The 69,854-nt window shown below is 35.4% G+C and overlaps 4 protein-coding genes and 1 pseudogene across 9 annotated transcripts; 4 read left to right on the top strand and 1 right to left on the bottom strand.

The window, feature by feature from the left end:
- Positions 1-16,594: 16,594 nt before the first annotated feature.
- On the top strand, positions 16,595-19,739 carry LOC104117867 (uncharacterized; annotated as a pseudogene).
- Positions 19,740-27,176: 7,437 nt separating this feature from the next.
- On the bottom strand, positions 27,177-28,215 carry LOC104117868 (probable CCR4-associated factor 1 homolog 9). Its single transcript, XM_009628996.4, has one exon. The coding sequence runs from the start codon at positions 28,131-28,133 to the stop codon at positions 27,258-27,260; it is 876 nt and encodes a 291-aa protein (XP_009627291.1). The 5' UTR covers positions 28,134-28,215; the 3' UTR covers positions 27,177-27,257.
- A 1,860-nt stretch (positions 28,216-30,075) lies between these two features.
- LOC104117869 (uncharacterized) lies at positions 30,076-32,504 on the top strand. The gene is made up of 7 exons (XM_018778153.3): positions 30,076-30,406; positions 30,717-30,853; positions 30,970-31,240; positions 31,797-31,893; positions 31,981-32,105; positions 32,188-32,272; positions 32,446-32,504. The coding sequence occupies exons 2-7, from the start codon at positions 30,842-30,844 to the stop codon at positions 32,459-32,461; spliced, it is 606 nt and encodes a 201-aa protein (XP_018633669.3). The 5' UTR covers positions 30,076-30,406; positions 30,717-30,841; the 3' UTR covers positions 32,462-32,504.
- On the top strand, positions 32,505-34,856 carry LOC138891342 (uncharacterized). The gene is made up of 5 exons (XM_070181613.1): positions 32,505-32,748; positions 32,826-32,944; positions 34,015-34,209; positions 34,290-34,340; positions 34,480-34,856. The coding sequence occupies exons 1-5, from the start codon at positions 32,649-32,651 to the stop codon at positions 34,630-34,632; spliced, it is 618 nt and encodes a 205-aa protein (XP_070037714.1). The 5' UTR covers positions 32,505-32,648; the 3' UTR covers positions 34,633-34,856.
- A 785-nt stretch (positions 34,857-35,641) lies between these two features.
- Positions 35,642-44,616, top strand: LOC104117871 (uncharacterized). Of its 6 annotated transcripts, none has more exons than XM_070181610.1 (11): positions 35,642-35,862; positions 37,120-37,200; positions 37,813-37,905; positions 38,048-38,092; positions 42,097-42,388; positions 42,679-43,161; positions 43,564-43,641; positions 43,717-43,819; positions 43,927-44,070; positions 44,353-44,476; positions 44,585-44,616. In XM_070181610.1, the coding sequence occupies exons 1-6, from the start codon at positions 35,775-35,777 to the stop codon at positions 42,743-42,745; spliced, it is 666 nt and encodes a 221-aa protein (XP_070037711.1). In that variant the 5' UTR covers positions 35,642-35,774; the 3' UTR covers positions 42,746-43,161; positions 43,564-43,641; positions 43,717-43,819; positions 43,927-44,070; positions 44,353-44,476; positions 44,585-44,616. The 6 variants fall into 6 exon arrangements, with proteins under 6 accessions (XP_070037711.1, XP_070037710.1, XP_070037712.1 ...); XM_070181609.1 differs by having other exon boundaries at positions 44,332-44,476; XM_070181611.1 differs by lacking the exon at positions 43,717-43,819 and having other exon boundaries at positions 44,332-44,476.
- Positions 44,617-69,854: the final 25,238 nt, after the last annotated feature.

Raw genomic sequence — 69,854 nt, 5'->3', positions numbered from 1 at the left:
ATTTGTTCTTGTGAATTGAACTTTTAGGATATGAATTGAACTTTTAAGATATGAATTGGACCTTTTGGATATGAATTGAACTTTTAGGATATAAATTGGTGTAATTAGGAAAAAATAATTATCTTGAATTAACTAAAAAAGATATAATTAATTTATAATTGTAGAATAAATTAATTTGTTCTTGTGAATCGAACTTTTAGGGTATGGGTTGAATTTCTTTAGTTTAGTTAGTTTATGTTTAAACTCGTAGGATATGAATTGAAATTTTAGTTTTTAGGATTTGTTCTTGTGAATTGAACTTTTAGGATATGAATTGAACTTTTAAGATATGAATTGGACCTTTTGGATATGAATTGAAATTTTAGGATATAAATTGGTGTAATTAGGAAAAAATAATTATCTTGAATTAACTAAAAAAGATATAATTAATTTATAATTGTAGAATAAATTAATTTGTTCTTGTTTTATTTGTATAGATGGAACATCGTACTTGGATGTACAATAGAAATTATCCTAATCGGCGGGGATTGCGGGAGGATTTTGTAGAAGGGGTTGATGACTTTATTAGACATGCAATGTCACTTCCACCATACCAAAGTGAAGGAGTAATTAGGTGCCCTTGTGTCAGGTGCGATTGTATGAAGTTTAAAAAATCGGAGGAAATTAAGCTTCATCTTTATAGGAAGGGGTTTATAGAGAATTACTTTGTGTGGACTAATCATGGAGAGATCGATGGTAGCCGTGGGATATTTCATAACGTGGTTGTTGGTGAAAGTAGTAGGTCGGTGGAGAATACAAATCTTGATTCTAGAATTCAGGATATGGTTGCGGATGCTTTTGGGGTGCACTTCGGGGGTGAGCCCAATGAAAATGTTGAACAAACTCCTAATGATGACGCAAAACATTTTTATGAATAGTTAGAGGAAGCTAGTCGTCCACTACGTGAAGGAAGTCCGCACTCTGAGCTGTGTTGCAGTTAGATTACTAAGTATCAAATCTAATTGGAATATTTCTCAAGCAGCCATGGACTCTTTCATTGACCTTATGAGTGGACTAGTTGACCCTAATATCAACTTACCTGGTGATTTCTATAAGGCGAAGAGATTGGTTTCTAAGTTAGGACTTTCGTCAATGAGAATTAATTGTTGTGAAGATGGTTGCATGTTATATTATAAAGATGATGCAACTTTAGACAGTTGTAAATTTTGCGAAAAGCCTCGTTTCAAGAGGCTTTCCAGCGGGAATATGGCCGTTGTCAAGGCGATGCATTATTTACCTCTTATACCTAGGTTAAAGAGGTTATATGCGTCGATGAGTTCTGTTCCTCATATGAGATGGCACTTTGAAAATAGAAGACCACCTGGTGTTATGTGTCATCCTTCAGATGGAGAAGCTTGGAAGCACTTTGATAGGACATATCCAGATTTTGCTAGTGAACCAAGGAACATTCGGTTAGGTCTGTGTGCGGATGGCTTCATGCCTTTTTCTATATCTGCGACACCATATTCATGTTGGCCTGTCTTTCTTACACCTTATAATCTACCACCTGAGTTGTGTATGACTAGTCCATATATATTCTTAAATTGTATTATCCCCGGTCCACGTAATCTGAAAAGTTTGATTGATGTATATTTGCAACCTTTGATTGATGAGCTAAAACAATTGTGGTATGATGGTGTTGAAATATATGACATATCAACCAAGCAGAATTTTAATTTGCGTGCTAATTTAATGTGGACTATTAATAATTTTCCTGCGTATGGAATATTGTCTGGGTGGATGACTGCTGGGAAGCTAGCTTGTCCTTACTGCATGGAAAATAGTAAAGCGTTCACTTTGAAACATGGCCGAAAGCAATTATAGTTTGATTGTCACCGTCAATTCTTGCCTGATGATCATGAGTTTAGAAGGATGAAAAATGCATTCAAAAAGAATAAAGTGGAATATGATTCTCCACCTCCGATACTTTCAGGTGAGGAAATTTGGGAGAGGGTCCAGAACTTCAGTAAAGTTACTGAGGCTCCACCTTATAGATTCCCCGGATATGGTGTTAATCATAATTGGACGAAACAGAGTATATTTTGGGAGTTGCCTTATTGGAAGGATAATCTTCTCCGACACAACCTTGATGTCATGCATATTGAGAAGAATTATTTTGATAATTTGTTCAACACAGTGATGGATGTTAAAGGTAAGACAAAAGATAACCCGAAGGCTAGAATGGACTTACAAGAATATTGCAGGCGGCCTGAATTATACTTGCAGACAGCAAACAATGGTAAGGTGTTCAAGCCCAAAGCAAGTTACACATTCACTTTGGAGGAAAGACGACAAATTTGTGATTGGGTTACGAAATTGAAGATGCCTGGGGGTTATGCGCCGAATCTTGGAAAAAAAGTAGATATGGAGGTAAGAAAGTTGAGCCATTTGAAAAGTCATGACTGCCATGTTTTCATGGAGACCTTAGTGCCTATTGCATTTTGTGGTTTGCCTAAAAGAATCTGGAAACCCATCACAGAGATTAGTTTGTTTTTCAAAGACTTGTGTTCTACCACATTAAGGGAAGAAAACCTACTTCGGATGGACCATAACATCCGTATAATTTCTAGTAAGATGGAAAAAATATTCCCATGTGGTTTCTTTGATGTGATGGAACACCTTCCAATACACCTTGTACACGAGGCACGACTTGGAGGGCATGTTCAATGCAGATGGATGTATTCCTTTGAGAGGTAATATTATAAGTTTGATGTAATATTCTATTTTATTTGAATGTTCTTGGCTAACATGAGATTAAGTAGGACAATTGGTAAATGCAAACAATTTGTTAAGCAGAGGAATAAGATTGAAGGATCTATATGCGAAGCCTATCTTGCAAAGGAAACTACACATTTTTGTTCTTATTATTTTGAGAGTAACGTGCCATGTTCTAGGAATAGGCACACGGTCGAATGTGTGAATGATCCATTATATCCACCAATGTCCATATTCAATTAACCAGGCCGATGTTCTAAGGATGTTAGAAAGAGAAGTTTGAGTGATATGGAGTGCAAGTCAGCTACACTTCATGTGTTGCTAAATTGTCCCGAAGTTGTACCATTTCTCAAGTAAGTATTGATTTATTAGTTATCAAAATATAAAATTTACTGTGACTACATATTGATACAACTACTAAAAATATTTGATATGTCACAGTCACTTCGTGGGTCAATTTGGCTATGATGCTGTATATACGAGATTTGATACGTGGTTCAAACAGTTTGGAAGTGTGTATATATATATATATATATATATATATATATATATATATATATATATATATATATATATGTAGTGAATGTATAAAAATTGATTCATAAGTTGTGCTAACTTATGAATTTTTTTAACTCTATGTAGGTAAATCATCCAAATAATGGTGTAAATCAATTTTTGAAAGATATATCTTGGGGACCTGGGCTTCAGGTCACAACAATGTCTAAGTACGTAGTGAATGGTTATAAGTTTCATACATAGGATTGCTCTAAAAATAAAAATAGCAACAACAGCGGGGTGTGGGTTCAAGGTGGTGATGGCAACCAAGTTGGAGATATTGATTATTATGGTGTGGTCAAAGAAATATTACAACTAGAATATACAGGTTGGCCATATAAGAAATTGATACTCTTTAGATGCAAGTGGTTTGACCCAAATCCAACAAGAGGTACAAGAGTACACAACCAATACAACATAATTGAGGTTAATCATACGAGGGAGTATGATCGCTATGATCCTTTCATAATTGCACATAACGTTAGGCAAGTATATTATGCTCCTTATCCATTACGGCGGAATAAGTCTGATTGGTGGGTTGTCGAGAATGTGTTAGATGTTAGATGTAGGTAGGGTGGAAGTCGAGAATGTGTTAGATGTTGCATATCAAAACGATATCTCCAATGTTCACCAAATAGTGGACGATCAGTTAGAAAATGATTTGGAACATCCTGAACGCATATTGGAAGAAGTTGATATAAATGAAGTAACAATTATAGAAAATGAGGACGAAGAATCAACTGATGAAGCTCAAACAAGTGAGGACGAAGAATTCTCGGACGAGGAACAATACGTCGATGAGGATTAAAAAGTTGGTTTTTTAAAAGCACTCTCGTTTTATAGCTAGTTTCTTATATGTTTCAATCTAAATGTGTATTATATTATGCAAATGGCAGGCAAGGGTCAAGGTAACAATGACCCTACTAGTTCTCGGGGTCGAGAAAAGGGTAGGAAGGGAAAGAGGAGGGTAAAAAATAATACTCCCTCTTGTCCACACTTTTCAGAGATGCCTATGTCTTATCCTCCACCACACAGCTATACTGAGCTGCCACAACATCACGAGTCATACACCTTCATTCAGACACCCAGTCTTCCATCACAGGGCCATAGGACTATACGTCCGACATATAGTCCAGCTGCCTCACAGCCATCTGCATCACATCCACATGGATCACATCCCTACATATCACAGCCACATGGATCGCATCCATCCATGTCACAGCCACTCGGGTCACAGCCACTCGGGTCACAGCCATCGGTATCACATCCACTTGGGTCGCATCCAGCTATGTCGCAGTCACAGGGATCGCAACCATATTCATTATCGACTCCATCTATTGCAGGCCTTCGCCTGCAAGGCATTAGCTCTGACCCGCCTACACAGTCTTCACATGCCTCTGATACACATGCTTCGGATGGTGATGACGAGGTAGTGCATTATGATCGATATGGCAGGATCATCATAGTCCCTGAGGGTGATGGGTAAGTGTTATTCATTATTTTTGCGTCTATTGATTTGTAACATTTTTACTAAGATATTAATGTATTTTTATTGTTAAATTGTAGGTTCAAGCCGGGTAATAAGACTACGAGGATAATCACCAATGCCATCAGAAAGCTTTATGATGGCCCTTATGCGACTTGGACTGATTGCCCATTCTCACTGAAGGAGCAAATTTTCAATCAATTTAATTTAAAATAATATAGGATCTCTACCAAAGTAACGTGGAGGAATTCATCCGTAGTCATCCAGCTGGTGAATCAGGTGAGCCAACCCAACCTTCGGACGAGGATGCTGAAAGAATATGGTTGGAGTCTGTTGACGGTCCAAAATGGGGGAAGGTATACGGGCTTCCTACTAAAAACTTCCATCGCTATAAGTGTGGAATGCGAGGAATAGGGACTTCCTCGCAAGGCGAGCAACTTAATAGGGAGAGCCTCTCCGCTATGCGGGAGACAGTGATAAAGCTCATATCAGAGCTAGAAGCGGCCAATGAAAGAGAAAGGCTTAGAGATGCTCAATTCCTTGGCATGCAAGCTCAGATCAGAACTCTCCTATCTAGTGGAGCTTTTCCGTTGCCCCGATCTCGTGAGTCATCTCCAGAGGGTCGACCTCCACGTGATCGTTCCTCCCGTCCTGTTCGTGATCGTTCCTCCCGTCCTCCCCATGATCGTGCTTCCCGTCCTTCACAAGACCGTTCTCTATATCGTCTTGTAAATGAAAGTTCATCAGACGGTGATGATGATGTTGTAGAAAACACCCCTTGACTTTTATATACTTTGAACTAGACAAATAGAACCAGTTTTGAACTAGTTGTAATTAGTTTTAACTTGGTTTTGGATTTTTATGTTCAATTGAACTATAATTTATTAGTTTTAAAGTATTTATTGAATGTTTTGATTGTTGTTGTTGTGTTGTTGTTGTTGTGTTGTTGTTGTTGTTGTGTTGTTGTTTTGGTATGCTGGCAGGTGGTGTAGCTGCCAAAACAGGCATTTTATGCCAAAATTAAACCCAGAAAAACCGACCAAAGTTAGTCGGTTTTTAATAAAAAAAATAAATTATTCCAAAATACCGACCAAAGTTGGTCGGCTAATGAACATTGAATTCCCAGAATTCAACATTACCGATATTTTGCTTGCACTGTTGAGATTACCAACCATAGTTGGTCGATAATGTTTAATTTTAATTATTTTTAAAAAATATATATTTTCAATTACCGACCAAAGTTGGTCGGTTTTTTTTAATTTTAATAATTAATAAAAAAATATAATTTAGTTAAACCGACCAACTTTGGTCGGTAAAATTAAATTAATAAAATATGTTTTCGACCAAAGTTGGTCGGTAAGTAATTAAACTTGTCAGATTGTCGTTTTAATCTACCGATCAAAGTTGGTCGGTAATTTCTGACCAACTTTGGTCGGTAAGCCATTCCGACCATCAAAACATCGTCCACACCGTAATGATCGCGTTTTGGTCGATAATTTACCATAACCGACCAACGTTGATCAATTTTTTTGATCGATTTTTAGCGAATTTTTAGCAGTGTTCTATGCATATTTAGTCTTAGAAATGATTGCTACTGTTTTCAGTACGAAGTATGGATCTCTCTATTACTTTATTTGTCTACTGTTATAGCCATAGACCAATGTCATTAATAGGAGGTAAAGTCAAAAATCACAAGAAAGTGAATCTAACTCTCCACTTTCTAAATAATAATATTTTTATGATCTTTTAAGATTGTTTACTCATTGTTGGGTACACGTGTAACGCCTGTGTCAAAAAACTAGTTATATTAAAAGCACGAAACCCCTTAGCGAAGTATCGTTCGCTTTTTTTTTACCCTTTAAAAACTTATTTTACATTGAACAAAATAGTCATTTTATTATTTTCCTAAATATTTGAACTTTAAAGTCAATTAAAATTTTGAGTATCAATTTTTTCCTTACTTGAACTTTGACATAATTAGTCCTAATATTTAGCAGCTAGGACTCACGTATACTATAAGCATTAAGAATCGAAACGAAATATTTTCTTTTCTGAGGAAAAGATAACTTAACGTTTAACATAGGTTGAAACTTATTTCATTGACCAATGAACGATATCATCATTTTGACCTAATTTTAATAAGAAAACATATTCAACTTTAGACAAACTCTATTCCAAACGAATTGCCATTAATCTTTTTTCAGTTATTCAAACAACTTATAATTTCCTATATCATTATATATTTAATTATTTATTATAACATATTAATATTAGTCATTATTAGATTTTATATTATCGCTTATCACTTTTTTTATTAGCTAAATGGCAAACCTTATCATTTCCATTAGTTCAAAAGATTCAAGTTTTTAGTTTGTTTTGTTTGAAAAATCTTGATAAAGTATTTTTATTTAATTTTTTGTATTATGTCATAAAAATAACAACAATTTTCATAAGATGTTCCTACATAAGTCACAATAAGGTCTGGCGATTTCTGTGTGGCTATGATTTCTTCCGGTATTGAGTCAACTAAATAGGATCAACGTCCGTTATTTTTGGTATTCTTGTACTTTTAAAAAAAATTTATTTTATAAGTCAAACACATAGTTTAATAACATTTATATAAGTTTTTAAAAATATGTATGCATATGGGGGACACACATAAAGCACGTAACTTAAGGATATCATTCGTCTTTTTTACTCTTTAGAAATTAGAAATAGTGTTCACACTGGACAAAATAATTATTTAATTATTTTTCCTAATATATATGAATTATAATTTAATTAATACGCTAATAATTAGAAGTTTGAAATTAATTAAAATTTTACATCTTAAATCTTTCCTTATTTGAAGTATATTAAAAATCCTAATATTTAGAACTTTAAAATCATTAAAATTTTACTTTATATAAATATTATACTTAAATTATCTATAAATAATAATATAAAAAAAAAGAGAATTAAAAAGATTAAAGAAAGAGGAAGCACGAATTTTGAATAGTAACGGAGGTGGTCGAAGTCTTTTTGATTCATATGAAACTCTTTTATATTAAAATGTTTTAAAATATATAAGATATTTCATTAATAATCGTATTCTATATTATATATTTTGCTTTCAAAGGTTTTAAAGTAACAATTATAATTATTTAGAATACTCAGCATAAATAAATAATATACTCCAAAATTATCAATTATTCCAACAAGGTAATTTATGAGATATTAACAATTATATATAATGTTAAATTTCGCTTAATAGAAGTGGTTTCTTGACTACAATTATAACTTTTAAAAGGCATTTCGATAGTAGATTTTATTTATGGTATAAAAGGGATTCTTAATTCTTTGAGATCTACAAAGAATTGTCAGTTTTTTTTTTTTTTTTTGGAACATGTCATGTATGGATGATTTTTTACCTAATCAATTTTTCACTATTTGAAAAAGGATTCTTATTGAAAGAATATAATTAGTTATACACAATCAATATTTATCATCTTCAGAAATTTATATTTATATTTTATAATTTAAATATTTTTTTTCAATGAGATAGGTGTACACGCGCAAAGCGCGTACACTAAGACTAGTATTGAAGAAAAAAAGGAAAACTGGAGTTTGAATATTACAATAAACTTGAAACAAATTATACAGCATATTTTTTATTTTCAAATTGTGACACACATAACCTTACTTCAACAAAATGAGAAATTTCCTCCCTGGAGACAAATTTTGTATAATTGTTTAAATCTCGTCGGATATATCTAATCACAGTGAGTAATTACTTTTCGATTATACAAAAACTAGGTGGGAATAAAAAGATAGGTGGAGATAAAGCAAAAGAAGATCTTCGCCCTTTCAGTACTAAAAAATTGCAATAATTAAAAATCATATAAAGAATTTGATGCCATTAAATAACGAAGAAAAAATACATTGAAATGAGAGAATAGTGGAAATTATATCTGAAATCAAGACTCTAAAATTCACATTTAACCATCAAAAAAGAAACTAATTATTTTAATTTATGCAAATCGAGACACTAAACTATCAAAACTTAAGATATGTCTATTTTTTATCAGATTAGTCACCACTCACCAATAGCTTCCTAATAAATCAAAACTAATTGATCTCCTTGTTCTTAGCTTCTTTCTCGTCCATCTTTATATCCAAGGTCATCTTATATATGCTTTAGCAGGTTTGTAACTTTGTTTTTTGGTGATTAACATCTTTTCAATCATAGTGACAGTAAAAGTCATGTTAAACGACACGTTTACTGCCTAGCCGGTTGATCGAACTTTTAGAGGAAAATTTTCATTTGAAATCTATTATGAACATCAAAGCTGGTACAACTGCTCCAAATTAAACGTGGAAATGAGGCCAACATTAGAAGAAGACTCCAAAAAATAAGAAGAATTGAAAATGTGGACGAAGAGTTTAATCATTTGGTTCAAGCAAGTAAAATGTCAAAGTAAGTTAAGCATCCTTGGTAAAAAATTTTTGAAACCAAAGCACATGCCTTTGTTGATTTGTGTTGATTGCTTCATTTCAGCTGTTAACTGGGATGAATATTATCATGTTTTTATGCACCTGTCCTTTTGGTAAATACATATTCCGCATTTACGTTAAACTTGTGTGTGTGTGTGTGTATGCAATATAAAAGGAGTGGGGTTGAACATCACATCTATCACGTGCCATCCACACCCCTCCTAACAATAGATCGAAACAAGAGGGACCATCATTCTCTTTCACTCCTATTTAGTTTCTTTATCTTGGTTTCTTTCCAATAGTTTTTTTTATTTATTATTTTCTATGAATTCAGATGTCAATTACGTAGTTACTATTGCAGAGAGTAACTGTTTTGATGATTCATGTAACAAAGACGTCGAGTTCATTAAGATCATAAAAGAATTTATTATATGTTATCCTATGAGAATGTGTAAAGAGCAAACTATACATATGATGCTCATGCCATTTTTCAAGAGAAAATGGTTAAATTTATTTTGTATTATTTAACGTTGAGCAATTTTTTTCTCTCGATTTAACTCATTCTTGTAGTAGGAGATTTTTTTATTTTAACCCTTGTACCCTAATGGAGCTCAACCTGAGGGTAATTGTAAACCACAATAGAAAGTTGAATTCCGGTACATAGAGTTCACCCATTTTACGTAAATGGCAAGGACGAATTTTGCTAACGAAAAAAGTATGAACGAACCAAAACTTAACTGCAAGCAAAATTGAGCTATTTCTTATATTAATGGAGAAAATTTGAACTTTTCCCATTTTTCTATGATTAATTTAGTCAAACGGAGTGGTGAAAGAATTTAGAGATGAGGTATTCGAACTATCAAGAACATTTTCATTGAGTTTTTAAAATATATTCAGTTACCTGGTTATAATTTCCTCTCAAGTAAATCGTTATTTGACTTGCGTTGACAGTTTGAAAAGGTATTTTGCAAGTCCAGCACATAATGATTGATCTTCATCAATTAAAAGAATTCCTAAAATCCAGTTTCGAAAGATCTTTAAGATTTCATCGGAGGGGGAAGAAACACTGCTTACATCACTTTGTAATACTGTTTGGTTTAATGGATTGTTGGTACAGAATATGACCTTCAAGCTCATGTCAAACATTGCCAAGACATAGGAATTTAATTGTGATATGACCCTAAAGTTATATTTGAAGGACCATAATTGACTCCAAGCAGTGTGGTGGGGGCACCAAATGGTCCTTAACTATTCATTGATGATATTAAGCAAAAGAGGATATGGTAGTTTTTGATTGATGTCTACATTATACTCTAGTTGAAGGGACATTTCATTTTCAAACCAGCTATATTGCTGAGGCTAGGGTGGTCCATCTTTTTATCTAGGACTAGGAAATTACAGATAATTTTTTTGGTATGGAAGTTCCATAATGTTGTCCCTGGATTTCTACGACAAAGGAGATCTTCTTACACTAATGCTATGCCATTTTTGATTGATTAAAGTTTTATGCTGCTCACCACCCACTCCTCCAGGCCAAGGATGGGTCAAACCGTCATTTCAAGATCTGCAATCCGATACATTTTCATTATGTACCTAGCAAACCCGTCATCTCATGTGCCAAAATCAAACAGTTCTTCTTCCTTCTCCGCTCCTTTGTTATCTACATATGCAGCGACGGGTTACCAGAAAAGAGGCCACAACTTCATTCTCCTTTGCCTTTGCTCAATCTTCTTTTCTCAAGGAAAGTAGCAAGCCACTCAACTATTGGTACACAAGACAGATAGGAGGTTGCTCATCCAGCCAAGCAGTCCATTATTTATGTGCCAATGCAACGGGGTCGAAATACATACTCAACGTTCAAGTTTTTTTTCAAGAAAAAAAAAAAAAAAAAATTAGTCTACGTTCAAGTTTTTCAAAATAAATATTCTTAATCACCTTTTTCATTTTTCTGGAGGGTGGGGGCTTTTAAGGTTCATTTCTTACCCCGCAACCACAATAATGGGAAATTTACGTATAATGGAAACTGATTTTGGCACTTAAAGCAGTGACGAAAGTTATCTTTCCTACAGCTCAGTCGCCCAAAATACACAACCCTTATGTCCTTTTCCTGTAGTGATTTTAAAAGCCTCTTCCTAGTTACAAGTTACAACCCAGGAATGCCAAGTTACTTTCCTTTATTGTGCTTTCCTCCTCTTTTTAAATTAAATACTGTATTTGATATCTCTAAATCTATGACAAAACAATTAAGCAACTGGACCATAACTACTCAAACCAAGACCAACTACTAGACACACAGGGCCATAGATTAAAACCGACAGTCTAAAAGAAATACTACTAGCATTTAGAACATCATTGGCCATATTCACAATCAATTAGTTTAATGCTATAAACTGTATTAATCCAGTCATGTTTTGTGCGTTTCACAGGGAGGCTCTGAATAGCCAGAATAGCAGGGGAGATCACATACATTTGAACTGCCATATTTTTTCCCTCTCCGAAAACATCTTGCATTTATACCAGATAAAAACTAGCATATATGATTGCTAGATTATGCTGTGTATAACAGAATCAGGATTCACATCATTTTATTTTCTAATTTCTCTACTTTCTCACATTTAATTCCTTTCTGTTGGTGAATGAGGTTGCGGGAGGGGGAAACGGGGAAGGTGATCGGGGTTGTGGTAGTTATCATATAGACCTACCTTAAAGAATGTTGTTGCCATCATCCACCAACGTCTATCAGCATGTTTCTCCAAGTCCCCATGATGCAGTCTATTCCCAGAAAACAAAAGGCCTTCACTGCAGCTACATGGCAAAAACAAGGACAGAACTTCCCAACCACAAGCCCAAGCAGTGAGCAAAAGATAAAGACATGATGCACACCTAAAATAAATATTGCTTATAGAATAATATACATGAATACAAAAATGTACAGACCATTAAAATGCAGCTCGTTATTATCGTCAAGGCAACAGCAGTAGGATATGCGATGCATACACATAGTCAAAAGCATGAAGAGGTACAGAGTAAGGGCAAGAAAAAGAAGAGGCTCAATTTGAATAATAAACAAAGTCCAACACAAAAGCACTTCCAAAGATGAGAAGCAAGACAATTGTGAAATGTTTCCCTCTTTTTTCTTGGCTGATGTAAAATCTAATTATTTTATGAGCTGCCAAACAGACAGTGCAAAAATTCAGAAACAGACATGACAAAAGTTAATCCGACATTACTGGTTTCATAAAACCAATTTCTCATTGAATAAGCGACATAATACAAGAAGAAAGAACAGAAACGGAAGAAGGAACTAAAAAGTTACAATTAAGCTTATATTTACAAACAACAATGTCAATCAGCTTCAAAAAGTATCCTTTTTAATCAGGTAAAGGATTTCATTCATAAGATACAGAAGATGCAAATATTACAACAAAAGAGGTTAGCTCCTATATAAAATCACATATCTCCTAGCAAAAACTGAAGGACCTTAGAAAGTCCAAAAACAACTTGCAGAACTTTTACCTTACTCAGAATCCACCAAGCAGAAAGGTTAGTCAAACACCTAGCTTTTAAATTGTAGTAGGGAGTTGAATCCCATCAAAGCAGCGTTGATGTCTATCCTTCCAAATTGTCCTGATGATGCAGGCATGAATCATTAAGCAAGTGCTTCTGATGGATTTTCCAACTCTCCACCTTCCCCAAGTGCAAAAAGTACTTTAAATTTATAATACAGATGTAGATGTCATTTTTAATTTCGTTTTCAAATTCACTGACTACTTTTCTTATAACTTGTTTAAAAAGAGGTTTTTCATATAAAGTTTTTAACATCCTGTTCTTAATCACTGACGTACCTATTCTTAAGATTTCCTAAACAATTAATAAATCATTTTGCCATCACATTGAGTATACAGTGTTACACCCTTAGGATTGAGCCAATGATAGCTAAGACACACGCTTGAGCATCATGGTGCCTGTGCTAAAACTCCACTTACGCCAGCACACACCTGTGATGCATCTAGCTTTAGGTCTTAAACACGCCTCAGGAGCACCTTTAACAACATTAAGAAAAAAAATAAGAGTTTCCTGCAATACTTCAGGAAATTTTTATAAAGTAATAATTGCATTGACCTGCAATACTCCAAGATAAAGGACTCAACAACCAGCAAGAAAGAGAAAATACAGCTTCACATTGAGTATTGAAACAGGAAGTCATTTAGAAAACCTAATTAAGACTTGTTCCATCACTCTCTCGAGATCTTCCCCGCATGCTTCTTTTTCATTCGTCGCATACTTCCCTATACGTCTATTTTTCCTTTATTATTTGATGATACTTTTTCTCCCCTTTTACTGGATATTGTTGCTCCCTGACGGCTACTATTTGATGCTACTTTTTCTCCTCTTTGCTTATCGCCTTTCTCCCCTCTTCCCTCCTCTTCTTCTCCCCTATTCTTCCTTTCCATCTTTTCTTGAGCCGAGGGTCTACCGGAAACAGCCTCTCTACCTCTCCAGGTAGGGGTAAGGTCTGCGTACTCACTACCCTCCACAGACCCCACCCGTAGGATTATACTGGGTATGCTGCTGCTGTTGTTGTTTTTCAAATATATACCTCTACCCAGTTTCATTGTCCTTGCTGTCTTTTGAAAAATCTGTCATCTCCCTCATTTTCTATTTTTCCAAGCTCCATCATACTAATATATCAATTTTAATTTTAGTAAAAGCCTAATAGGAAGAAGAAAAAACAACTACTGATCACAAAATCAAACCAGAACTGTTTTCTGTTAAATTATGAGTTCAGCATGAGGTCAAGAGGAAGAGATTTACTACAACTAATTGTTACTGATCAAATTGAAAATTGATGTCAACCTCATCTGAACCTTTTTTATAAGAAAGGAAAAAGCTCAAAGGAGGCCAAGTCCTCATTCAAGACAACCATCGACATCCATGGCAACTTGGCCTCACTGATCCAACAATTCGGCAGAAGGCTAAAACAAAATAACAATTAGATTACCTGATAATTTAAGTGATCCACTTTTACATATAATTCAGATCAACTGTTAATCCATTCAACATGAAATATGAAAATGAATGTTAGAATCTTGTATATATTCTACGATCTTGTAAATATAGTATAGCTTGATTTGCTCCCTGTAATTATGCGTTTGATTCTCTTTCCTTTCTTAGATCATGTACATTTTGCTTTTTAAACCCCAACTACTTAAGGTCCTTTCTTAGTCAAGCTGAGTTTTGCTCTCATTCTTCTCTTCCGTCTCAATCTTCACATGGTATCCGAGCAGCAAAAGGTCCTGGTTTTGAATCTCACCACCACCCATTCACGTGCTTGGCCACATGAAAAAAAGAGGGCCCGCACGTGAGGGGGCGTGTTGAGAATATAATTAAGTAAATAAAAGTGTGCTCTCTCAAACAGCTTAAGCTTCTATATGAGATTATGTACTTACATGAACAAACCAATTGCTTGTAGAAGTCATGGGATAATGAATCAGAGAGAGAGAGAGAGAGAGAGAGTTGCAGGTTTTCTCAACCTTCTGACTTCAAATTTTTCACATCTAATATTGCAAGAGGCCTTGATAACCTCAGAGAGGTAACAACTGTACTATGATACTCTAATTTGTTTCAACACAAAATGACTTTTTCTTTTCACAAGTCTCAACATTAAAGTGACATCAGTTAAAGTATCAAGAATATGCTCCACAAAAGAAAAACTTAGCGGGAAATCAAAGAACAAAGCTAATTAGAGGAACAAACCTTCAATTTCTTCCTCATTGGACCAATGTTAAAGAGATGCAAATCCAAACTGCACATAAGTGAAGCAGCACATACCTTTCAACTTCCATCATCAAATTCAACCTTTCATTTTCTTTTTCTGTCGACAGTATTGTCGATCTACTCATTCACATCCTACCTTATATTCCACCAACGTAAATGAGTTCCATCACTTTGGCTATTATTGCAGATTGTCGTGATATTTCCAAAAGAGATCTATCTTTCTTTGTTTAAACGGGTTCTACTTTACAACAAGATCTTCCTAAAAAGTAGACATTATATGAGCTATCAAATAATTATTACAGCATCTTTATATATATATATATATATAAACAATTATTGAACAGCATTGTGGTTAAAGCTGTTCTACCTTATCTACCACCAACATAAATAAGTTTTATCACTTTGGCAACCCTCAGACGTTCATGATCTTTCAAAACAAGATCCATCTTTCAAAGTGTTTAAGAAAGTTCTGATTTACTACCTTTATGGAAGAAAAACATTATATAAGCTATAAAAATTGAAGTGCTCAATGCAGCTAAAGCTATTTTCTTCTTTGTCCTCCTTAGATTTAATAAAGGACTTCTCACTATATATAAATACCTTGTCCTCAGTCTTTCAGGATCGCTTTGTTAAAAATATAAAGTCATAAATTTTCAGATATTGAACATGCCCTGACAATTTTGCAGCTTCCATTCTCATAACATCAATTGCCAATTTAAATTGAGTATCCTGCTAGTAAGGCGCAACATGTATACTGGTGCTGATATATGTGATTACCGAACCCAATCAGCATAACTTTAAAGGATTGGTAAAGTTCTAAATGGACTTCAAGTAGGTTTACTAATTATTTTTAAGGATTGATAAAGTAGTAATTAGATTTCCCGTAGGTTTTCTATTATACAATTTTATTTTTGAGAAACCAAACAAATGTTGTATGCATGAGCAAAGTGGCAGCTCAACTTCAACTTGAATGGGAAAGTGGAGTCTTTGAGATGGCAAAGCAAATAACAGGAAAATCCGGATCAAGAGAAACCAACTCAACCTCTATTGGGTACCTAAAACAAGAAAAATCTCAAAGAAAGTTTTACTGTGCTTCATATTCTAACGAAAAAGCAGTAGACAGGACAACTTTGAACTCCCATTTGTTATCCCATGATCCTTTCCATTCATAATAACAAGCCATTGATAATTTGCAATTGTATTTCAGATATCAATCAATCAATAAATTACTACAAACCCTATTTAACCATTCCACCATTCTACTTGGCTCCAAATCATTTCTTGTTTGTAAAATTGTCTATTCAGGCAAATTAGGATTTTCTCTAGAACTAGATGTTCTCTAGCGCGTCCTGTCCTTTGCTAAATCAGCAGCATTAATCGCAACAAATTATTGGTTTATTTAGACAACTTCTCGTCCTCTTTTTAGCACCTTCAGCCATCTCAAGCAATTCATTTAGACGATGACCAGGGGCGGACATACAGTATTATGTATGGGTTCCCGGGAACCCAGTAGCTTTTGTGTAGATCCTATATTTGTATTAAGAAATCTATTGAATATATAACAATAATTATATGGGAACCCAGTTCCAAAATGCATTTCTGGTCCAATGGTAAATCTTGGAACCCAGATGTGGCCCGCTTCCCTTCTTGCTGAAGCAAGTTCGAGTCCCCATAAGTCCTTTTTATTAAACAGACAAAAACCAAAGTTTTTGAGCAGTACTTCCACTAAGGGAAAACATCAAACAGACAAATATTGCTCCCTTTCTGTCAAGTTAGTACAACTTCCACTTTAGTCTATTTTTTTTAATAATAATAGATGACTAAAGTGAACCTAAAAAGAAACAACCACCTCAAAAAGTCCCCAAAACAAAAAAAGAGTTAGGGTTTCGTTCTTCTTCAATCTTGCAAGCCACTGGTTCTTCGACCTTCGTTCTTCTTCAATCTTGACTTTTCTTCTATTGCCTATCAAAGACAAGCAGTGATCTATTGTAGGTCCTCTCCTTCCTTCATCTTTTGTTTTATAACTATTTTCCTCTTATATTATATTATATAAAATAATATTTCTTAACTATTTTCCTCTTATATTCATCTGTAATATTTAATTTGTGTCTTATGATTTGTAGGGCATTTTAGTGAGACTCGATATGATCAAGAGATTTTTCAAGCCGCAAACCTCTTCCGGTTCTACTTCTAGTTCTCCTTCGCTAAGCTCTCCTTCCTGTCCAGTGATTAATGATAATGTCAATTCTTCCCAACCATCACACAAAGATATTATATTGGAGCAGAATCTTCTTAAACCTGATCCTAGTGAAAGAAAATAAATTTCAGAATTTCCTCCTAATCTGCGTGACCGAGTGAGAAGACATTACATTCAAAAAGGGCCTTGTCGGCCTCGCAATTTTATTTTTCCAAAAATAAATTTTGGTGGAAAATTGTGTCATTTTAATCCGGAATGGTTTAATACTTCATATTCTGGATGGTTAGAAGACAGAGTATTAAAGAAGATGCAGCATTTTGCTTATGTTGTTATTTGTTTAAAAATGAGATAGGAGGATATGGGAAAAAAGTAAGTGATTCTTTTACAAAAGTTGGTTTTAAGGCTTGGAATAAAGGTATAGAGAGGTTTAACGCAGATGTGGGTGAAAGTGAATAGTGTTCATAATCGGTGTTTCAAGATGATGCTAGATTTATCGAATCAAGCACAATCTATTTTAACATCTTTTGATAAGCAATCCGAGAAAACTAAAAGTGAGTATCGGGTTCGCCTGAATGCCTCAATTGATGTTGCAAGGTATCTTTTGAAAGAAGGAATGTCTTTTCGGGGTCACGATGAACGTGAAACTTCTATAAGAAGAGGCAACTTCTTGGATCTCTTAAAGTGGTATGCAATAAAGTGGTATGCAAATAAGAAGGATGATGTAAAGAAAGTTGTGTTAGAAAATGCTCCAAAAAATGACATTATGATTTGTCCAAATATACAAAAAGACATTGTGAGTTCTTGTGCGAAAGAAACATTGAAAACAATTGTTGAAGACTTGAACGGGGATTACTTTGGGATATTGGTTGATGAGTCTAAGGCTGTCTCTCATAAGGAACAAATGGCGCTTATTTTACGTTATGTCAACAAAGAGGGTAAAGTTATTGAGTGATTCCTTAACATTGTTCATGTTAAAGATACATCTGCAAAGTCATTAAAAGAAGCAATTTATTTAATGCTTTTGGAACATTCATTGAGTAAATCTCAAATACGGGGACAAGGTTATGATGGAGCAAGTAACATGCAGGGAGAAATTAAAGGTCTTAAAACTTTGATTATGAATGATACTCCTTCAGCATATTGCATACATTGTTTTGCTCATCAATTGCAATTGACTCTTGTAGCTGTTGCAAAAAAACATTATGAGACCGAACAATTTTTTGATATTCTTGCAAATGTTTTAAATATTGTTGGGGGTTCTTTTAAGCGTAGGGAGATGCTTCGAGATGATCAAGCAGAAAAATTAGAGGAACTACTAGTGCTTGGTGAAGTTCATACAGGAAGCGGTTTAAATCAAGAACTTGGACTTCAAAGGGCAGGTGATACTCGGCGGGGTTCTCATTTTAAGACAGTGCGTAATTTTATTAGTTTATTCTCATCAATTGTTCATGTACTTGGAGTTCTTGCAATTGACGGTTCAAATTATCATGAGAGATCAATGGCAAAAAGTCTAGTGGATGACATAAGATCCTATGACTTTGTGTATATGTTACATTTAATGTTGAAAGTATTGGCACTTACATATGATTTAAATACGGCTTTGCAAAAAAAAGATCAAGATATTGTAAGTGTAATGAAGCTTGCTGGTTTCGCAAAGAGACAATTGCAAGATATGAGAGATTCTAGATGGAATTCTTTGATAAAAGACGTCTCTTTATTTTGTGTCAAGCATGGTATTGTGATCCCCGAAATGGATATGAATTATGTTCGTGGAAAGTCAAAGCGTAAGAAATCAAGTGTTACATATTCTTATCATTTGCGTGTAGAGGTTTTCTATGCTATTATTGATTTGCAACTTTCGGAGCTTAACAAACGTTTCAATGAGGTGAATATTGATCTACTTCTTAGTATGGGTAGTTTGAGTCCAGATAATTCTTTTGCAAATTATGATAAAGACAAGATTATGAAACTTGCTACACACTACCCGAATGAGTTCACTGATTCTATGCTTGAGGATCTTAGTTTTGAGCTTGACATCTATATTGACTATGTGCGAGAGACGGGCAATGAATTCTCTAACTTGAAAAGACTTGGAGATCTTTCAAAGACATTGGTTAAAACAAATTTGCACATGACTTGGAGACTTGTTTATTTGCTTGTGAAGTTAAGTCTGATATTGCATGTCGCTACTGCAACGGTAGAAAGAGTTTTTTCTTCGATGAAGTATGTTAAAAATGACTTGCGAAGCAGAATTGGTGATGAATTTTTTAATGATTGTTTAGTTTGTTATATAGAGGATGAAGTATTTGAAAGTGTACCTAATGATGCGATCATTGATCATTTTCAAAACATGACAAGTAGTCGAGTACAATTGTAATGATAATGTTTATATTCATATGTTGTCTTTAAAGTGTTTTGTTATTTTCTAAATATATGTTGGATATTGATATTCGTTCCTTAATTCGGTTATTGTAATATATTGACTTAAAATTTCGGTAGGAACCCATACACTTCCATTTCTAGATCCGCCTCTGACGATGATAGAAAAGCCATGCATTTGACTTCTTACATGCATCCATTTGAGCAACTAACATAAACCACGGATCCTAGCTGGGTTCAAAGTTCAAACACTCGCAACAAGATATTATTTTTCAAAAGAAGAAATGTCAAATATACACTTAACTCTTCTAACCACCTTTGTCATTAGGAAAGGCCAAGAACTCAACACTGGGAACATGGGAATACAACAATAGGACGAGATTAAACCCATCCCCAGCCTATCAGAGAAATTTGTTCTTGCTCTAGAAAACAAGCATCTGAAAATTGGATGCCTAATATAGATATGTACTCGACGAATAAAATCCTTTCACGAAAATCTGGATGAAAATTCTAGTATAAGTTCACTACTTTCCTTGTCTTTTCAAGTATAAACCACCATTTTACTAGAAAAATCTACTCCAACATTGTTTTCTTTCTACTCCCCATCCAAATATCTTAACACATTTTTCCATATTCGCTGCAATTTGTATAAATACTTTCAAGTATTAAATCTTAAAATATTTTGACATAATTTTACGAATGGTACTCCCACCGCCCCAATTTATGTGGCACCATTTGACTAGGCACGAAATGTAAGAAAGGAAGACTTTTAAAGCTTGTGGTCTAAAATAAGCATTAGACCTTTGCGTAAAAGGGTAAAGGAAAATTTCAAAGTTACATTGTTTCTAAATATAAACATGCGACGTTCTTTTTGGGACACACTACAAAGAAAAGTGTGCCACGTGAATTGGACCAAAGGAAGTAACATCTTATTCCATTCTTATTTTTTTCAAAGTAAAAAAAAAATTAAATAATTCAACACCAACCAAATGTTTGCACATTATAGTAACTTAACTACTATTATTCTTACAAGTATAATAAGCAAGTCAAACCTTTCTTATAGAAGGTTACGACAATTTAAACAATTTAACATAAAATTGGAGTCAGGTTGCATATAATAACTTGAAATGTTGCTAGAAATGCACTATCTTACCACCTATTTGGCCAAACTTACTTTCAAGTATTAAATCTTAAAATATTTTGAGATAATTTTACGAATGGTACTCCATCCGCCCCAATTTATGTGGCATGTAAGAAAGGAAGGAAGACTTTTGAAACTTGTGGTCTAAAATAAGCATTAGACCTTTGCATAAAAGAGTAAGGGAAAAATTTCAAAGTTACATTGTTTACAACAACAACATACCAAGTATTATCCCACACTGTGGGGTCTGGGAGAATAGTGTGTATGCAGACCTTACCCCTACATTGTGAGGATAGAGAGGCTGTTTCCAATAAACCCTCGGCTCACGAAAGCATAAGCACCACATTAATGAAAATATAGACAAGGAACAGTACCAAAAAGCCATATAAAAGCAGAATAAAAACAAGATAGTAAGGTAATCAACAATGAAAGAAAACAACGGTTAGTCATAAAAACCTACTATCAACAGAAAGCGAGACTGCGTACCAATACTACTGTTATGAACACTCTAGACTACCTACTCTACTACCCTAATTCGACCTCTATACCTTGTTACATTGTTTCTAAATATAAAAATGCGACGTTCTTTTTGGGACACACTACAAAAAAAAGTGTGCCACATGAATTGGACCAAAGGAAGTAACATCTTATTCCATTCTTAATTTTTTCAAAGTAAAAAAAATTAAATAATTCAACACCAACCAGATGTTTGCACATTATAGTAACTTAACTACTATTATTCTTACAAGTATAATAAGCAAGTCAAACCTTTCTTATAGAAGGTTACGACAATTTAAACTATTTAACATAAAATGGGAGTCAGGTTGCATATAATAACTTGAAATGTTGCTAGAAGTGTACTACTATCTTACAACCTATTTGGCCAAACTTCCAAAATTGGATTATTATGCAAAGTGCTTTTTTGTCAAATTCACCTCACTTTTCAAATTTAAACTTAGCTTTTATGCCTTTCCACCTAATGAATACTCCATAATAGATCATAACTCTTTGATGATTAAGCAAGATCAACCACTTTTTCACTTGAAGTGTTACTAAAGCCATGTCTTCATCCGCGATTGAAAGATTTCGAAGTGCATAGTTATCACCTCATGTGTGAAACGATGCACTTTGATCCTTCGAACAATGAAGTTGCAGAGTGATTTCAAGGAGAACTGGTCTATTCTTTAAATTTAACTTTGGAAAACAAAAAATTAAGATTTAAAGAGAGATGGAGAGAAAAAATAGGACCCTTCGTCTTTCAAGTACTAGGAATCCTCTCCCCATATATTCTGCATTCCCTTTATTGCGATTTTTGTTTTCTTTTCTTCGGTTTTGTAATGCCTTTTTTCTACTATTTTTGTTTCTCTGCTTCTTCCGATCAGTGTTGTGAAAAGCGGGCGCTTCCTCGCTTAAAGTGAGAAGCGAAGCGAGGCGACCCATGGAGCGCTTCTGCTATTTGAAGCGTAGCAGGTATTCAAAAACGCTCGCTTCCCACTAAAAAGCGAGAAGCGTGTGCTTCTCTGTTTTAAAGGGCTGCCAGCCCATTTAATTAAAAAAAGATGTTCTTTATTAAAAACATATCGACCAGCAGCAACAGAGAAAGAAAGAGGCGACTAGGGTTCAAGTTTTCTACACTTTTCAACTTCAAGATCATCAAGTTTGGTCCAGGTATGTGATTTCCTCCTCCTCCTCCTTTTTCTTTTTCTTTCACTGTTTCAGCGTCCAAATAGCAGTGAAATATTGGCGAATTTTTTTTTTCCCTTCAGCTCTTCTTTCTCATTCTTCTCTTCTTCTTCTTCTTCTTCTTCATTTTCTTGTACTGTTTTTTCGTTTGAAATGCTGCCCATTTTTTACTGGAATAGTATACTGCCCTTCCTCTTATTTTTATATCATTTATTCTTAGTTCTTATTGCCTTTATTATGTGTTATGTAGTTGTTCTTTTAATAGCTTTGAAATGCTACTCTTTAGTTTTTACATTGAAGTATTGAACATTTGCTTACAGTTACATGTTGTCTATGCAGTATTTATTTTAATATTTTTTTAAATTCCGTTTCACTTCAAAAAAGCGAGCGCTTCGCTTCTTGCTTCAAGCGAAAAGGGGGTTGTCGCTTTTCCTCGCTTCACGCTCTTCACAACACTGCTTCTGATTCACTTCTTTCTTCATTTTTTGCTCCCAAATCCCAACGATGACTCTTTCTTCTCCTTTCATTTTGCAAGTCGTCTACTTCTGCTACCTCATATCATTTGCTCTTATTCTTTACTTTTAATGAAGAAACTAAATTCATTCTTTGTATGGTCAATCAATTGAGAATTAAAATGTCGATTTTACAAAAGATGTTATCCTTTTGTGTGCTAGTTGAATTACTTTTTTTTAAATGGTGGTATTCGGACCAGTTTACGCACACCTTATCTATCCAATTGGATACCTGCTACCTCTCACCAGCACAAATACAGGGTAACTCTGCCCACCAAAGTTTGGACAGAAGGGAAGAAATCATCATAGTATTTTTTTCCTCCAATTGGGATTTGAACCCGAGACCTCATAGTTCCATCCTCCCTCACTTCATTGATCACCAGGCCATACCCTTGGGTGCTAGGTGAATAACTTCTAATGATGCATTAATTGTATATTTTGGAGGAGTTATTATGAAACATGGGGTTATTGCATATTGGATGCTGAAAGTAGTTGTTTTAATAAGTGTTGTTAAACTAAACACTCATTTCAATCCTCTTGAATCTACCCGCTTAGGAGGCAGTTTAATGGAAGTGTCAAGGCGTTAAAACGCGCAGTTCACCCTTAATATGCTCTATCTTGAAAAAAAAGGCATTAAACAATAAACATAATTAGACAAGATATATTACTTGTTAAGGAATCAGTATGAATGATCGCCTTGCTAGGAAATAGAATATAGAGATTTAGCATAAGAACAAGTCACTATTCCATCGTATGCATCCTCCCACCGGTATAAGTTCTAGGCAACTCTGTCCACCAACGATAAGGCACATGAAAGAGATCATCTAACTTTTTTGTCTCTGCTAAAATTTGAACCCAAAATTTTCATACTTTTCATCCCACTTCATCGACCATCAAAGTACAACCTTGGGTGCAATTATTGTTTCTGTCTACAATTATTTTTTCTTGCATTACATATATATTTTTATTTTTCTCACTATTATGCCTTCTTTACTAAAACTCATGCCATAAATCCGCATTATGCTTCAAGCCCCAACAAACAATGGACACTCCCCTACGCCTTTGTCTTCGACGAAACTACAAGTTAACGTTATAGGTCGTAAATTGTATATATTAGATAATACTAATAGTTTGGGTACATTATGCACTATACTTAAAGAAGCATGCATTTTGCTTCTCGTTTTTCTTGTAAAGCCCAATAAGCCTTGTGATTCTCTCTTTTTTGTATTTTTTTTTCTTTTGCTTTTAACATAATTGCACATCTGAAATTTTATCCCTTATTCAAGTTTCTAAAGCGAGGGGCAAAGAGATGGAGCAATCCGAGGTCGACTCAAATCTTATCAATAGGCAAAAACCTCGTGCATAGAAGTGAGACTTCTCTACTCTGAATGCAATACGTCCTAGCCTCGTGCATAAAAGTGAAACTACCCTAATTTGAATGCAGTACATCTTCAACAATAGCAATTTTAAGTAAAATATTAGAGACCTTACCTCAATTTTATAGGTGCCTACCACAAAAAGGCGGGGCACAAAAAGGCATTCATGCCTGACCATCATCGTCAAATTTATCCTTGCTTTTGATTTTGTTTTTATCTATTTTTTTCCGCAAGACATTATGTTGTCATCATATAAGTTATATGCCTTATTGAGGATAGTGTGTATGTTTTCATCTGGTGTGATAATGCGTATGAGTTAATATTAATTGTCATGCTAATTTGAAGATAAGAAAATAGTTCAGTCCCCCCTTTCCCTTTTCATACAATAGTGACTTAACGTGGCACTTGCCATTTGCTTTGAACCGCTCATATGTTTGCAGAATTATTGAAGTGTTTATTGACATAAGCAGTCTAAGGCCTCATTTGTTTGCACTTAATGGAGGTCTGAATCTGAATCACTCAACGAGCCAATTCTTCTGCTCCTCAACTAGTGAGATCTCAAAATCTGTCTTTTATTTTTTATGATTACGACACAAAGACCAGAGTTTTGATAGTTTGAGGAATTTGATTTGGGCAGACCCAGTGGCTATAATTGAAGGAGGCCTTTGTAAAAATTGTAGAATTTATTAGGTGGGTTAACTTCAGTACAAAGAAGGGTGTTGTCGATAGTTTGAGGATTTGTGACGGTTGTTTTCTTTCATTCATAGGTGGGTCTTGATTTTGTTGAACAAACAATGTGTTGTTGATATGTTATTACAAAAGGCATGCTGCTGCTTTAAAAACCAAATTGTATACGAACTTTTCTTCTCATATTTAGCACGATGCACAAAGGTTGGTAGAGGGATAACATAGCATGTAAATAAAGAACAGAATAGGGCCATCTGATGATAAATATTTGAAGAGGTCATCAGATCTTTAGAGAAGGTGCTTTCAATTTCAGTTAGAACTTTCAATAAAGAAAAATAATAAACCAAGCGTCATAGTAATTACGATTTTATTTAAATTGCATGTTTATTATGTTTACATATAGATAAGTTATACATATTCAGATGCTTAAAGAGAAAAAGACTTAATCATTCAGTGTTCAGATCTAAAAGAAACATCTTAATATTCAGATATGCATTCAAATTCAGACATCTTAATCTTAATAAAAACAAATGGCCCCTAACTCAGGTTTGAAGCTAGATGAATACATCTATCTTAATCCCCTCAGTAGACTTCTTGAGGCAGCTTTATTACTAATATTCCTTCTCAAAATAGCGCTGAAGCAAATCCTCCAAATTTACATTTCCCATTGAAATGTTTCAAAGACACTATGTGTTAGTGTATAATTAGAAAAAGAATTCCAAAATGCTTCTAGAATCACCAACACAATTAAGTGTATGCATCAATCCAACAGATTACTCCATCTTCATTCCTAGAAGGCAACATCCCGTATACTGAACCTGTTAACACATGTGCCCTTCAAAGCTTCAACCTAATAATTTATTACCTTCCCCAGATTTAATACAGATTCCAAAAGCATGATAAATGATGACAACAAAAACTCATCCGTTACAGAACACTCTCATCAACCAAGTCAACATGTAACTGACCAGCATCAATTATTAACAACTGACAAACACAACCGCTAATCCATCCAAAACTAAAGAAATGCATTCACTTCCAAACTCCCTCTAACAAGCTCAAACCACGTCACAACTTTAAACCATGCTTTTAATTCAATTCTGAACCACCTCTGCAACAAACAATAATTAAGAGATGCTTAACTATAATCAACTACTTACCTAAAGACAAGCCGTAACCGACCATCATTGTCAAGGTTACACAGCTAATCCTTCCAAACCATCAAGATTCAAAACAATCCAATCTAGCAATACAGTCTATCGCTGAACAATCACCTTTTAAATCTCAGCTAATTCTCTCCATTTTTCACTCGGTTAAACATGAATATTCCGAGTTAAGTCCTTACAGGAAACACAAATACTGTACAAAGACTGAATTTCACAAATTCAATATTTCTGCTCTTTGTACCACTAAGTGAAGTCGAATAGGACTAATAAACTCATAGCTATAATCAACATCCAGTGTTCTCCAATTTATCTTATTGATGCAAATAAACCATATTATATGACCAACTTCAACATGAATTATGGATCACCACCGTGATAAAGTTAATTTAATGAGATGCTTATCTAAAATTCAACTGCTCATCTCAAGACAAATAGTAACCGATCACTCATCATCACTGTCAAAATTACAGTATTAACCAATCACTGACCATCAATGTCAAATTTATACACATCCTTCTAAACCCTCACTATTCAGAACCGTCCAAACTTAAATAGAGCAAAACATTAACCTTACAGCCCGGCATTAAACAGCCACTTTCCAGATTCAGCTTATTCTCTCCATTTCAGCGGAACCACAAGGAATCATTGAATGAACAAATGTAGTCTAGGACTAATAAATGCATAATTGTGATTTGGACTTAACATACAAGATTTCCCAATTTACCTTATTGATCCAAATAAATCATACCTTTTAGGTTGAATAAGTGGGGATTTGCCGTCATGTAACAGCCTCTGGTAAAAATGCAAGGTAAGGTTGCATACATTTCCCCGGACCTGCACACAATGGAGCTTAGTGCACCGGGCTGCCCTTTTAAGTGGGATTACCAGGTGACCTACAGTACTCAAAAGTTGAATGACCAACCTAATGCTCCTGAGTGAGTTATGCAGGCACATTTAAAGGGAATGCATATAAATAAAGGGACACAAAATTAACCAAACTAAAACTTCTTTGGATTAAGAAAAAGGATTGTACAGAAATTCTGAAAATAGAACTCTACATCTACAAGGAGCTACGGAGAAAGGATCTCTAACCCATAGAGAACACCGGCATACTTCTCTGTCAGCGCCTCGTTGTCCTCAAAGTAGACCTCCCTCAGTTTCTGAAACACATGCCAGGTCAGCAAGCTATCAGACCCGGCCTGATGACTCTTCCCCACCATCCGATTCACCGTAAGAGTAGCTGCAACCCGGTCCAATCCACCATAAAGGTTGTGGCAAAACATCATCAAGTGTTTCACATCATAAACCCTGTTCCCAAAAAAGACCGTCAACAATTCATGAAACTCCGTCAATGCACCTGGCAGTTCACGACCTGTTAGGGCCTTAATAAGGTAGCCAAAATCATACGCGCTGTGAAAAGTGATGTACGTCACAGCGTCGTTGCAGACCAATCCGGACGACATCATCAACTCAGCAAAGCGCGTGGTGTTAGCACCACGGTCACGCGTCTTGTCAAAGTCCAGCCCGTGCTGACGGAGCAGCTCTATTGATCCTGGCGCGTGATCGTCACACGCCACGTCAAAATCACAAAAATTGAACTCCCATATGAATCCATAGGCACAGCCGAGGTCTGGCAGGTTACCGGCAGCGTCAGTGAGAGTGAGACCAACCTGGATGAGCTTAAGAGCGTCCACATTGGATTTCAGAGTGTGGTAGTGATCGCTAGGGTTCCGAGAGCGTATATCCTGCCGGAAAATGACGCCAGGGAACTCAGTATCCATAGAAACGAAGGGATAACGGTCGATTAGGCTACGGATCAAGGAGAATTCAGATTCGAGGTTGTTAGACCAAACGGACCGGATCACAACAGTTTTTTTCACCGGCGCCGCCGTGGGGGACGACGGCGGAAGAGGAGGTGGTGGAGGGGCGGTGGCTGAGGATGACATGAGATCGAGGTGATCTTCGGATCCAGTGATGGTGATGGGTTTTTGGACAATGGGTAGGGTTAGAAAAAGTGAAGCTCCATCTATATATATACATGGAGAATGAGTGAGTTGGGGGGGGGGGGGGGGAAGACGTGGAGGCGAAAATAGTGGGGCTACGGCTTTTTCCGATTGGATTATTTATGAGAATTTGAGGAAGTGGGTCTATAACATCGGTTTCATGGTTGAATACCTGGTTAGTATTTCCTTTTTAGGCTACATCTTTTTTAAGAATAAATTCCTTTTTTTAGACAGAATTGTCCATGCACGTTATAGTTTTGTTTGTTTCATTTTATGTTTGTGATTATTACCTAAGGAGGAGTCTATAACGTTTATTAGTTAAAAATATTCAAAAAGTTCTTGTGGAAGTTTTTTGCAAAAAAAAAATATTTATTAAGAGGTTATGAGGGCATTTTTAAAAAAATAAAAAGAATGTTATTTCACTCGTAGTAAAAACAACTATCCAGACACGTTTTACTCAAACAAAATATTCAAAAAAGTATTTCTAAGAATTGTCCAAACAATTCAATCTGAATTTAATGCTAAAAATTTTAAGTATAACCACCATAATTTTCAATATTTTTTCATCTTTTCCTTTCTTGCCAAGTAACGCAATTCAAAATCACTAGAATCCAAGGGTTGTCAAGAAATCTTAAGCAAATTCTAAAAATGTAAACTCAAAAAAACTATAATTAGATATCATGCGATCCAAAATACAACATAAAAATTAAAACTCTTAGAGCATGATTGGAAAGCCAACTAAGAATTAGAGTTGTATATAATTTGATGCAATTGGTTTTGCATGCCTGCTAGCCAAATAATTATCTGGTCAGCATGGAAATAGATGATGTACAATTACACTCTCCAATTTTCAAAAAATAAGTAAATATTGATGGTAAAAACATTGTATAATTATAAACTGATGTAACTTTTCTAAGAACAAGTTTGAAAAGCCACATGGTAATTGAATTTAGGTGTAATTACACACTTTAACATGTTTATTTGACCAAGTAATTACTTGATTAGCGAGAAATCTATATTTATCTATATTTACTTAAAAGAAAAGAAGTCATTCCTAATATTTGCCAAGTGTTGCGTGCATAGAATGACATGTGGCAACTTTAGGACAAATTAGTTATTTTAGGTAAAATTAGTTTCTCTTTTTAAACAAACCTTAGGAAATATCGAAATTTTGTAAACATGAAAACAAAATCCACCAATTTACCATACAACATATCCACATATTAGAAAATAAAATTCATTTTTTTTTACTTTTTTAACTTTATAAATAACAATCAGAAACTCAGTCTTTGAACTGAAAAGTCTTTTAAAAAATTTAGAAAAACAACAAAAAATTCCACAAAGCACCGTATCACAAAGACAAAAAGAAATAATTTCACCCCATATTCTCACAACACATAAAAAAGAGAACCAAATAATAAAATAGCAATATACTGAAAACAAAATGGAATTGATTCTTGAAACTATAATATATATATATATATATATATATATATATATATATATATATATATAAAGAAGTCATTCCTAATATTTGCCAAGTGTTGCGTGCATATAATGACATGGGGCAACTTTAGGACAAATTAGTTATTTTAGGTAAAATTAGTTTCTCTTTTTAAACAAACATTAGGAAATCTCGAAATTTTGTAAACATTAAAACAAAATCCACTAATTTACCATACAACATATTCACATATCAGAAAATAAAATTCATTTTTTTTTTTTTTACTTTTTTAACTTTATAAATAACAATCAGAAACTCAGTCTATGAACAATTCCACAAAGCACCGTATCACAAAGACAAAAAAATGGAATTGATTCTTGAAACTATAATATATATATAATATATATATATATATATATATATATATATTATATTTTAAAGAAAGTAGTCTTTAAACAAACGGCAATGAGGAACACCATCTGCCTAAGCGTATTTGCCCTAAAAATACCAATCCCCCAAATTCGCCGCTTCAATCCCACGATCTCTCACCATGATTTCAACTCCTCCCACGAATTCTTCTGCGTTGGATTCCAGTCCTACAAATTTGGCGCTTCAACCACGATTTCATCTCCTAACCCACGATTTCTTCTGCCCTGCATTCTCAGTACAATGATTTCACAGTTTTATCAAATCAGTTTTCTACTTTTACAGTATATAGTTCTATTTTTTCTCCCTTGTGTGCATATGAAACAACAACTTTGGACTACAAAAGGTGATTGATATGATTTCTATTTCATGAACAATCTTTATTCCAGTTGAGATTGTATTGAAAATTTCTGTGAAGTTTGTTGGCGGCTTTTGTTATATAAAATAACACGGTATCTATAGAAACTGTTGTTTACCAATCTTGGGGTTAGGAGAGATTCTTGCTCATGTGCCATCGTTGCCTTTCGCATGCATGTTTTGGAGAATCATCAGCAACAAGTCAATTATTTTCAGATGATATATTGCCTTATATGTGTTTCTATAAGCATTTATTTGGAGTTTCTTCTTATATTTATAAATACCTATGTCTATTTCAGGATTTAATGGCGGCTAAAATCAATTTCGTTAGCGAAATTAACAGCAAGTCAATGAATTGAAAATTAAAGGTTCGTATTGTCCGAATCGCGACAGAGATGGCCCTTTTTCAATTGAGATTATTGTAATGGATGAAAAGGTATTGTTTAAAACCTTATAATTACTTGCACTTTATCATTGTTTACATGTGCGTATGTAAATTACAGTCATTTACGGAATAAGTAAGTCATTTTAACTATTTGAGTTTTTTTGTAGGGCAACCGCATTCACGCAAGTATTGGCAGGTCTTTTATCCAAAGGTTCAAACAAGAAATTAAGGAAATGGGTTTGTACATCATGAAGAATTTCGTGGTTTGTCCAAATAATATGAAGCTGAAGATCAAAGACCACAAGTTTAAGTTGATGTTCACGCATAAGACCACTGTTGATGAAATACATGATCCACATTTCAACATGTCTATTTTCAAATTTAGAACCTATGAGCAGTTTTCAAATCCCCAAGAATTTGACAATACTGAGTTATTCGGTAATTAAATTTATCTCATTTTTTTCCAGTTTCATTTTAATTTGCGTTATTTGTTTTCTACATTATGAGTGCTAACTGTGAACTAAATCAATACTAATTACAGTACATAAGATTAAAGATTAATTTTTAGATTAAAACTGAATTTATTGACATTGTTAATTCCTCTATCGAAATTCATAATCTGATTTCTAGAAGGCCTTTGTATGCGTATTGAACTAAAGAAAGTTTAGTATTGTACCATTTCTCTAAAGATCTCCAGTACATGGGTATAGTCTTGGTACTACTTTACATAGTATTTACAGATAGTTTTTCGGTGATTTTATGAAGACCTAAGGTTAGCTTTTGATCTCTTACTTCCATAGGTAGCTGATGGAGTTCATGCCCACAGTTTTCTTTGCATTCTCTGAAACCTTCCCTTTTAACAAAACTTAGAAAAATTGATACATGCTGCCTTTGGAATATACATCTAAGTATTTAATTCTTTTACAATCTTCATTTATATTGTCTATAATAATTACTAATTTTGCACATATTTCCTTGGTTAATGTTATTGTAGATGTCATTGGCGAAATTGTGAGCTATGAGGACGTACAGTCTATCAAGCAAGATGATAACATCCGTATGTACATGAACATTGAGATACAAGATTATGCGTAAGCTCGCCACAATTTATTCAACTAAGTAAATATTTCAACATTTCTTTATTTTGATTCCTATGCTTAACCTTATAATAATTGTAGGAGCAACAACCTTTCTGCAACTCTTTGGGGAGACTTTGTGGAACAGATCAAGCCATATTTGAATGGATCTAATGATAAGCATGTTGTCGTCGTAATGCAATTGGTTAGAGTACACCGATATCGAGGTTATTAAATTGTCTACTTACTTTGCAATACAATGTCTTTATACAATTAGTAAACTCTTACAAATTACTTTTAAGCGTGCAGAACAATATTCGGTGAGGAACACTTGGCACACATCGAAGCTTTGGATCAATTCAAATCTTCCTCAAGTTGTTGACTTTAGCTCCAGGTCTCTTTAAGTTGTACTAAATTTAAGGTTATTTCATCCTAAATTTTAGTCTTAATATTTATTAACGTATCTCAAGTTAAAAAAAAACTGAATGGTTTCTGTGCGTGGAGAAAGCTCACAAAGAATTACTCAAATTTTATCTCACAAAACTCATTCTGTTGCTAATGAGCTAGCATCTGGAAGTATTGAAGTTAAAAATATTGAGGATTTGGGTGACTGTAAGCACGTGAGTACCTACTTTTTAATTTTGTTAATTTTTAATTAGCACAACTTTTATCTTATCTTTCTCTACATAACAATGTATATACAACTTTTATGCTCAGCCAGGAAATTTGTGGGTTGTAGCAACTATTGTACACATTGAATTAGACCGTGGATGGAGTTATTTAGCATGCAAAAATTGCGCAAAGAAAATAGACAGAGGGGAATAAATTCTATTGTAAAAAATGCGAGCAGATTCAATCTGCCACTCATAGGTATGACCGTATGACCATAATTTATAGTTTCTTTACTATTATATGATTAAAAATTTAAAAATACAAACTCTTTCCAGGTACAGGCTACAAGTTTGTGATGGATTGCACCGGTACAATTTCTTTGCTGCTATGGGATCGGGATGCAACTAAGATTATCGGAAAGTCGGCAAATGATTTAAAAGATGCTGTATTTGAGGTATAATACAACTGCTTAGAAAAATAAGAGCATCAACATCCAAAAAATTGGTGCATGATCTATTCCCCTGCATCTCCTTTCCTTCTTATTTTATGGGGTACTTGACTTTGTGTCTATATGCAGGTGAGGATTGATAAACTTGAAAGAACTTTAGGTTAACCAATATCGTCAAAGTTCTTTTAACTTTAAGTTACAAAGTATTAAGATATGATTTTCAAAATTTCAAATGAGCTTATTGCTAAATCTGTATGCCTTTGCTCTTATTAGATTTACTTGAGAGGTTTGATAAGTTATAAATGCAGGTAATAGTTCTCTGTTTTTAGCTGTCCCTGAGTTTTGCTAAAGCTAAGATAGTTGTAGTTAATCACTGAAAAACCTAAGATCTGTTTTTAATAGTTCTCAGTTTTTAGCTTATCGCTCTAAAGTTTCACTTTGTTTTGAAGTTTTTTAAAATCTGAGTTTGTTCTTTCGTAGTTAAACACTTAAAAAGCACCATAGACTCAAGGAAATCTACTTTTGTTTGCAAGTATTGTATGAAAGCTAGAATATGTAGATTAATTCATTCTGGAACTAGAAGATAAACCTCATATGTTACTGGGAAAAAAGATTAAAACCTATTCATCCTTCAGATTATATCAAATCAACATCCTGTATTCTTTCATGTATTGCATGTTCTGAAAATTACAGACTACCAGTGCCTGTTTTTTATTTTTTCAATTATTTTTTCTTGGTCTAACAAAGTGGTATATTGTGGTCCATGTGTGGTGTAGATTTTTGAAAGTGAGGTTATGAACTAAGAGGCATTTTGTATCAGGAAACTTATGCTTTCATTTTAGTTTCCCATCTTCTACTTTAGTCTTTTTATATTAGTAGCTTTATTTAGTGTATTATTCCTCGCATTTAGCTTATGCTTAATAACACACTTACTATGAGAATTGAAGCATCATCTTTGTAACAATTTTATCCATTCTAATAAGGAACAAACAAAATATGTACACCGTATTACATTTACTTTTTACTTTTGCTGTTGTAGCTTCTGTTAACCACAATTATTATGTCTTTTTTGTTAGACTTCTGGTGCTGCAGAAGACTCTTCATGTCCAATGGAGATAGAAAATATTGTCGAAAAAATGTTCATGTTTAAAGTTGAGGTGAAGAGTTCCAACAATCAGAATAAAGATGAAGTCTTAAAAGTTGTTACGCTTACTGACGACGAGGAAATTATAAAGAAATACATTCCTTCACCACAAGAAGACACATTCAAAGTATGTTTCTATACTCAATTTTTCTCAATTTTCCTATTTGTGATTGAATTACATTTTAATTATGATACACTTTTTTATAGGACCCAGATTTCAATAATAACGAAGTCAGTCATGAAGATAACGAAATCAGGGTGATTTTACAACTCATTATAAATATTTTACATAATTTATTATTTTAATGTAATGATTTGCAGGTTATAAAATAATAATGCAACAAGAACTATAGATTAACTATTGATTTTCACAAGTTTTTCTGTTTTAAATATATAGGATTCGACTGAAGATAATGAGTTGATCGATGTTGCACATACACCTGCCAAGATAGGTATAAATAATCCTGCAACGATGGTTGAAGAAGATTCAAATGCACAGTTATCAGGAAATAAGATCAAGAGAGTATTTAAAAAGAAGAAGACAACATAAGTTGTTTGCATGTGTAACTGTTGGATTACTGGATAAACTAAGAACTGTCTGTTTAGTTAGTTTTATTAGTTATGAACAAGACGATTTGAATCATTTCATGTTTTTTTTTCTGGTATTGAACTTTTCCAGTTTAGTTAGTTTGGTATTTTCATTTGTTATGGACAAGATATTTGAATTAGTTCATGGTTAGTTTATAAGGGGGAAAGAATAGACAATTTCTCTAATATTTCTCTTGCCCAATATGAGTTCTGCACAGTATGATACATCATCTAAATCTGCAGTAGCGTCCGAGGACGAATACTCTGAAACTCTCTCGTGTTGGTCCTTGGTTCCAAAAATGGGAAACCTCTGCATGTATCTTACTGGAACTTCACAATAAGGTTCAAAGTAACTACAAACAGGCGACGAAACAAAATAGTTCATTTGAGGAAGCAGCAATCTTGTCAGTGGCATATGATGATGCAGAGTATCTTGAAGCAACATGATAATGGAATAGTTGTGAACATATCAGATAAGACAATTCCATGTTAAAAATCTCATACTAATTAATTGTAACCTTTTGAAAGTTTATATAGATTTGGTGGCTGGCCAAAATTAAGGAGACGTATTAATTATTCAACTTTATTTCAATACCAGTCCTTGAGATGTGTCCCTTTGGAGGCATCCATTAATTAATAAGAATATAAAGAGGCCTACAGAAAAGAATGACTTGTGAAATTTTCATTTACCAACAGTTATGTTTTTTCATCATTTTAAAAAGGAGAAAAACTAAAAAGTTGGAAAAAAGGAGAAGGGAGAAAATGAATAGTCACTTGAATGATTCCTACTATGACTCTACGTGTCTTCAATATTTTTTCCTAAATTTATAATTATTAATAAAGTTAACGTGATTGTCCTTTTGTTTACCTGGTGTAAAGAATTTTATTTTATATACTAACAGTGCAAACTCAAACTAATTTTTATACCCATTTATTCGACAAAGGCTACAGTTTACGGTTACATAGTAAGTTTTGCTTTCTCAACAAAATTCCATCTTCTTTGTAACTCCCACTTTGTATCTATCATAACCACCAACTCACTTCATCTTCCTTCAAAATTCTTTCAAAAAGGTATTCTAAATCCAACTTCTCGGATCCTTTTCTATGGAAAATCAAAAGAGCCTACTTTCCCGACCAAGCATATACAACATACAGGATCATAAACGGCGCAAAAAACACTCGGTTACCAAAGGTATGTTCATTTTCTTATGTAGTGAAACAGACATTTGGGGATATAATCTGGCCTTCTATAGGAAGATCTACTGCAAAACATTAAAATAATATATTCTTATAAATTTACATTCTAAAAGGACTTGATCAAATGAAGTTTCTTGGAGAAGTTCAACAGTTCTTAAAAACAAAAACAACCCCGCAAAGTGTTCCAAATTGTAGAAGGGAATGGAACTATAATGTTTCGCTTATTTCCTGTCGATATTCAAGTAGTGAGACTAACTTTTAAGATAATTGATATATTCAAATTTCTTTTTCTATCATCTTCTAGCTTGTGTTATTTTTTAATTGCTATGCCTTTTAGCATCTTATGTTTCTCTGTCATTATAAATCTTCTAACAATCCTCTTTAGCGCCTTCAATTATGTGGTGCATTCTGTTTTGATGTGATATTAGATAAAAATAGTCTAGGGTGAAAGATGAGAACCATGTGGTTCAGAGTAAGAAAGGGATTAGAGTTAAAGGTTCAACAACAATAACTAAAAAGAAAATAAATTAGATAACTCTCATCATCAATGCAGAGGATGCTCATGCATATAGATAATGATCATGACATGAAAATAAATTTTCAATCTCAGTAGGTGACGCATCTGAAATTTATTTATATAAGAGGTTAGTTCAATTAAAAAATTAATTGCCAAAGGTTGAGACACTTTTATCTTATACCATAATTACAAGCTTTGTGCCAAATGAACTGATATCATTATGTAAATGAAGAAAGGTAGAGGGGCAGGCTTATCATCTCCGAGTTTAAACAAATGCGGATTGACCTAAAGAGTTGGCTCTAAACAGATTTTTGGGTCAATAAATAACTCAATTGATGTCTGAAATTTAGTACATTAGGATTGAATCATACAATAGCTATTTCTAAAATTATGCTTATTATTTATTGTTTAGACAACATAATTGTTCCCCACTAAAAATATCATCATGGTTAATAAAAATAATTTTCTTTATTTCTTCTTGTGTTTGCTTATACATGTGTTAGCTAGCTTTATAGTTATATCACTTTGTAATTATAATTCTTACAACAATTAAGCAAATTGCTGCCTTTATTTTTTTGTGCTTATTAAAGATGAAAAACGCATTTTCAGTTTTTTTTTGGGACAAATAGGATTCATAACAAAATGAGTCCATGCATTATGCGAATTAATCTTTGCTTTATATGTATTGTTATTTCTAAAATCTGACCAAAAATAACATACAAATCTCTTCTACAGATAAAGTTGAACCTTCCAAAAACAGAAAATATTCAGTCGAAAGTAAAGAAAGAGTTCCTTCTTTGTCTGATATAACAAATGGTGAGTGACAATATCATTGATTTAATGTATTTATACTTGTGTTATTGTAACTTACTTTACCATAATTTATTCTTATTACAATGTTTGGTTTAGTTGATTAATAGTTGTACAATTAATGATGCATATGTAACTCATTGTGTAGACATGAGAATACATCATCTTCTCCCTGATTTAAACAAAATTCCTATAACTATTAGCATCTGTTGTTTTTATTATATTATTGACTTTCCAAATTTATTATCTTCTGGTGCCTCCAATTTATGTAGTTCATTCTGTTTTAATGTGAGAGTGCATAAAATTAGTTTAGTCCAAAGGATGAGAAACATGTCGTTCTGAGGAAGAAAGGGGCAAGAGTTACAGGTTCAACTAGAACAACTAAAAGAGGGAAAAATTAGATACCTTATACTCTATTTGTTCTCTGTTTCATTGATCAGTAGGAAGGTTGTGCATATTATTGCCTCTTCTTTAAAACAAAATTTTATATACATAATAACATTCTGAAGTCTCCCCCTTTAAAATTCTGCATTTTATACTTTTATATTTTACTATAATTTATTCTTATTAGAATATTTGGTTAAGTATCTGTTATACAACTAAAACTTATTTTTGTAGACATGAGAATACATCATCTTCAGCCCTCCAACAATACAAACTATTCTGTCGAAAGTGAAGAAAGAGTTCCTTCTTTGTCCGATATAACAAATGGTGAGTGACAATATCATCTATTTAATATATTTATAGTTGTGTTGTTACAACTTACTTTACCATAATTTATTCTTAATACAATGTTTGGCTAAGTTGATTAATAGTTATACAACTAATGATGCATATGAAACTCATTGTGCAGACATGCAAAATAACATAGGATATGAAGATGATGAAGAGTATCCAGGTATGACAACCATACCTTTGCACTTTTCTGTTATTATTAAAGAACAATCTATATTGCCAAATATAGATGTATATATCTACGTACCATCCTATTAATTGATTTAACTACTATTTTTCTTAGAGGTGGATGTTGAATGTGGCCAAATTTACACTGAAGCTACTTATAAAAAACACCTTATTCACACAACACAGTTCGATAAAACAAATCAATAATCCTATGTCTTTCACTTTATATACTATTGCAAGTATAGATTACTGGGATATAGGAGATGCTACATATGAATGCGAAAAGTGCGGGGCTCTTTTTTGGTATGAAGAAAGAATCCGCAAGCATTACAACTCAAAAAAACCTATTTTTACAATGTGTTGTGATCGTGGAAAAATAAAGCTTCCAGATCTTAAGAAGCCTCCTGAAGTTTTGGAGCATCTTTTATTTGGATCAGGTTAGAGGAATTATAACTGTTAATATCAACATGTTCAAATCAACTTATATTCACATTTATCATTTTGCAATGGTTTTAATATAAGTGCTAAAAGTAGCCATTTTCGCGAAAATATTAGGAGTTATAACTCTATCTTCTCATTTACATCAATGGGGGGTAAGGTTGATGTCTCTATCAACCAGAAAAGAGGGCCAAGAACATTCAGATTATGTGGTCAAAACTATCATCAAATTGGGAGCTTACTACCTCCTGAAGGATCTACTCCAAAATTTGCACAATTATATATATATTCTATATATATATATATATATATATATATATGATACAGAGAATGAAGTTAGAAATAGAATCAATGTTATCAGGTTAGTCTTGTACCTTTATTATATAATACTATGAAAACAAAAATTAACTTAGAAACCTTTATTGATATCATATATATTTTTTTCAGTCGTGGCCAAGATATTAACAAACTTCATGCTGAAATTGTTTCAGATCTGAAACAAATGCTTGATGACAATAATGTTTTGGCAAAGACATTTAGGATGGTCAGAGATCGATTCCAAAAGAATGTAGACTCCAATGTTAAGCTCAGATTAATAGGGAAAAGAGGTACCGATGGTAGAAGATACAACTTACCAACAATACCAGAAGTAGTTGTTTTGGTGGTTGGTGATTTTGAAGTTTCTAGAAGTGACCGCGATATCATTATAGAAACACAATCTGGACAACTACAAAGGATAAATGAACTAAATGCTGCATATTTAGGTCTACAATATCCTTTGCTTTTTCCTTATGGTGAAGATGGGTACAGAGAGGACATTCCTTTAAGTCAAGGTGAAGAATCATCGAGAGGAAGGCAATGTGTTAGCATGCGAGAATTTTTCGCTTATAGAATTCAGGAAAGATAAGATGAAGTTCCCACCATTGTGTCTTCAGGAAGATTATTTCAGCAATTTTTAGTTGATAGTTATACAATGATAGAATCTTCTCGGTTGAAGTTTATAAGGACTCATCAAAAGCAATTAAGAGTTGATTCTTATAAAGTCCTAACAGATGCTATATTGCATGGTGACATCGATCCTTCATCCCAAGGTAAAAGGATAATTCTACCTTCAAGCTTTACAGGGGGTGCACGATATATGGTTCAGAATTATCAAGATGCTATGGCAATATGCAAATGGGCTGGGTACCCTGATCTTTTTATCACATTTACTTGCAATCCTAAGTGGCCAGAGATTACTAGATTTGTTGAGAGCAGGAACTTGAATCCTGAAGATCGTCCAGACATTTTAAGTAGGGTGTTCAAAATTAAATTGAACCGCTTAATCAAGGATTTGAGAGATAATCATGTTTTTGGACAAGTAAAAGCAGGTATACAATATTTAAAATTTTATTTAAATAAATATGGTGATTTTATATGATTCTTTCCTACGATTCAGATAATTATTTTTTCTAATAAACTTGCATAATTTCCAATGCAGTGATTTATACCATTGAGTTCCAAAAACGAGGGCTGCCTCATGCTCATATCTTACTTTTTCTTCATGAGCATAATAAATTTTCATCTGCGTCAGATATTGATCGAATAATTTCGACAGAAATACCAGATGAAGTGAGTGATCCTAATTATTACAATGCCGTAAAAAATTTAATGATGCATGGTCCATGTGGTTCTGCTAGGAAATCTTCTCCTTGCATGCAAAATGGTAGATGTACAAAGCACTTTCCTAAAAGGTTTGTTGACGCAACAACGGTTGATGAAGAAGGGTATCCTGTTTATAGAAGAAGGGATAATGGTAGAACAATTATGAAAAATGGTATTGATTTGGATAACAGATATGTGGTGCCACACAATCGCTTCTTATTATTAAAATATGGTACTCATATCAATGTGGAGTGGTGCAATCAAACAAGATCCATTAAATACTTATTTAAGTATGTCAATAAAGGTCATGATCGTGCATCTGCTGCTTTTTCTCAAAGTACTCATGACAATGGTTCATCAACCGTTGATGAAATCAACATGTATTATGATTGTCGCTACATATCCCCATGTGAAGCTGCTTGGAGAATATTTAAATTTCCAATTCACCATAGAGAACCGTCAGTGGAAAGACTATCATTCCATCTTCCAAATGAGCAAAGTGTCATTTTCTCTGATGATGATCCAATTGATAATGTTGCCAATAAATCAACTGTAAAGGAATCGATGTTTTTAGGATGGTTTGAGGCAAACAAACTTTATTTGGAAGCAAGAAATTTGACTTACGCCGAATTCCCTCTTAAATTTTGGTGGAACCAAAATAAAAAAAATGGGAAAAGAGGATAAAATCTATATTTTCTATTGGGAGGATTTTCTTTGTTACTCCAGGGAGTGGAGAGATATATTATCTTAGATTGTTGTTGAATCTAATCAAAGGTCCAACTTCGTATGAACAACTTAGAAGAATTAATAATCAGAGCTATCTTACTTTTAGAGATGCATGTTATGCACTTGGGTTGTTGGATGGCGACAAAGAGTATGTGGATGCTATAAAGGAAGCAAGTACTTGGGGAATGCCATCTTATCTAAGACAGTTATTTGTCATGCTGTTGTTATCAAATTCAATGTCACGACCAGAAATTGTTTGGCAATCATCATGGCAGTTATTGTCAGAAGATATTCTCCATGAAGAAAGAACATTATTGAGTAACCCAGGTATTAGAAGATAAAATTTTCAGATTAAAATAATTTTTTTACTGCTATATGGATTAAACGAGGAATAAATGTTGATACATGATAACTTCTATAATATTCTACTTTGTTGAATATTAAAGAATGATAGATGAAGACAACTCTCTATTTTTAACTTTTGATAAAGTCAATTTGATCATTTTATAATATCAATTTTTTCTCGCTACATTTTGTTCTTATATGTTCTAAACGACATCACAAATTGCAGCTTTCTCTTTTGTCTTATTTTTATACATGTAGTTAAAAGAACTAAAAATAGTACTCCAGATCCATGCTTAGATATGTTATTCTATAAATTAAACCAATGATCTGTATGCTCATACAAACAAACTACATATACATGAAACTACACGATTGAGTTTTAAGTATGACTATATATTTTATTTTGAACTCTAACATTTTTATGTCATGCAGAGGCAGAGCTAACCAATTATGAATTGAAAAATCGTTGCTTGAAAAAGCTGGACAGGATTTTAAAAGGTTGTGGAAAAAGCTTTAACGATTTTTCGACAATGCCAAGACCATATTACAATGAGGAAGAATTCGATGGTGCCAACATACTAATTAATGAGGAATTGCGCTTTAATAGGCGTTCTATGACATAAGAACATCAACAATTATTAATGAAATTAACATTCGAGCAGAAGTCTGTTTATGATAAAATCATATCTGCAGTGAATGAAGATAAAGGAGGGTTATTCTTTTTATATGGTCATGGAGGAACTGGCAAAACTTTTATCTGGAAAACATTATCTTCTGGCATACGATCTAAAGGCGATATAGTGATAAATGTTGCTTCAAGTGGTATTGCTTCTCTTTTGTTACCAGGAGGTCGAACTGCTCATTCAAGATTTGCGATCCCTCTAAATCCAACTGAAGATTCAACATGCAATATAAAACAAGGTAGTCCTTTGGCAAAGTTGATTGTGAAGGCAAAATTAATCATTTGGGATGAGGCACCAATGATGCATAAATATTGTTTTGAAGCTCTTGATCAAACTCTTAGAGATATTCTAAGATTTAAAGATCCATCAAATTTAGATCAGCCACTTGGAGGCAAAACAATTGTTCTTGGAGGTGATTTCAGACAAATCTTGCTTGTAATTACAAAAGGTAGCAGGTAAGAGATTGTTAAGGCAACTCTAAATTCTTCATATTTGTGGCCCCACTGTCATGTTTTAAAGCTAACAACAAATATGAGATTGCAAGGAAATATATCTGGTGGTGATTTGGATGATTTAAAACAGTTTTCTGATTGAATTTTGGCAATAGGTGATGGAAATATTGGATGTTCTATTGATGGCATTGAGAAAGTAGAAATACCCGATGATCTTCTCATACATAATTGTGATGATCCAATACTTGAAATTGTAGAAAGTACATATTCTGATTTCTTAACACATTTCACAGATATAAAATACCTTCAAGAAAGAGCAATTCTTGCGACAACTCTTCAGATGGTGGAGTCGGTGAATGATTACATGGTTTCTCTCAACAATAGTCAGGATAAGTCATATTTAAGTTCGGATACAATTTGCATGTCTGATCATGCATTTACATCTTTGGAACATGTACATACACCTGAATTCCTAAATAGTATTAAATGTTCAGGTATACCAAATCACTCTATCACTTTGAAGGTTGGTGTTCCTGTGATGTTGTTAAGAAATATAGACCAATCGTCAGGATTGTGCAATGGTACAAGATTGATCATCACAAGACTTGGAAATCGGGTAATTGAAGACAAAGTATTATCAGGAAAAATGGCTGGAGACAAAGTTTTTATACCAAGAATGACACTTACTCGATCTGATGCAAGAATTTCTTTTAAGTTTCACAGAAGGCAATTTCCCGTCATTGTATCTTTTGCCATGACCATCAATAAATGTCAAGGTCAGTCATTATGTAATGTGGGATTATTTTTGAAGAAGCCTGTGTTTACTCATGGACAACTATACGTTGCACTTTCAAGAGTAACAAGTAGAAAAGGGTTGAAGATTTTATGTTATGATGAAGATGGGAAAATAACAAATGAAGCTACAAATGTAGTGTATAAAGAAGTTTTCTGAAATTTAGAGGATAGAAGTTTTTAATAAGTATAAAATGAGAAGCATCAACAACAAGTTTAGTGTACATACTCGGTATATAGTTGGTCATACTATAGACAGACCTAAAGTTGGATGAGGTAAATATTCTTCTAAATTTAATTTACTTTGATATATCATGTTATAGCTTAACTTTTTTTTAGTCATATGAAATACTTTTATTTGTTAAATTATATATCTATATTTGCAGTCAATCACTTCAGTTAAATCGTGGAGTTGCAAGAATATGGATAACCACCATTATTTCACATTTATCGATTGCTACTAGGTATGCAATATTACTCGGAATGAATTTTATTAGAAAATATATAATAGGAGTAATGCTATCGTTTATCAATCACAGCTCCAAGCTGCTGGAGATCTGAATTTTTTTCAAATTTGGCATCAAATGGGGCACTGATTATTTCTTGAAATCCAGTTCCAACCGTAGTCGCTTCTACATTCATGTTAGTCCCAATAGTTTTCAAGAATATTGAGAATAAATTTTATTCTAAGTTTCTCCATAAACATATGTTTGTTAAATGTTAAACATTTAATTGTGCATTTTTTAAAGGTTGGGGATCCAATAAAAGATCATGAATGTTGGACAAAGCCAGAGAGCATGAAAACACTACAAATTGTACTACTGATAGATCAAAATAATCGTGGAACAAAGATTGTTGTTGAGAGGAACTGATGTTTGGTTGTCTTATAGAAGGTGGGTTTCACTGCTTATTTAAGAAGTATGAGTTCTGTTTTGATGTTATCCTACATGAGCATGTTACAAATGATCGAGTATCTTTTCATCTCATACATAAAAAATTTAGTTACAAATTCTATACAAAATTTAGTTACAATGACTGTTGCTTTAAACAAAGGTTGTGCAAAAATATTTCATAATTGATTTCAACTACCTTTTTTTTTCCCTACAAGATGATTTACCACCTGTTAGTTCAATCTTGGTAATTTTTGTTCATAGGGAATGTTCTAATGAGTGCAGAGAAGCTGTCTCATTTTTGATTTTTGCACCAGCAAGATTCGCCGACGTGTCAGAATTACGCCAACTAAGAAGTGTATTTATTCAGAGATTTGGAAATTCCCTTGAATGTTATGTCAGTAAAGAGGTACTCACTCATCTTTTCACTGTCATAATATTTGTGCTTAAACTTACAACTGGAACTTTACTTTTTTCCTTTAGCTTTAAAAAACATAACAAATTTCTTTCTTCACAGTTTGTTCAAAACTTAAATTCAAAAGCTACAAAGGAGATGAAGCTTTGGATGATGCAAGACATATCATCAGAATCTGGTATAGAATGTACTTTAGAGCAGAAGCTTTACAATCCACTTATAACAGAACAAGCAAGCCTTGCATAGAACCTCATAATCTCCTCTTTTCTTGCATCAAAGCCAACTTGAATTGCTCTTTAAAAGTAAATTTTACCAGTTAAGAATTGATAGTAGTTTCATTTTTTAACATTCTGCTATCCTTTCTGTTTGGAGTTTCCAGTTTTAAGAAATATATATTCTATTTCTCTTTGACTTGCCTATGCACATTTTAAATATATTTGCTTATGCCTACCCTTTATTTTATTTTTTTCAATACAAGATTTATTTACAATGACTGTTGTTTTATCGAAAGATGGTGCACAAAATTTTCATAGCTGATTTCGACTGCCTTTTTTCTTCTCTTCTCAATACAAGATCATTTACCACCTATTATTTTGCAACTTAATCATATATCCACTATTTGCAGGTTTATAGAACCACAATAGACAAAAGCTACATAATTTGCTTATGGCGATACAGGTAAGCTCCTCATCAACTCTCTATCTTTCGAATCCACCTCACCGAGCCTAAAGCCCTGTGGACTTTTTTACGAAGGCCTAACTTGACAGGCCCGGACGGTCGATTCATAAGGGTTTGAGCATTGGTCGGATACCCTACTAGGTAAGGCAAGCGCTCACCGATTTCTTTAGTGATATAGAGATAGGTGTCTGTAGTGCCGCACCTACTGAATGAATTTACTTCATGCACACCTTAAAGCTATTTAATACCTAACTAAAGATATTTCATTTTTGATACTTTGATTACTTTCATACTCAGGCATGTGGCACTGCCCTTGGACTATGCATTGTACGTACCCTTGTGAGTTCAACTCTTTCCTGTTTCAAATAAATAAGTTTCAGGAATTTGAGACTTCGAATTTGCAAGAAAAAATATTTCAATTTGGATTTGGCTTGAAAAAGAGTTCAAGTTCTATCTTTACGATTTACTGTACTTCATGACGTCTTAATCCATTTACAAGCCAAAGGATGGCATAAACATCAACTCTCAAACCAAAATTCCACATTGTTCATCATTGCTAAGAAAGTTCCCCTTGGAATAGGCTTTAAGCATACAAGTGAAGAATATTGACCGTCTTGCCAGTTTTTAATGATGATATGCAGGTTAACAAAATTGGTGGGAGATCAAAGTTGTAAAGAAAAATAGACCAGGGAGAGTGATGCAACTATACCTTCAACTAAATTGTCCTGCAGAGTCACTGGACACCACTGTCAGTTCAGTTTTGAAGAACATAAATTGAGGGTAAGTAGAACTACGAAATGATGTATCTGTAGTGCCACACGTACGAAATGATGTATTTGTAGGAATACATGGAGCATAACCAAATCATCTTAGCATTAGTTATTCATTTTATCATATACATGTACGTGAGTTAGTTGCATTCTCTGCCAAAGAAATCATCTCTAATCCGGTATAATCTGGTATTACCCTCATATCATTCAAATTTCTAAGACACCTAGGCCCAGTATTTACACACATGTAACATTGTTGGTCTTCCAATTGTTGTAATAAGTCGCACTCACGTTGCTAGTCCGCAAGGCTCCTCCATTTCAGTCATCCGGTTTTGAATTCTATGTATTACATCTTCATCTACCATACCATTCTTCTAATGACTGAGTCTGGATATCTAAATTGCTTTCATTTAAAGGACACAATTTGGTGCACCTCTACGAGTGAAGTTGGCAGTTCAAATCTCACTCTGGACTGTTTATTTGCAATTCTATTAAACCAATTCATTTGCTTCATGTTTTTAGTATTCCAATTAGACGAAGGTGATGTAAATCTTATGTTATAGACTGAATTGCAAATTGCAGTCTTATATTGTCATTTAATCACGTTTTATATTTTTCACAAATTGCAGAGTATTTCTTGCAGACAAGTGCTATTCTTTCGACGTTAGTTGATATCGTTGATGAAGAAAGGATTGAAAAGACAATTGCAAAATGTTGGATGATTTACTGGAGATTCATCTTCTCCGGTAAATCACATCTATTCTTTAATATCAGATAGACTCCATATGCCACTAGCAGCTTTTGTGGTTACAAGATTCTGAGCAGACTATAACCTTCAATAGAGCAGACTATAATGAAGTAGTTCTTATCCAATTTAACCCCTGATATTTGAGGTACTTAAAAATTCTATTGATGGTAATTCAAGTAAGTTGGTTGAGTTATTTGATCGACTAATATAGAAGCATACTTAAAGTCCTTATGGATTAGTCGGAGTATTTATTTTGTCTCTCTTTAATTTTCTTTTTATTGTCAGGTAGCTTATTAACAAGAAGTGGCAAGCCGATGGATATATTAGCAAAGCTAAATGAGTTAGTTGGTTTTTCGCCTCATCAAGAAATTAAACTTTTTGAGGTTAATTTTTTTCCTCTTATTATTCTCTTGCTGCTAAGTTTTTAACTCAAGCCCTTTTTTTACAAGTCACTTGGGATTGGTAGTCCTTGGCAACAATAATATAGAGACAACCCGATAAAATTCATCTATTTGTTTTGTTGTCTAAATTTAATCTTCGATCGTTTTTTCTTTGAATCGATCCGCGCATCGCGTGGGTACGTATACTAGTTAAGTGTAATTGGGAGGAATTAATTATACTCCCCAATTCACAAGGGGATAAAAAATTAGTTATAATTACATCATGTAATTATAAGACAACTTTTCCAATCCCTTTTTTTTTCTTTCAATATATTTTTTATCTTGGAAATAAAAAAGACATAAACTTTCTATTCCACTTCTTCCCAACGTTGTCTCTACAACTTCACTCCAGGTAAGATCTTTTTTGTTCTTTCCCTTTCTTATTGTATATTCTTAGTTTTTTGCTAGTTGATTTACTTGGTTCCTTAATTCCATCTTTGTATCTTTTCTGATTTAGGACATTAAAATAAAATTAGAGAACCTTAATATATTGTTATTTACTTTGAAGTGAGCTGCTTGGTCAGCTCTTGGATGATCAATGACAAATTTTTCTCTGCAATTATATATAAATTACCTATAAAATGACAAGAGAAAAGTATTTGAAGACAAAGTTAACACTGATAAATCATTGTGCTTTATCCATATTCAGCTGCACATATACTTAACATTTGCCTGACTTGATTAAGCATTTATGCAAATCTTATGAACATATAGCAGAATCATATAAAAAAAATGGAGAACATATCAAAGGTAATAATCTCTCATTTTTCTATTGGAATGAAAACAGCTCCTAGTGAATTCATCTTTCGGCATTAATAACTCTCAAACATGGGTAATTGCATTCATATCTTTTCTTCATATAAAACTAGAGTCTTTGAATGTAAGTTATTTATTTTTCTAATTTAAAAATAGTGGTTATGTTATAAACTCACCCAAAAGACGTTTAATATAGGATGAAGAAGTTGCCAAATTATAATACTTTGGCTTTGATTTTTGGAGTCATTATCGCTAATGGTAGGAATGGATGTGAAATTAGTGATATGGAGGATTTTCAAAATGATTTTTATGATGACGAAATAACTGGTGAAAAAGTTACTACACCTGCTTCTGAAGATACACAACCTATTGACCATGACCATGTATCTCTTGATCAAAGCACAAACTTTACGAGTACTAAAAGAACTCAATCAACATGTCAAGACAAGAGAGCAGGAGAAGGACGTTTAGCTGAGCAACAAACTTTGGCATATCGTCCAAAAATAATTAGGAACTCTATTGGAAGTATCTTGGCTAAATCTATTGATAAATGGACAGCCATATGTGAAGAGCAAATAAGGCTACAATATGAACCAAAAATACTTCTGCGGAGAAATTAATGTCTTTGATAATAAAACTAGAATTAGATGATGCATGGAATATATAAGTTATTGATCTCCTTACAAATAAGAGAAATATTAAATTCTCTGTTGTTATAGCTCTCGTGCTTGGAAAGAAATGGGCGGTGAACAAATTTGGTTTATATGAGCGATGCCGTTAAGGTTGTATTTTTGTTATTCGAATGAAGTAATAAGCTAATATCTTATTTTCTTTTGGATTATGTTAACTATTTGTTTCAGATATAAGCACTTTCTAGCTTCTTCTTATGCTTTATATATTTCACACCTCAAAACTGAAGTGGAACGTGATGGCGCTCAACCTACTTACTCGTCGAGCAAGCTATATTCTATCTAACTGTAAGTGATGATAAGGTCATTAAAATAAAGCAAATATGAATAACTCTTATGTTATACCCATCTGAAAAATATAACTTATAGAAGTTTAGCAAAGTTTTATCCGAAAATCTAAACCCAATAATGACAAGTCATGAGTCTCTAAGGACTAAAACCGAGAACAATATTTTTGGGGCATTCCCTCAAATAATAAAAAAATATATATATAGTTGGAGGTCTGAAAATAGTCAACTGCCGCTGGAAAGAAATCAATGGAGTCTATCTACTGGATCCAAGAAATCTGAACACTAGTCACGAGTTTTGTCACCTACACAGTCAATACCTGTCACATTTCGTGGCAGATCCAAACAGGCTAAGTATCTCCAAGGGTACCCAGTAAGTATGTATAGGGTGTGCCGCGAACAGGAAGGCTTGGCTGGAAATTGCCTTACGCAAACGCGAGCTGGGTTTCACGAATGCATTGGCCACTAACTGCTACTCTTCGCGGATGCGGAGGTCCCTTCATACTATCATATCGTTTGTTCCCCATATGTCATACTATCATATCGTTTGTTCATGGGTCTCATGACATTCCGAGAGATCTTATTGACTTACTTCATTATGCATTTCATCCATTTATATATGTATACTGACCCATGACCAGATGGCATTATATACGCATATAGTATATATATATATATATATATATCATATCGTTTGTTCATGGGTCTCATGACATTCCGAGAGATCTTATTGACTTACTTCATTATGCATTTCATCCATTTATATATGTATACTGACCCATGACCAGATGGCATTATATACGCATATAGTATATATATATATATATATATATCATATCGTTTGTTCATGGGTCTCATGACATTTATATATATATATATATATACACAAAATACGATAGGGCGAGCGGACAAAGCCATATACTATCTAACTATACATGGCTGTCTACGGACCTCTAACAGATGTACAACTGTATAAAAGATGGGGCTGGGCCCCGTCATACCCATATGTATACAAAAGTATCGTACCAAAACTCAATAGCAGCTCCGAATCAAATGGAGCACACCAACTCTCGCTGAGTAAGGATCCTAAGATGGGGGACTGTCAGCCTGTCTACCTACACCTACGGGCATGAAACGCAGGCCTCCCAGGCAATAGGGGCGTTAGTACGAATAATGTACCAAGTATGTAAGGCATAAAAATTAGTATATAACAGACTTGAAAGAAACATAGAGTAAAGGACTCAACCTGTAAGTCTGAATAGATCTATGAACCATGAAACATTTATAATGCCATGCATACGCATATATATATATATATATATATATATATATATATATATATATATATATATATATATATATATATATATATATATATATATATATAGGGTATGGGGAAAAGTTATGGCATTATATACGCATCACCACCTGATCAGCTGGTATACATTTATGATTTCTCCCACAGAGGCTGAGATGATATGATGGAATGCCCTCAGTGGCTTGATGATGTTATGTATCCATATATCTATGCATGATATGATATTTATACGCATATGCATGGCATTATAAATGTTTCATGGTTCATAGATCTATTCAGACTTACAGGTTGAGTCCTTTACTCTATGTTTCTTTCAAGTCTGTTATATACTAATTTTTATGCCTTACATACTTGGTACATTATTTGTACTAACGCCCCTATTGCCTGGGAGGCCTGCGTTTCATGCCCGTAGGTGTAGGTAGACAGGCTGACAGTCCCCCATCTTAGGATCCTTGCTCAGCGAGAGTTGGTGTGCTCCATTTGATTCGGAGCTGCTATTGAGTTTTGGTACGATACTTTTGTATACATATGGGTATGACGGGGCCCAGCCCCATCTTTTATACAGTTGTACATCTGTTAGAGGTCCGTAGACAGCCATGTATAGTTAGATAGTATATGGCTTTGTCCGCTCGCCCTATCGTATTTTGTGTGTATATATATATATATATATATATATATCTTTTGGGCATGTTTTCCCACATATGTTGTTCATATGAATCAGTAGTTTATTTCCAGGCGTTATGCATGACCTACACTTATTTCATGTTTATATCTTAGACGTATGCATAGGGGTGTTCGATAGGTAGAACTCGAGCACTCGTCACGCCCCATCGGTTTGGGTCGTGACAAAAGTGGTATCAGAGCAGTTCCATCCTAGGGTTGTCTACAGACCGTGTCTAGTAGAGTCTTATTTATGAGTGTGTTGTACACCACACTTATAAATATGAGGCTACAAGACATATAGGATATTACCCTCCCTTCTAATCTTAGATCGTGCGATATGAGGATTCATTTTCCTAACGATATGTTATATTTTCAGTGATGCCCAAGAAGGATACAGCCGCCCAGAAGGGCAAGTCCGTGGCTGATGAGACTAAAAGTCGAGCGCCACGAGTTACCAGGGCTCGGGAAGAGTCGCATAGTGGAACTCCATCTCAGACTTTACATACCCTGCCCTCTCCAGAGGAGATCCGAGGGTCACCGACTCTAGGACCCGCTCTAGTACCCCCCAGCTCCTTAGCCAGATACACCAGGTCAGGTAATGAGAGATGCTATTCAGCTATTGACTCGATTAGTGTCCGCACAGGCTCGAGGCTAGGAGGTAGGTATTGGTAATGCAAATAGGGCCATTAGTGCGAGGGTTCGTGATTTCATTAATTTGGACCCTCAGATATTCACTAGAGCAGATCCAAACGAGGACCCTCAGGTATTTATCAATAGGATGCAGAGGACTTTGAGGGTAATGAAGGCCACTGCGACTGAGTCAGTTGAGCTAGCTTCCTATAGAATTCGGGATGTTGCAATTAATTGGTACGAGTCTTGGGAGTTGTCCAGAGGTGAGGATGCCCTTCCAATAGTATGGCAGGAGTTTATAGAGGCTTTTCTTCATCATTATTTGCCACCATAGCTTAGACCGACCAGAGTTGATAGGTTCTTGACCCTTCGGCAGGGTAATATGAGTGTTCACGAGTACAACCTTCAGTTTGATTCTTTGGCTAGGTATGCTCCCACTATTGTAGCTAAAATGGAGGATTGGGCTCACCGGTTCGTGATGGGGTTGGAGCCGCACCTGCTTAATGACTGTATGTCGGTCTCACTTCATCTAGGCATTAATATTTCTCATATTCAGGCATACGCTCAGGGTGTAGAGGAGCGTAAGCAAAAGCAGAGGGCCGATCGTGAGCATGATAGGGGCCAGAGTAAGAGAGCGTGATCTTCAGGTCCTTCTGGTGAGTTTCGAGGTGGTCAGAGATAGCAGTACCCGAGGTATCCATCCCAGGCATCAGCTAGTGCACCCCCTCAGTTTGCCGGTAGGAGATTTGATCGTTCCACATATCCAGGGCCCAGTCAGAGTTCTAGGGCCTCTAATTCTCAGTATAGGGGTGAGTCAAGTCAGATGAGGCCACCCTTGCCACGATGTGCTCAGTGTGGTAAGCAGCATGCCAGTCAGTGCCTCATGGGGTTGGGTGTTTACTATACTTGTGGTTATCCAGGCCACGTTATGAGAGATTGTCCGACGAGAGGTGGTGCAGGTATAGTTCAGCCAACGGAATCTGTAGCTGGTTCGTCATCATCAGTATGCCCCCATGGGCAAGGTTCACAGTCACCAACCGGTCGTGGTAGAGGCAGAAGTGGAGCATCTAGCTCGAGCATCCTCAGAACTGCGTTTATGCATTAGCGGGTCGACAGGATCAGGAGTCGTCACCTTATGTTGTTACAGGTATATTATCAGTCTCCTTATATGATGTATATGCATTGATTGATCCAGGTTCCACCTTATCTTATGTCACTCTTGCTAGCAAGTTTGGGATAGAACCCGAGTTGATAAACCTTTTGAGGTGTCTACACCTGCTGGAGATCCAGTGATAACTAGACGGGTATATAGAGATTGTATAGTAGTACTTCTTAGTTATTCTACAGTAGCAGACCTGATTGAGCTAGATATGGTAGAATTTGATGTTATAATGGGTATGGATTGGTTGGCTTCTTGTTATGCTAACGTTGATTGTAGATCAAAGATGGTTCGGTTTTAGTTTTCAGGGGATCCAGTTCTAGAGTGGAAAGGTAATACTGCATCACCGAGAGGTAGGTTTATTTCCTATCTCAAGGCAAGGAAGATGATCAGAAATGGATATATTTATCACTTAGTTCGGGTACAGGATGTGAAAGTAGAGTCACCGACCCTTCAATCTATCCTAGTGGTTAATGAGTTTCCTGATGTTTTTTCCGATGAGCTTCAAGGCCTTCCGCCAGAGCGGGAGATTGAGTTTGCTATTGACTCATTACCAGATACTCAGCCGATATCTATTCCTCCTTATAGAATGGCACCTGCAGAGCTGAAAGAGTTGAAAGAACAACTGAGAGATTTGCTTGAAAAAGGCTTTATCAGACCCAGTACATCACCGTGGGGAGCACCTAAGTTATTTGTGAGAAAGAAAGATGGTTCCTTGCGGAGGTGTATTGATTACAGACAGTTGAATAAGGCGACGATCAAGAATAAGTACCCGCTCTTGAGGATTGATGATTTATTTGATCAGTTGCAGGGTGCCATATGTTTCTCGAAGATAGATTTGAGGTCGACGTACCATCACGTAAGGGTTAGAGAGAAATATATTTCGAAGACAACATTCAGGACTAGATACGGGCACTTTGAGTTTCGTGCTATGTCATTCGGGTTGACCAATGCCCCAGCAGTATTCATGGACTTGATGAACCATGTCTTCAGATCCTTTCTAGTCTGTTCATGATTGTATTTATAGATGATATTTTAGTTTATTCTCGTTCAAAGGCTGAGCATGTAGATCATTTGCATACTGTGCTCAGAGTTCTACAAGAAAGGAAGTTGTACGCAAAATTCTCTAAATGTGAATTCTGGTTGAATTCTATAGCTTTCCTTATACATATTATTTCAGATGAGGGTATCCGTGTTGATTCACAAAAGATTGAGGCAGTGAAGACTTGGCCTATACCCACGACACCGACGGAGGTTCGTATCTTCCTGGGTTTGGCAGGTTATTACATGAGATTTGTAGAGAGCTTTTCTTCTCTTTCAGCACCATTGACAAAGTTGACTCAGAAGGCAACTAAGTTTCAGTGGACTGATGCATGTGAGCGGAGTTTCCAGGCATTGAAGGACAAATTGACTTCAGCACTGGTTCTGACACTCCCAGAGGGGATCGATGGTTATGCTATCTATTGTGATGCTTCCGGCATTGGATTGGATTGTGTACTGATGCAACATGATAAGGTTGTATCTTATGCTTCTAGACAGCTAAGAAAGCACGAGAAGAATTACTCGACGCACGATTTAGAGTTAGCCACGGTGATTCATGCACTAAAGATGTGGAGGCACTATTTGTATGGTATTCATGTTGATATCTATACGAATCATAAGAGCCTATGTCTTCAAGCAAAAGGAATTGAATTTATATCAGAGGCGATGGTTGGAGCTACTGAAAGACTATGATGTTGATATTTTATACCATCCAGGGAAGGTGAATGTAGTAGCCAACGCCCTGAACCATAGATCTATGGGCAACCTATCATATTTATAGCTAGAGAAGAGTGCGATAGCCCATGAGATTCATCGGCTAGCTAATCTTAGAGTTCGATTACTAGATTTAGGTGATACCAGAGTTACTATTCAGGACACGACAACATCCTCTTTAGTAACTGAAGTGAATGAATGCCAGTATAAGGATCCTGTGCTAGCTCATTATAGAGATACAACCCGTCAAAAGGAGAAGACGCCATTTGAGATTGCAGGAGATGGAGTCCCCAGATATCGAGGTCGATTATGTGTTCCTAATGTAGCAGGGCTGTGCCAGCAGGTTATGGGAGAAACTCACTATTCTCATTATTCTGTTCAACCAGGAGCGACGCAAATGTATCATGATATCAGGGAAATATACTGGTGGGACGAAATGAAGAAGGATATAGCAGAGTTTGTTGCTCAGTGCCCTAATTGTCAGCAGGTTAAGATTGAGCATCAGAAACTCGATGGATTATTGCAGGCTATAGAGATTCTGACTTGGAAATGGGAAGTAATTAATATGAATTTCATCATAGGCTTACCTCGAACCCAGTTTAAGTTTGATTCTATATGGGTTATTGTTGATAGACTTATAAAATCAGCCCATTTTCTGCCTGTTAGGACTACGTATTCATTAGAGGATTATGCAAGGCTTTACATTAAGGAGATAATACGACTTCATGGTTTCCCTATATCTATTATCTCAGATAGAAGTGCTTAGTTTACAACTAATTTCTGGAGGTCCTTCCAAAAAGGATTGAGGACTCAAGTAAGTTTTACTACAACATTTCATCCCCAGATAGACTGTCAGGCTGAGCGTACTATTCAGACACTGGAGGATATGCTACGGGCTTGTGTGATAGACTTCAGGGGTAGCTAGGATAATCATCTTCCACTTATTGAATTCGCATATAATAATATCTATCATTCCAGCATTCAGATGGCTCCATACGATACTCTTTACGGACTGAAGTGTAGGTCACCTATCAGATAGTTCGAGGTTGGGGAAACTAAGTTAGTATGACCAGAGTTGGTATAACAGGCAGTTGATAAGATTAAGCTTATACGGGAAAGGCTATTAGCAGCCCAGAGTCGTCAGAAGTCCTATCCAGATAATTGATTACAGACTTGGAGTTTCAGGTAGATGATTGGGTATTCCTAAAGGTATCACCGATGAAAGGCGTTATGAGATTTGGTAAGAAAGGAAAGCTTAGCCCTCGGTATATTGGACCTTATAAGATCGTACGGAGAGTAGGCCAGGTAGCATATGAGTTAGACTTGCCTTCCAACTTGGAGTTAGTACATCTAGTCTTTCATGTGTCTATGCTCCGTAAGTGTATCAGAGATCCTTCTAGATTCATTCTAATTGACGATGTTCAGGTCACAGAGCAACTATCATATAAGGAAGCTTCCATTGCTATACTAGATAGACAGGTTCGGAGATTAAGAACTAAAGAAGTATCTTCGGTTAAAGTACATTGGAGGAACAATAATGTGGAGGAGATGACTTGGAAAGTTGAAGAAGACATGAAGTGTAGGTATCCTCACTTGTTTCCGCTTCCGGAGGAGGATAGGACTGAGATATCACAGCCTTAGGTATGTATATGGTACTCGATTCTTATGTTAGTTATTGTCATTAGTCGTGTGAGGCCATTGGTGTTATTGATTATTGTGGCCCTGTGTGGCTTTGTATTGTTGGGTTTTCTGTCTGACAGGTTGGTAGTGGTACCATTACAGAGGAGACTCTGCCAAAATTTCTATAGATCTCTCGAAGTTCAACATTCGAGGACGAATGTATCTAAAGGGGGGAGATTGTTACACTTTGTGCGTCCCAAGGTGACGTATAATGAATACGAGAATTTTTAATCATGATTTAAATGAGTTTAAAGTCACACAAGTCATAAATGACATGACAGACCTATTCTAACTTCCAGAATCGGATTCAGACCCGATATCAATAAAGTTAACTCCTGGTCAAACTTCTCAAACTTCCAGATCTTCAACTTCCTAACTTTTGCCCATTCAAGCTTAAACAACCTACGAACCTCTAGATCAATATCCAGACCCGCTCTTAAGTCCAAAATCACCATACAGAACTATTGCAACAATTAAAACTCCATTCCGGAGTCGTCTACACAAAAGTAAAACTATGGTTAACTCTTTATACTAAAACTTCCGACTATATATGATGTTTGGATAGAAAATATAAAGTTTGGAAAAAATCGGATTTAAGTTGCAGAAAAACCGACTAAGAATTTTTCTTATAACGTAGCTTTTTGAGAAATAATTTTTGTATCCTATATGAGGTCTTTTTGGGACATATTATATACCACATTAAAGGTCTTGGAATGTAGTTTCCAATGCACTTAACCTTCATTCATACAATATCTGAATAAAAAGATATAAGAGTCGGAAGATGGGCCAATGCGAGGGTGCCAAGCTAGCACCTCTTTGACTTTTCAAAAGTTGATATATAGGTCTTAACTCGTCTCTCTCTTCAAGTTTTACATAGAACCCGACCAGAGAAAACCATAAAACATATCCTTGAGCTCTCTAATAGGGTTTCAAAGAATACTAACATCCCGGGTATGAAATCGAGAAGCGATAACATCAGAATGATCCCTACCGACGTAAGTATCATTATACCGCCTCTCTTATCTCAAATGTCTAATTTCTATATTTAAGTGTTTAAATATCAATGAAGGTTGATAAATTGGTTTCCTAATAGTTAGAACTCACGGGACGGTGATCGGAAGCCGTGAGTTTGATTCTTTTTCCACTTTTAGTGGACTGTTTTGTAGTCCACTCATAATGTCCTATTATGCTGCTGATTTATGGAGTTTGGAAGGATAAAAGGGCGTGGAAAAATTCCACATGTGTTAGGGTAGTTGGTTGGTCGCTCGCCATTGCAGTTTCAGGCTAATTAATAACTTGTTGATTGGGTATGTTATGGTATATTTGGGATTTTTGTTGTATTGAAGGTCCCAAATTGGAATTAGGTTGGTTTTGAGTTGCTGATTGTATTGTGTTTGTATCTCACCTATAGTAGGCTTGAGGGAGCAGTAAAATCAGGGAAAATGCTACCCGTTTTACTTGAGAATCGAGTTATCGTTTGAGATACGTAATATACTAGCGCCATCTAAGTCGTACATGTATTTCTTTGTTATAGGGTTGGCGCGCTAGTTATCATAAGCTTGTGGTTGAGTTGCATTGACTACTTGACGTATGTTAAAGCTATCCCTTCCTTCCTTTTGGCATGATCCATGTGATACAACGAAACGAGCAAGCACACAACTTTCATAAATGATTCTATTCTTAGAAGTACTAGGGTTGCCTATGTTCTGGATTCCCCATATGTCCTACTATCATATCGTCTATTCATGGGTCTCATGACATTCCGAGAGATCTTATTGACTTACTTCATTATACATTTTATCCATTTATACATGTATACTGACCCATGACCAGATGGCGTTATATACGCGTATAATATATGTGTATGGGGTATGAGAAAAGGTTATGGCGTTATATACGCACCGCCACATGATCAGCTGGTATACATTTATGATTTCGCTCACAGAGGCTGAGATGATATGATGGAATGCCATCAAAGTCTTGATGATGTTATGTATGCATATACCTATGCATGATATGATATTTATACGCATATGCATAACATTATAAATGTTTCATGATTCACATATCTATTCAGATTTACAGGTTGAGTCCTTTACTCCATGTTTCTTTCATGTCTGTTATATACTAATTTTTATGCCTTACATACTCGGTACATTATTCGTACTGATGCCTCTATTGCCTGGGGAGGGGGGGAGGGTTGTGTTTCATACCCGCAGGTGCAGGTAGACAGGCTGACGGTCCCCCATCTTAGGATCCTTGCTCAGCGAGAGTGGTGTGCTCCATTTGATTCGGAGCTACTATTGAGTTTTGGTACGATACTTTTGTATACATATGGGTATGACGGGGCCCAGTCCCGTCCTTTATACAGTTGTACACTCTGTTAGAGGTCTGTAGACAGTCATGTATAGTTGGATAGTATGTGGCCTTGTCGGCTCGCCCTATCGTATTCCGTATATATATGTCTTTTGGGCATATTTTCCTACGTATATTGTTCATATGAATCAGTAGTTTATTTCCAGACGTTATGCATGACCTACGCTTATTTCATATTTATATATTAGACGTATGCATAGTGGTGTTCGATAGGTAAAACTCGAGTACTCGTCACGCCCCATCGGTTTGGGTCGTGACATAAATATAACTTAAGCAATTTAATAAGTTAACATTGAAATCTAAAAGCTGAACTGTAACATGAAATCTGGAATCTGGACTGTAACATGAAATCTAAAAGTTGAACTATAACATGAAATCTGAGTTAAGTTCTGATAACTAAATATAATTGAGTTTCTTTATTGTAAAAATTCTATCTAACAAGAAATGGTGCCTGCGACTGTGAGAATGGCAGGTCCAATCCCCGGCCTCGACGACTATTACACTTAGGGAGGTTGATCACTTCTCCTAAACACATAAATCTGGTGGCACCTGTAAGTGTGTGGATGGTTGTCCCATTCCCCGGCCCTAGAGGATTTTAAACTTGGGGAGGTTGACCACCTTTCCCTTTATGAATCTGAGTCTGCATATATAACACCTACGAGTGTGGAATAGCGAGCCCTGACCACCACCACACTCACACCCGTTAGGCCCTCGATGATAGGATAGTTAGACCAATTCACGAATACTATGCCCTCATGGATAGTGTATCCACTAGACCAACTCACGCACACTAGGCTCTCGTGAATAAAGTGTCCAATAAACCATTTTTCCTTTTCCTATGTGATCACATATATATTATATCTGAGTTGCTTTGAATATATGCAAGCAATGGCATAACAACCATCAAACCAAACAAGAAATTTTAATTACTTTTGATATTCTGAGTTATCATGCAAGAGAATTCAATTTCTGAATGATAATCTGTATCGCGAATTAATGATAGATTCATAGCATTTAAGCAATCAAAGGTTTTCAAACAAACAACAAAAGTATTTACACTTAAGAACAATTAATAACTTTTTATCAAATAACTTTCTTATCAATTATTCTCTTATCAGGCCCTTGACTTAGAGAAATTATAAACTCAATTTACCTCTAATGGAATGCTTAAGTTTTTTTCTTCGAGGAACTCATGAATTACTCCACAAAATCTACAATTTAAGTAGTTACAATCATTATTCTGTGGTACTAATTAATCACTTTTCATGACTTTTCACCCATAATTCTTACATCTTTTATAGTCTTAAGTTATAATCTATCACAAAGTTACTAACTTTAATACTAAGACGTAACGAAACTCACCTTGCGCGATGCCTCAACAAATCCTAAGTTTTGGATCTTGAAGAACTCGTTGTTTCTTGGGTGAAAACCTAGGTTTTAGGAATTAGAAGGTATTAAACAACGTTAATCTAAAGCTTCTAACTTAAATTAATGATAAAAATCTTATCTTTGATGGACTAGAAAAGCTTTAGGTCGTTCTTGCTCTCAAAAAGTTCTTCAAATTGTTGTTGAAGTAACTAGATTTTTCTCTCCCTGATGTGCCCTTTTATTTTACGTGTTTTAAAGTCACACACGCCAAAATTTGACATACCGTGTCATCTAGGGCGTCGCTCAGGGCACCGCGGTAAGGGAGTATTATTAGAAACTCGACTTTTTATATTTGTTTCTTAAATTTAGTCCACAGTGCTGCCCCACTGTCGCCCCACACATTGCACCAATTCATTATTTCTGAACCAGATTTTCGCTCTGCTATCCTTGAGTAAAAAGGTCATAACTTCTCGTAGGAGTGTTATAATAACAAACGGTTTGAAGTTTTGAAAATAAAACTCAAAGAGCTTGGTATATGGATCATAGCTCAATTCATGATACATAGGGAGATATATCGTTTGAAGTTAGGTCATGTGCGACTATATTCCGTTTCTTCTCTTAAATATTTTTATTTTGTTCAAAACTACTTGTCCTCCTTTATGAATGTCGATATAGCCTTCCAAACATAAGATTTAAGTATTATAAACCTTCATAACTTTCCAAACACCTGTGTGTCCGACGTCCAACTTAAAGATTGAACGAGATCGTAATAGTCAGCAAAATGTTTTATGGGGCATTACATTCTTCTTCCCCATTTATGACATTCGTCCTCGAATTTCAAACTTGAACCCTCCTTGAACTGATAGTGAATGTTTAGGTATTATTCCAAATATTTATATCCTGTGAGTCCAAAAATTTGACAAACTCTTTAAGTTTTCAAAAGTTCAGTAAGATTTTCCCTGATAACTAGAACAACACAAATAAATTTTACCTACCCAAATATCACAATGTAGTACCTTTTACATCTAACTACTTGATCCCACAATATATAACATCACGAGGCATCAATATGCACATCAAGGTTATCACTCTCTCTAATAACAATTGTCAATCAGTCGTTAACCTCTCTTTTTTTCATGCTTAAAAAAAGAACTTGTGCTAACTCATGGAGCCATATTATTTCTACTTTCATATTCCCACATCAACATACGCAATGTTCTTAGTCTTAGTTGTGTCGTGTTCCTTGAACCTCTCCCTCGGGGTTCATTCTCACATGATCAACTCACATACTACCCTTTAAACTAGGACCTTTGTCCTATACCCCCTATATATTTTCCTTCTTTACATATTATGGCACTTCTATTTCTAGTGTTACCATTTAGTCAGCTAGGTCTTATGGACAATCTGTGACTATTCTTGTTGTTAGAGAATATACCATTCTATGTGTAAGGAAAATCATAACGAAATATTCTCTCATGGTTTTCTAACCTTCAAGTTGACTTGATCACTTATTCTGTAACGATACTCAGATTTACATCTTATACAAACCATTAATTTCCAAGCAATAAAAAGTGCTTACATCTTTAATTCATGTTCCCATAATGCTTCACTTTATTTAAGGTGAGATTGTGACATTAATACAACCTTATGATGCTCATATTTATTCTAACTTGTGGAGGATCAATAGTCTTCTTCCCTTTATTTTCTCTAGCGATTCTAATCTCATTTCTGAAGTCACCTCAAGACATTCTTACTTGGTCAACCTCTCATTGTAATAAGACTGGGTCCATTATCAGATTAATTTGTAGCTTTTTTTCATAACCTACTGCACTGAGTTATATTTCTCTGGTGCACTCTATTTATTTCCATCAACGTAAGATAGTCCTTTCTAACTCTTTCTCCTTTGTTCTTATTGTGCAAGCTTACCACCTCTAGTCTTGTTCATGTTCGAACATCAAAACACTTTAGAACTACTAATCATATTTTGTGTATTTTCTTGTCATCACTTATCACATACGTTAGCTATCTGCTGATACTGAATACCTCTTCACTCATTACCTCTATTACAATTCTTTGCGGTGCAATTATGCTTTTTAACCTTTGCTCTAATAGGTATGAGCAAGTACGGCTTCCTTACTGGTATGCACACTAGTCATACATACAATCACACGTTGCACATTATTTCTTACACCAAGCTATACACATTCATTGGACAATCCATCTTTCACATGTATGTAAGCTTTTAGATCATAGGAAATTAAGTGATTCCTTGAGGATACTCTTTCCAAGATTGTACTATCGGATCTAGGTCTTTCACATAACTGTACCCTACCTATAGGGTTTGAAATTCAACATGTTATAAACTATTTTCTTTCCTCAAACATGGCTATAACGGGAGAATCTCCGTAAATACTACCAGGATCTAACTGAAGCCATCAAACATATGAAAGATCACCACATCTACAAATCGACCATCCAACCGTCAATTAAACTTCTCTTAAGTTCATAAGCTTCTAAACTTTCAACCAAACGTGTGATTCCTATCAAACCAACTCGGAATGCAACTAAACTTTGCACACAAGTCAAAAATAACATAACTAATCTATTCCAAGTCCCGGAACAACAATCCGAACCCGATATCATCAAAGTCAACTCCCGGTCAAACCTATGTACCTTCCAAATCTTCGAATTTCTAACTTTCGACAATTAGAGCCAAATCAATCTAGGAACCTCCAAATCCAAATTCGAATATACGCCTAAGTCCAAAATCACCATATGAACCTATTGAAACCATTAAAATACCATTCTGAGGCCGTTTTTAAAAAAAATCAAATATTGGTTAACTCTTATAACTAAAGCTTCCAACCATAGAGCTAAGTGTTCCAATTCACTGCAAAACTTTTTCGAAACAAAACCAATCATCCCTGCAAGTCACAAAATAACAAACAAGCATACATGAAGCATCAAATAGGGGAACATGACTCAAATACACAAAATGACCAGTCAGGACGTTGTATTCTCCCCTTCTTAAGTAAATATTCGTCCTCGAATGGGTTTAGAATTTTACCTAAGATACCAAAAGGATAAGCATATCTTCTCTGCATATGATGCTCGGTCTCCCAAGTCCCCTCCTCGACCAATTGATCTCTCCATTAGACCTTCACTGATGCAATATCTTTGGACCACATCTTCCGAATCTGCCTATCTAAAATGGCCATTAGCTTCTCCTCACAAGCCATATTCTCATCCATATGCACTGAACTGAAATACAACACATGTGACTGATCCTCATAATACTTCTGAAGCATGAAAACATGAAACACCGGATGAACTTCCAACAAGCTGGGTGGCAAAGCAAGTCTATAGTCCACTTCACCAACTCTCTCGAACACCTCGAAATGACCAATATATAAAGGGCTCAACTTTCCCTTCTTCCCAAATCTCATCACTCCCTTCATAGGTCAAACTCGGATAAGAACCTTCTCACCTTTCATGAAAGCTGCATCACGAACCTTCCTGTCAGCATAATTCTTCTGCCTGAACTGTGCTGTACGAAACCGCTCCTGAATCAATTTCACCTTCTCTAACGCATCACTAACCGAATCTGTACCCAATAATCTAGCCTCACTCGGCTCAAACTAATCGACAGGAGAACGACATTGCCTCCTATATAATACCTCAAACAGAGCCATTTGGATGCTCGACTAAAAGTTGTTGTTGTATGAAAACTTTGCTAATGGAAGAAACTGATCCCACTGGCCTCCAAATTCTAATACATATGATCTCAACATATCCTTCAAAATTTGAATGATCTGCTCGGACTAACCATCTGTCTAAAGGTGAAATTCATTACTCAACTCAACCTGCATGCCCAACTCACGCGGAACCGCTCTCTAGAAGTGAAAAGTAAACTGAGTGCCATGATCCGAGGTGATAGAAACAGGTACACTATGCAAGCGGACAATCTCCCTAATGTAGATCTTAGCCAACTGCTCCGAAATGTAGGAAGTCATAACTAGAATGAAATGCACAAGCTTGCAGTTTGTTCACAATGACCCAAATAACGTCAAATCTCTCCAATCCGTGGCAAGCCTACCACAAGGTCCATAGTGATGTGCTTCCACTTCCACTATAGTATATCTAACCTTTAAAGCAAACCATCAGTTCTCTAATGCTTATACTTGACCTGCTGATAATTCAAACACCGTGCAACATAACAAACAATGTCCTTCCTCATCTTCTTCCACCAATAATGTTCCTTCAAGTCACGGTACATCCTCATAGAACTGGGATGAATAGAATACCGCAAACTATGAGTCTCTATAAGAATTAACTCTCTCAACCCATCCACATTAGGAACATAAATCTTGACCTGAAGCCGCAACACACCATCATCACCAATAGTCACTTCCTTAGCATACCTCGCTACACTGTGTCATTAAGGACAAGCAAATGTGGATAATCATATTGACAAGCCTTGATGCACTCAAACAAGGACGGCTGAGTTACAACACAAGGAAGAACTTTTCTAGGCTTTTAAATATCCAATCTCATGAATCTGTTGGCCAAAGCCTAAACATCCATAGCCAAAGGCCTTTCCCCAAGTTGGAATGCAAAACTCCCCACACTCTATGTCTTTCTACTCAAGACGTCTGCTACCACATCAGCCTTCCCCGGCTGATAAAGAATAGTGATATCAAAATCCTTCAACAGCTCCAAATATCTATGCTACCTCAAATTCAAATCTTTCTATTTAAACAGATGATGGAGACTTCGATGATCCATATACACCTCACAAGACATGCCATATAAGTAATACCTCCAAATTTTGAGGCGTGTACAATAGCTGCTAACTCTAAATCAAGCATTAGATAGTTCTTCTTATGGGGCTTCAACTGGCACGATGTGTAGGTAATCACCCTACCATCCTGCATCAACAGACATGAAATGCCACCCCATGAAGCAACACAATAAATTATATATGATCCCGATCCTGAAGGTAAAACCAACACTAGAGTTGTAGTCAAAGCATTCTAAAGCTTCTGAAAGCTCTCCTCATACTCATCCGACCACATGAATGGAGGAATCTTCTGAGTCAAATTAGTCAATGGAGCTGCAATAGTTGAAAATCCCTTTATGAAGCGATGGTAATAACTGGCCAAACCCAAGAAGCTCTTGATCTCTATAGCGGTAGAAGGTCCGGGCCAACTCTGAACTCCTAAATCTTCTTTTGGTCCACCTTGATCTTATCACTTGATACCACATGATACAAGAATGCCACCGATTCCAACCAAAACTCGCACTTGGCGAACTTAACACACAGTATCTTCTCACTCAAATTCTGAAGCACGATCCTCAAATGTTGCTTGTTCTCCTTAACGCTACGGGAATACACAAAGATATCATCAATGAACACAATGACAAAATAATCCAAATAAGGCTGGAACACACTGTTCATCAAACGCATGAAAGTTGCTGGAACATTAGTCAAACCAAAAGACCTCACCAAAAACTCATAATGCCAATAACAAGTCCTAAAAACAGTCTTAGGAATGTTCGAAGCCCTGATCTTTAACTGGTGAAACCCCGACCTCAAGTCAATCTTTGAGATTACCCTAGCACCCTGAAACTGAACAAACAAATCATCACTGTACGGTAGTGGATACTTGTTCTTGATGGTCACCTTGTTCAACTGTCGATAGTCAATACACATTCTCATAGAACCACCCTTCTTCTTAACATATAACACCGGTACACCCCAAGGCGAAACACTAGGCCTGATGAACCCTTTATCCAGTAACCCTTGCAACTGTTCCATTAATTCCTTCAACACAATGAAAACCTCACGTACTCATACTCTCAAAGTACTCAATCTGATTGTCTCAATTATCGCTCATCACACTCAGTCACTCAACACTGTACGGTACCTGCGCTCACTGCTGGTATGTCAGACTCCGGAAGGGTGCATCCTGTCCAAGTGCTAATAAAACCAATTGCGGCGCGCAACCCGATTCCCTATTAAATCAATAATACATGCTGCGACGTGCAACCTAATCCCATCATGAGTTAATAGTACCCGCTGCGGCGTGCAGCCCGATCCCATCAATATCACTCACAAATAGGCCCTCGACCTCACTCAGTCATCAATCTCTCCAGTCTCTCGGGCTCACAACACTCATGCCAGTCAGCCCAAAGCATGATACATGATGTGAAAGTAAATTATAATAGAGGTTGAGATATGATATGCAATGATGAATGCGACTGATTACATAACTGCAAATTAAGCAAATAATTCAATATCAAAAGAACGACTGCTGTGGGTCCCACTAGTACTAGTATATAGCCTAAATAGGATTTCTAACATAATTCACAGCTCAAATTCTGTAACACATAGAGTACACTAATAATATTCAGATAAGATGACTACACAGTCCCACGAAATTGACTAAGTCATAATTTCTATAGTGTACGCCCGCACGCCCGTCACCTAGCATGTGCATCACCTCAACACCGATCACATAACATAAAATTCAGGGATTCATACCCTCAGAACCAAGTTTAGAAGTGTTACTTACCTTAAACCGTACAAATCTCTACTCCAATAAGCCCCTGCCTCGCGAATCGGCCTCTGAATGCCTCGAATCTAGCCGCAAACAACTCGATACAATCAACATAAGTTATAGGAATCAATTCTGTATGATAAAGCTAAGTTCTTAATCAAAAGCCAGAAAGTTAACTCAAAAAATAAACCCCGGGCCAACATCTCGGAATCCAACAAAAGTTACAAATTCTGAACACCCATTCAACCACGAGTCCAACCATATCAAAATTACTCAAATCCGACACTAAACTCCACTAAAATTCCCAATTCTTACTCTCCAATCCCTATCCCAAAACTCCCAAAACTCCACTTAAAAACACATAAACTAGGTGGGAATTCAATGGGTATTCAATATTAATGACTAAAAATGATCAAAAGTGGCTTACCTCAAGAAATCTCGTGGAACCCCTCTCAAATATTGCCTCCAACATAGCTTCAAAAGTTTAAAAATGAGAAAAATCCTCAAACCCTTCAAATTAAATTTTGCCCAGATGTCTCGCATTTGCGCCTTATTTCTCCGCTCCTGCGATACCGCGTCTGCAGTCAAATTCCGCTTCTGCGGACAAACAATGGACGCCTAGCATCGCACACCTGTGGTCCCAAGCCCGCATTTGCAGGTGCGCTTCTTCTAGAAAACTTCCGCTTCTGCGGACCTCATCCTTGCCTCCCAAAATCCGCATATGCGGAGACCCTGCTGTATCTGCGGGCTCACAGATGCGAAAAATCCATCTCCCCTGCGATCACTGCCCAACACACAATGGATCGCACCTGCGACCCCCTTAGCCGCTTCTGCGGCTTAGCACCTGTGGCCTATCCCTCGCAGGTGCGGTTGCACCAGACTTATTTCAATCCAAATCACTCCCGAGGCCCCCGGGACCTCAACCAAATATACCATCAAGTCCTAAAACATGATGTGAAGTTAGTCGAGGCCTCAAATAACATCAAACAACATCAAAAACACGAATCACACTCCAATTCAAGCCTAATGAAAACTAATGAATTCCAACTTCTACAATCAATGCCAAAACCTATCAAATCAACTCCGATTGACCTCACATTTTGCACAAAATTCATAATTGACACAACACACCTATTCCAACTTTCGGAACCAAAATCCAAGCCCGATAATCATAAAGTCAACTCTTGGTCAAACTTCTCAACTCTCCAAACTTCTAATTTTCCAACTTTCGCCATTTCAAGCCAAAATCACCTACGAACCTCCAAATCAATATCCGGACACACTTCTAAGTCACAAATCACCATACGGAGATATCGAAACGATCAAAGCTTCATTCCGGAGCCATTTACACATAAGCCACATCCGTTCAACTCTTTCAACTTAGGCTACCAACCTTGAGACTAAGTGTCCTAATTCATTCTGAAACATCCCCGAAACCAAACCAACTACCCCGAAAAGTCACATAACAACAATTGAGCATAGAATGAGCAGTATTTGGGGAAATGGGGATACAACTTAAAATGACCGGCCGAGTCGTTACAACCTCTTATAACCCTAGCCTACTCAGCTGCACCTGACGATCGAGTCCTCACCATCTGTGAGAGAATAGAAGAGTAAGTATTTAGACTTAAGGGTAAACAAAATATGCTCGACAGAGAATAAATGAAAGAGTGGCTTTCCTAACAGCTCTTTAGCCTCTCGAAGATAAATATAGATGTCTCCATACTGATCTGCAAAATTCTACTAGACTTACTCATGACTTGTGAACCTAAGTAACCTAGTGCTCTGATACCAACTTGTCACGAACCAAAATCCCATAGAAGTCATGATGGCGCCTAACACTACTTGCTAGGCAAGTCAATATTCAATATACAGAAATAAACTTCAATAATAGTAATAAATAATCTCAAAAGAGGAATAAGATATATAATTGTAGCCAAATAGCGATACAACTTAAACACTATCCTAGAACCCGGTGTTAATGAATACATAAGCTTTATAGAATAAATAAGTACAACAGTCTGAAAAATGATACAATATTGTCTGAAGAACATAAACAGTAATAACAAAAGTAAGGTATAGGGCTCCAAAGCCTACGATCGGAACAACACTGCTACCTTGAAATCTCCAACAAGTACTGGTACGACTCTCTAGCAATCAACTCTATCAGCAACACCTGGATTCACATATAAAGTGCAGAGTGTAGTATGGGTACAACTGACCTTATGTACTCTGTAAATATCAAGCCTAACCTCAGATTGAATATAGTGACGAGATTGACAAAGTCCTCTACTCACTTCCAACAACCAACAATAAAAATAACAGCATAATGATAATAACAAAATGAACAGTAGCTCAAGAGTAACAAGTTCAACTTGATCAAATTAACATAAATATAGGCATGTTGTCCAAACAAATCAATTAAGGGATTAATTTCAAGATATAAAGTATCAATTAGCATGAGGAAGATACGTCTCTATGCCTGCATGATAATTATCAATGTCAAGATCAATTAATTCAGTGTTAAATCATCAAGTAAGCACAATCTCAGCACTATACGGGTGCCTGGCATAAAACTCCTCACTAAGCACATACCAACTACCTGCACTCACATGGTCCAAAGTAACATGGGTTATCTCCTGATTTTGGAGGAGCGGATCCTAGCCTAAGCGTTGATCAGATTCAAATTCAACGATCATCGTAACTCAACCCAAATGGCCTGACGCTTGCGTCACCTTAATATCAATACCACTCATCCCAGTATGGGGCCTGGCGTACGTGTCACCTCACCATCAATATCAACATAGCCCTGTGGCCCTAGTTCATTCATTAATTAGCTCAAATCACAATATGCCAACATCTCATAGTATAAGAAATCAATATACCGTACAACTTATACCAAAGTGCCACAAATCCACTAAAATCCATGTCATACAAGTAAGGACACTAACAACATATGAGATAACATGTAAGAAGTATATCGAGATGGTGATATAACACGCATATATAATATTATGGCTACAACCAAGGCAAACAACTCAACATATCAAAATAGCCCTATCATGCCTCAAACGGATAAGCATATAGTCTAGACATGATTTCTAGCATGAATAACAGTTCAAGTAGTCATACAAGTAGAGAAAATACGGCAACACGAAGGCGTGTTAGCAAAACAAGGCACATAATAGCCTAAAGTCTACCTGGATAATGAATAACCATGGTGTACACATATACGCTCGTCACCACGTACGTTCGTCACACCCAACACATAGAAAAAATCATAGTCTATGAGGAAAAATACCCTCAAGCCAAGCCTAGGAAAGATACTTACCTTAAAGCGCGACAATCAATATTCCAAAGGGCCCTTGCCTCTCAAATCATCCTCTGAATGGGTCAATTCTAGCCAAAATAACTCAATAACATCAAACAAGGCTATAGAAATCGATTCCAAACAATAAATTCAATCTTTATCAAATTGCACAAAGTCAACCAAAA

The sequence above is a fragment of the Nicotiana tomentosiformis genome, chromosome 7 (genome assembly GCF_000390325.3).
Source record: "Nicotiana tomentosiformis chromosome 7, ASM39032v3, whole genome shotgun sequence".
In the NCBI taxonomy this organism is placed as follows: domain Eukaryota; kingdom Viridiplantae; phylum Streptophyta; class Magnoliopsida; order Solanales; family Solanaceae; genus Nicotiana; species Nicotiana tomentosiformis.
The sequence above is the reverse complement of the archived record's forward strand: the minus strand, read 5'-3'. Positions and strand labels throughout refer to the sequence as shown.

Coding starts and splice junctions, on each gene's coding strand:
- LOC104117868 (XM_009628996.4), bottom strand. CDS start 28,133: ATGTCATCCTCAGCCACCGCCCCTCCACCACCTCCTCTTCCGCCGTCG.
- LOC104117869 (XM_018778153.3), top strand. Junction 31,241..31,796: donor TGACAATACTGAGTTATTCG/GTAATTAAATTT, acceptor ATGTTATTGTAG/ATGTCATTGGCGAAATTGTG. Junction 31,894..31,980: donor ATTGAGATACAAGATTATGC/GTAAGCTCGCCA, acceptor TAATAATTGTAG/GAGCAACAACCTTTCTGCAA.
- LOC138891342 (XM_070181613.1), top strand. CDS start 32,649: ATGGAGTTATTTAGCATGCAAAAATTGCGCAAAGAAAATAGACAGAGG. Junction 32,749..32,825: donor ATTCAATCTGCCACTCATAG/GTATGACCGTAT, acceptor AACTCTTTCCAG/GTACAGGCTACAAGTTTGTG. Junction 34,341..34,479: donor ATGAAGATAACGAAATCAGG/GTGATTTTACAA, acceptor TTAAATATATAG/GATTCGACTGAAGATAATGA.
- LOC104117871 (XM_070181607.1), top strand. CDS start 39,509: ATGATAGAATCTTCTCGGTTGAAGTTTATAAGGACTCATCAAAAGCAA. Junction 39,906..40,015: donor TTTTGGACAAGTAAAAGCAG/GTATACAATATT, acceptor TTTCCAATGCAG/TGATTTATACCATTGAGTTC.